This window comes from Cajanus cajan, chromosome 2 (genome assembly GCF_000230855.2).
Source record: "Cajanus cajan strain Asha chromosome 2, NIPB_CcT2T_4, whole genome shotgun sequence".
NCBI classification, from domain to species: Eukaryota; Viridiplantae; Streptophyta; class Magnoliopsida; order Fabales; family Fabaceae; genus Cajanus; species Cajanus cajan.
Genome location: NC_138518.1, coordinates 55258983 through 55331071, shown reverse-complemented (window position 1 = coordinate 55331071; position 72089 = coordinate 55258983). Strand labels below are relative to the sequence as shown.

The 72089-nt window shown below is 34.9% G+C and overlaps 3 protein-coding genes across 3 annotated transcripts; all 3 read right to left on the bottom strand.

Annotated features, from left to right (window-relative positions):
* Window positions 1–39783: 39783 nt before the first annotated feature.
* On the bottom strand, window positions 39784–49982 carry LOC145955056 (uncharacterized). Its single transcript, XM_083069754.1, has 7 exons — window positions 49881–49982; window positions 47909–48010; window positions 47650–47861; window positions 42988–44272; window positions 42511–42885; window positions 40921–41517; window positions 39784–40395 (listed from the first exon to the last, which is right to left on the bottom strand). The coding sequence occupies exons 1-7, from the start codon at window positions 49980–49982 to the stop codon at window positions 39784–39786; spliced, it is 3285 nt and encodes a 1094-aa protein (XP_082925880.1).
* Window positions 49983–51639: 1657 nt separating this feature from the next.
* LOC109790796 (hydroxycinnamoyl-CoA:piscidic acid hydroxycinnamoyltransferase) lies at window positions 51640–59233 on the bottom strand. Its single transcript, XM_020350031.3, has 2 exons — window positions 57709–59233; window positions 51640–51959 (listed from the first exon to the last, which is right to left on the bottom strand). Exon 1 carries the CDS (start codon window positions 59079–59081, stop codon window positions 57720–57722), a length of 1362 nt encoding a protein of 453 aa, XP_020205620.2. The 5' UTR covers window positions 59082–59233; the 3' UTR covers window positions 51640–51959; window positions 57709–57719.
* A 7356-nt stretch (window positions 59234–66589) lies between these two features.
* Window positions 66590–67198, bottom strand: LOC145955055 (uncharacterized). The gene has a single exon (XM_083069753.1). The coding sequence runs from the start codon at window positions 67196–67198 to the stop codon at window positions 66590–66592; it is 609 nt and encodes a 202-aa protein (XP_082925879.1).
* Window positions 67199–72089: the final 4891 nt, after the last annotated feature.

The window sequence follows — 72089 nt, the reverse complement described above, 5'->3', positions numbered from 1 at the left end:
ACATTGAGTAAGTAAAAGTAATTTATTTTTAGTTCAATATTAATTAAATTATAGTCAAACTGATATTAATAAAATAATATTAGTTATTATTATTATTATTATTAATAAATAATATTAAATAAATATAATATAGTTTTATAATACTAAAAAATTAAAAGAAAACATTATTTATAGGGCATTGACATTTAATATATACGCAAAATTTTAAATTAAATATAATATAATTTTTAAGTTTAAATTTTAATAAAATATATCAATGTCTATTAATAATAATAAATTTATATTTAGAATAAAAAGTATCAAATTAATATAATATAAATTAAAAAATATATATTAAATCTTATAAATTAACATAAATGATTAAATAGTATTTATAAGATAAGTATTAAAAATAAATTATTTTAATTTATATAATTTTGTATTAAATATGTATTTTTATTAAAATATTTTTTAAGTTAAATCTTTAAAATTAATTAGAACAATCTAAACCTTTTTTTATTATTAATTTTATGAGTTTTGACTAATTTTAAACTAATTAATTACAAAACAATTATTTAAACTAATTAAAATGATTAAGGACTAATTCTTTAATGAACTTATCTAACTAATAGATTATATCCGATTTTCAAAACTATAGTGATAAGTATATAAGCATGTGTATGTCGCAAAGTAATTGAGTTTCTAGGCTATGTATGGAAAATAATACTAGCTTTCCTCCTAACATAAATTATTCCTCCTAACCTACATTGTGTTAGCTTGCTATCCAACTCAATAACTGAAATTAATTAAAGTGAGTCCAACCAGCTACAATTAATAAATATTTTAGAATAGCATTTAGCTTATTAAAAGTCTAGCTCACTCACAACAAAACAGCTACAACAACTTGATAATTAAATTGATATAGCCTCAGTGAAACGTCAAGTACGTGTATGGTCACCAATGCAGACACATATTCCGTACCACCTTCTGGTATCATCAATTCATATGTTACATCAATATTAATTACATAATACACCAAAATCTGGTTTTTATTAGCAGAAAAATGCATCAATTCTTTACTACAAGATGCTTATAATAGGATTATACGGATAAACATAAATGGTTTACTTTAGTTGATTTTATTAATTTTCTTAAAAAATTATAATGTACTAATTCTATTTTTATTACTTCTCATTAACATTAATATTTTATTTTATTTATTAATATTATAATGACAACACTACAACTTAAGTGTTATGGATATTATCTCAACTTATCATTATATTGATCCTAATTATTCAATAAAATATTGTTCAGTATAGAAGTTTATGTACTAGTATCAATAATAATTAATAATAGTTGAAGAATTTAAGATGTGAGATCATCAAATTCTTAACAAAATAAAAAAAATTAATAATTTACATAAATTATAAAATGTCATATGTAACGTTCTATGTTTTTTAATTAAATTAATAATATATATTTTTTATAAAATTTAAAGGGTTGATGTTAAAGAACATTTCAAGTAAAATAATATTTTATATATTTGTTTTTTATTAAATTATATGAGAATTATATTTTACTACAATGTTTTATTATTATTATTATTATTATTATAAAGTGAGAGAAATGAATAGGCAATTAGGGTTATGGATAAGTAATTGAGGATGAGTAAAATGAAGAATGAGTTAGGTTTAAATAAATAAATTAAAAAAAAACATGTCAATTTCTGTTCACGCCCTCACTTTTCTTTTACGCTTTGAAGAAACAAGAGAATAGGAGATAAGGGAAGGAAGACCCATATTTTTCGCTGTTTGTTGATAGAGGTAAAGGGAATGAGTAATCTCGCTCTAGAACGTGAGATACTTGTTGGGTAGTGAGATTAACCCCAACCTCAATCTTGTTTATTGTATTTGTTGTGTATAAGGAGAATTCCAATTCATATCTATTTATGATTTGTTGTCTCCTATATAATTATTCTATTCTTATATTGTTATTAATTATATATATTTATAAGTTCATGTATTAACATTTATTTGATGTATGTGTGGTATGAAGGGGGTTTTCCCAAATATTTTCCATTTTTAATTAAATTTTAGTCTTTCTTATGATTCTTTTACCCTTATAAATATTGTAATTATGATTATCTATGATTAATTTCGTGTATTGATGTTTGTTGATGTGATTTGAGTTGTTGGTGGGTTCCTATCAGAATCCTAAGGGAATGCATTTGGGTAATTGTATGAGAATATATTATGAGTATGCAATTATGTGAAATTGAGATTGAATTTGTGTGATTGATGGTATGATAGACTAATATTAGGCTTTAATACGTGTTTTTACCAATTGGTTTTGGAGAAGAGAGTCTAGATATGAGTTGTGCCTAATCCTGAAAATTTTGATATGAATATACCTTGATATTTATGTGATTTCTAAGTATGTGATTAAGGAAATTAAATTCCAATTGTTGGGTTAGAAAGTATACTTTTGGGTTAGATACAATAATTACATAAAAATGATAAGAAATGAGTGAATTATGTTAGTCATAAGATGAGTCTCATATTTTGTGGGTGAAATATAACATCTGACACTTATAAGCATTGCGAGAGCCTTTAGATGGCCGAATTAGGTTGTGTTATTCATAAGAGTTGTAGGCCTATGTTAGCTTTCCAATGACAATATAATCACCCAAAAAGGAGGCTAGAACTCAAGTTATAATCAAATTAGTGGCAGAGGTCAAGTTGTCTCGTGTAGGCTAAAATACTACAGATTTATAATTTTTAAAAACCCTAAACTTTTAATGATGATCTCTTAGTGATTATGGCTAAGATTTTCATATATGGTTAGATGGTTTCATAATGATCCTTGTGCTAATTGATGGATATGATTGAGTATGATGAGTGAATGTGAAATTGTGATGTTATGATGAATGAATGTTGCAAATGGAACGATGTCGGAAAATTGTATACATGGTAATAGATATTCATAATATGTATACATGACAAATCGTACGTGTGGCAAATTGTTGGACATATGTATACATTGAATTCATAATACGAAAGATAAATAAATGATTGTGATAGTTGACTGTTATTCTTATGCTATTGTATGATTAATGTATAAAGTGGGTTTGACTATCTATTTTTTTATTCCATGCCATGAGTTAGAGTGAGAAGTTTTTCACTCCCCTTATTTTCATGTCTTATTTGTATGAATGTTGTTACAAGTAATGCTCATCAAGATCTTGATGATGTCAATGACGAGGCATAATCCTTGCTTTGGGAGTGATTTGATAGGACATGTGACATCAAGACTTCGATTAATAATAATATTTTTATCAATTTTTATGATAGGATTCAAGTTTAGTTTTTCTATTTTCGCTTAGTAGGATGTTTGTTTCAAAGTTTGTTATGTGATACTCTTTATCATATGTTAGAGATTTCATTTGAATTATTTATACATGAATTTGGATTAATTTTTATAAATATATGTATTAAGAAATCTTAAATTTATCTATGTATGTAAAATAAAGGGTGTCACATCATATAAAAATATTATATATATATATATATATATATTTTAAATATGCTTGATAATATTTATAGGAGGAAACATCATTCTTAGGTAAACTTAAGGCAGGATACATTTAAGAGAGGCAATAGTTTTCCCCTTAACATTACCCGTATATATTAATTGAAATGTACACATTTTAGGTTTAAATTCAATTTTTATTCTTTTAATTTCGTGAATTGATTTTAGGTTCTTAATATTTTTATTGTAAATTTAGTTTTGTAGTTTTTAAAATTAAGTAATGTTAATTTATTTATAATATTTTATTTAATTAAATAATTTATTTATTATTTTATATAAATAAGGTAATTATATATAATTTTCTTTTATTTTTAATATATAATGAACAGTAATTTTTATTGCACCTAAATTTTTATTTTTTTTATCAATATTTAATTTTATTCTTACTTTTCAATTTTTTATTTTTTTTTAACATTTTACTCTTTTAAAATAAATATATTGTAATTTACTTAGACGGTTTATAATTCATTTTTAATGTTTTACTTTTGTTTTTTTTTTTAAATCTCAATTTTTTAATTGTAATATAATTTATTAATTTTGATATATTACAAGTAGTAATTTTATCTCTAAAAGATAAAACTAGTATATTACAAATAAATTATAATTTTTAATTAAATTATAATTTGTAAAGATATAAAGCAAGAACACTGTCCAGTTAAAAAGTAAATGTGATTTATAAAATAAAATTCTATGATATGAAATTCTTTTATTATATCAAATAATAATTAAACACATTATTTAATTAAATCATGTGCGTAGAAAATAATTTAATTATCTGAATTTAAAAAATTACATTTATTATTTTAATTAATTTAATCAATGTATTATATTATATTTTTTTAACCATTTTTGGTATTAATCTAATTAGAGCAGATGATAAGGACTAAAATAACAGTAATCAAATGTAAACATCTAAAAGTGAAAGAAAGAAAAAATTAAAACAAGGCAGAGAAATATTAGCAGGAACTGAAATTTTCAAAGGTAATATATCATATAAATAAGTTAAAGATTAGATATTACATAAGCTTTTGAAATTTTCCAAAACAACCAAATGACATGAAATACTATAATAAAACCTCCGCCACACAGATATGACAACTCATGTGTTACACTCCTTCCTAATAAGATCCATCAGTTAATACATGACATGACAGCATTACAAAAATTTTAGTAACCAGCAAAGTTATATATATATATATATATATATATATATATATATATATATATATATATATATATATATATATATATATATATCAAGTAAAAGAAAATTTATGACAAAAGATAAGATGGTTAAAATATAAGAAAAATTATATGATACCCACATTGTTTGAGATGGTACTGGTACAGTTGAAATTATAATTTTATTTATATTTTATATTTTTAATAATTTATTTAAATAATATTTATGATATTTTGTTTTTTTAATTTTTAAATTATTTAGTCATTTTATTTTTATTTTATATATTCTAATTTTATTTTTAATAATATTATTATATATTTAAATAGTTTAATTTAATAATTTTTTAAATATATTTTTGTCTTTTTATTTAAAATATTTGAATTTCTATATTTTAATTTAAATTATTTTTTAAGTATATTTTTATCTTTTTGTTTTAAATTTTTGAATTTCTATATTATAATTTTAATAATTTTTTATTTCTATTTATTAATTCTTTTCTTTTTTTAATATTTTATAATATTATTAAAATTTTAAAATTTTAATCTCTATAATTTTATCTTACTTTTTTATTTTATAAATATAATTTAGATTATTTATTTTATAATTAAATTAATTTTTTTAGATCTTTTTATGAGTTTACATAAAAAAATATATTAAAACTCTTTGAAGGTTCCGTAACAAATCCTTTTTAGGATTTTATTTTATATTTATTACTTGGAAAAGAGAATATTATATCATCTCAAATAAAAAATTGTATTGAATTAAGATAACTACTAATTTTTTATTCATTCAGTATTCAAATGTATCGGGGAATTTCTAATAATTTTATAGAATTAAAAATCTAAAATCACAAAATTATATACTAGAAACTAAAATTGTATATTAAATGTTATAAAAGAACTCAAAATTCATTTGACCTTTCTAAAAATGGTGATTAAAAAGTTCAACTTAAAATGTGAGAGATAAAATAAACGATTTGAGGGATTAATTGTTGGAAATTAATATTATAATTTAATATATATATATATATATATATATATTTGTTTAGTTTTTGTTAATCAATTTTATCCACTTTTACATGTGTACATTCCTTAATTGATCAAGTTCTCAATTTTTACTTTTTTAAAAAAAAATTGTTAGTTTTTTTGAACGGCTTAATAATAAAATAAATTTTATTTTGACCAAAGGGTACGTTGTAGCTTTTAAAAAAAAATTTGTTGCACATTATTATGTGTTAGTTTCGGATTGCACGTTACTTACTTTTAGGAACAAGACTTACGGTCCAATTTTTTAATTTTTCGGAACTAAGCACATGTTGTTGCATCTATATATAACTGCATGAGTAAAAGAAAAAGAAATACAACAATTCACTTATAATTGCATATGGTATAACGGGTTAACATATTTTGGAAAAAAAATATTGTAAGATTTAAAATTATAAGTGTAATAAGGGCATTTTCTCTTTAAAGATAACACTCTGTGTGTTTCAACTTAAACTATTCTAATTTTGTTATTTATTATTCTAATTTACTTTTTACTAATTGCTCTATTTTTAATTTTGAAATATTCATTGTGTTGTTGATATTAATATTATTGATAAATATAATTATTTATTTATTTGTGCTCCATTAGTTTTTTAATTTCCAACAATCTTAGCGAGAAAAACTTCTTTTCTTGTTCAATATCAACATGTATGCAATGGATATTTTAAAGTCTTTGAACACTAAGCCAAAAAAATTTATTGGCGAAAATTTTTTATATTAGTAACAATAAATGAAATTTTGGCTTATAGAATTGGATTTATTTTCTATTATTTTAAATGGAAAATCTGAAGAAAGTTCTAATGGTGTTTTGATTAAAGTTAGCTCTTCTGATGTTTCTTCTAATGAAAAAAATATTTTGTGTCATAGTCGTATTTTGAGTGCTCTATATGATAATATTTGTAAAATATTTTGTCATACAAAAATTGCTTTAGAGTTATGAGATGCTCTTGAACTGAAATATGATTTTGCTAAAAAGGGTTTAAGAAGATATTCTTGTGAAAGAATGGTTTATTTTCAAATGGAAGATGAAAAACATTTTTCTGACCAAGTTCATGAATTTGAAAATATTATTTATGACATGAAGATGAAAAAAATTAATTAACTTGATATAATGCTTGATAGTTTTTTAATTTCTAAATTGCCTTCTTCTTGGTCTGAATTTGTAAGATGCCTTAAACATAAACTTGATTAGTTTACTTTATCTTGTTAGAAAAGAATGTCACAATCCAAGAGGGGGGGGTGAATTGGATTCTATGACCCTTTTAAAAATTATCAGAGTTTTTAGGATCTTTATTTCACTTTAAACTTTTCTAAGACTGAATTTTCAAATGAAGCACTTCTAAAGACTTGTTGTGAAAATATGGATGCAATGTACTCTCTTGATTACAAAATTATGAGGTTCAAATATAATGTTCTAATCTTAGATTTAAACCAACAATATTCACATACACTTGTTAATCAAGTTTTATCTTCTTTAATGTTCAATCAAACAATTACTCAAAGTAAAAGATAAGGTAGAAGAAGATTGCACAAGTCTTTTATACTGGTTCAGCCACTCCACATGTGACCTACATCCAGTCCTTAATCACCACCTGATTAAGATTTGTTCCACTATCTTTAAGCAAGAAGGTTTACAAGCACACACACATGCATATACTTCAGCACTAAAGATAACCACTTTCTTGACCCCAAGAAAGCACCCCTTGTAGAACCCACTACAAGAAACCTTACCACTTGAGAAACCCTTCTCAAGATTTTTACAAAGATTCACAAAGAATAAAGGAACGAATTCACCTGGAATTCTTGAAGCAAAATCTTAATCTTCCCCTTTCAAGATATGATGATGATGATCTTCTAACAAAGCTTTTCAAAAACGTTTTCACTCTTGGGTTTCACAAAGAAAACTCTCCAAGATGTCACAGAGACTCCACAAAACGTTTTTCACAGATTGATTATCAGTTCTATGTCTTAAGTTTCAAAAAGTTCAAACTTATTTATAAAAGTCTCAAACCCAGATAATCGATTATTTTAAAGAATAATCGATTATTTTTTTCTTCGGGTTTTCTGGAAACCAACCAAGAACAATTTAATCGATTATTTTGCTGGATAATCGATTATTCCAGAGAGTTGTTCCTGGGATAATCGATTATTTTGGCAAATAATCGATTATTGCAGCAAGGCATCCCATTTTTCCTGTTGCTGGAATAATCGATTATATTTAACGATAATCGATTATTTTGAGTTAGTTTTCAAAACTTCGTTTTGAGTCTCAAAATAACTTTTCCAACTTTTTCAATCATCATCATATACTCTCTACTTAGCTCAGATATAGATTTTCTCATGCACACAACATACTTAAGCACACACAATATAACAATCTATTCAAAAACAATTTATAACCTCTAAACTCTATTACATAGCATTATTACATGACATTTTCTTAATTCTTCTTTGACTTTGTTTTTGTGCTCCAAGTTGTTGTTGTACACTTGTGTTGTGATCATCAAAACTTCTTTAGGCTTCAAGCTCTCCTAAGCTCAACAATCTCCCCATTTTTGATGATGACAACCCATGTCACACATTGTATCAATCCAAGTTATTGTGCTCCAACATCTCCAACCATTGTGCCTTGAATTTTTTCATATAAAACCTGCACAATACACACACACAAGCACAATACCTGCAAAAACAACAACATACAACCTTTTCTCCCCCTTTGGCATTATCAAAAACAAAGTAAGCCAAGTTTTACAATTATAAGCCATGTACAAAGTATATCCAGCAATAACCAAGTAAAACAAACTTTGGTTTAGCAATTCAAACCACAATCTAAATTTGAATAATTTGTGCACCAATTCAGAACAAGTCAAGCCAAGAAACACATTACAAACAGAGCATTTCAATCAGCAAAATCAAAACCAAAATATCAGCACAATAAACTTTAAATTCATCAGAATTTAAATTGTTCAACAACAAAAAATATTAAAATTGTTCAGAAATTAAAAACCTTACAGCCAAATTGAAATTAATTGTTCCAAACCAGAATTTAAAATCCTAATTAAAAACTAATCAAAACAGAGATCAATCTTCATCCTCCGGTATCCCAAGTTGAGTCTTGATCAGCCTCACTTCATGATCCAGATCATCAAATCTGTCAAGAATACCAGAAAACAAAGATTCATGTTTCCTTGACATTTCCATTACAACATCAATCTTGTTGATCATCAATTGCTCAAAAGGTGAAAACGGTTTCAGCTCCGCTTCAGGCTCCCTTCCAGGCTCAGCTTCCACCTGTGGTGGCTGATCCTCATCATGGGACGGAACACCATCTTCATCTGTTGCCGACTCCGAGGTAGGGGGTACATCACCTTTAAACACCCACTTGTCTTCCTGTTTGAGCATCCCCATGTGATGCAAAGAAGACTTCTCAATCTTGTTCGAAGCATGCAACACAATTTTTCTTTCTCCTTCTAAATCTACTCCAACATTTTCAAAAATTTTGGATAGCAAAAGAGCATATGGAATCGGACCATCTTCCTTCCGCCTAGCTTTCCACATACAATCATTTACGACCGATACCCAATCAATCTTGATTTTCTTCTTGATAACATGCATCAACAGAATGTCATCCCTTGACATTTGAGCATGATTGTGCAACCTAGGTTTCAACATCCAAGCAATTATAAAAGAAATTAAACGGGAATTCTTTTTCATACCTCCCGCCAAGAATTTCTTGTAGTTGGTGTTCACAGGATTCCTTTGACAGTCCCGCAAGGTAGTCAACTCTTCAAAATCTCCAAAGTTGAAGGGTTGGGGTTTCTCCCGTCCAGTGCCGCTCAGACCCGCAGCAGCCTTCAATGTTGGCCCATCCAACTTGATCAGCTTTCCTTTCACCACCGATTGCATAACCCCTTCATTGGTTGTGGCAAAGTAGAGAAATAACCTGATTAACTCAGGATAATAGGGACCTTCCATTTCCAAAAATGCCTTCAGCTCTTGGTGCTCTAGAAGGGTTGGAAAACTAAAGCCCTCGTTTTTGAACCAATCAAGCTTTAGAGTCTTCGGAGGAATGATTCTCCGCCCAGCATACCATTCAAAGTAGTATTCTTGCGCTTGCTCATCAGCAAACCACTTTGAAATCAGTTGCCCAGAGGGTAGAGGACGCTTGCTCCCCCTCACTTCAAGCTTCTTAGGCCTTTTAGATGAAGAAGCCATGGATAGGTCTTGAAGAAGATGAAGAAAATGAGAGATTTGAGAGGGTTAGGGTTTGTGGGTTTGAGAGAAAATGAGAGAATAAAAGAGAATTAGAGAAGAGAAGTTGTGTGAAATGACTTGTGCCCTAGCACTTCCTGGGTATAAGGGTAATGGGTGGTTTTAAAAGTTGGCGCGTAGATAACTGTTTCAGGAAATTTTAAAAAACCGCCCAAATAATCGATTATTTATGCAAATAATCGATTATTTGCATCAGAAAAATCCCTTAAAAACGCAATCTGATATGGATAATCGATTATTTTAAGGATAATCGATTATTACAGAGGGTAACTTCTCCTTACACAGCCCAGATAATCGATTATTTATAGAATAATCGATTATTCCAGTGGCCTTTCAGATTCCACTACTTAGATAATTGATTATTTCCCAAGATTATCGATTATTACGGTGACTCTTGAGTTCCTTCTTACCAGATAATCGATTATTGCCCAAATAATCGATTATTTCAGAGACTCTTGAAATTCTTCATGTTCTAGATAATCGATTATTACCCAAATAATCGATTATTTTTCTGGGTTTACTTAAGATAATCGATTATATTTTAAGATAATTGATTATTCCAGAGAAGTTTTGCTTCTCAGAAATTTTAACTTCACAAATTTCATCACGTCTTATTTGTCACTTTAAATACTCTCTTCCAAACATCTCTAAATTTTCACTCTCAAAGTACAATCAGTTCAAGCATGATCCATTGATTATTCCCAATTCAATTCTCAAATTGTTGAATCTTTCCCTTGGTAGAGGTTTTGTAAAAATATCAGCTAATTGCTTGCTAGTTTCTACAAACTCTACAACACAATCATTCCTTTGCACATGATCTCTCAAAAAGTGGTGTCTTATCTCAATATGTTTTGTCCTTGAGTGCAAAATTGGATTCTTGGTTAAATTTATTGCACTAGTATTATCACACCTCAAAGGAATTTTGTTCAATTCAACTCCGTAATCTCTTAATTGTTGTTTCATCCAAAGAATTTGGGCACAATAGCTTCCAGCAGCTATGTATTCAGCCTCAGTTGTACTTAAAGCAACACAAGCTTACTTTTTGCTATGCCATGAAACAAGTGCACTACCTAGCAAGTGACAAGTTCCACTTGTGCTCTTTTTATCTAGTCTACACCCAGCATAGTCTGAATCTGAGTAGCCTATCAAACTTAGTGAGACTCCCTTTGGATACCACAACCCCACATTAGTTGTACCTTTCAAATACTTAAGAATTCTCTTCACACTCTTCATATGAGATTCTTTAGGATTAGCCTGAAATCTTGCACATAGGCACACAACAAACATTATATCAGGCCTACTTGCTGTCAAGTACAAGAGTGATCCAATTATACCTCTATACTTAGAATTATCAACAGTTATTCCTTTCTCATCTAAGTCAAGATTGCAATTGTTTGATATAGGTGTGGCAGCCTCCTTGCACCCTTCCATACCAAACTTTTTCAAAAGTTCATTGCAATACTTACTTTGACTTATGAATATTCCATTATGCATTTGCTTGATTTGCAACCCCAAAAAGAATGTAAGCTCTCCCATCATTGACATTTCAAATTCTCCTTGCATAGTTTTAGCAAATTCTTTACATAGAGAGGTATTAGTAGATCCAAACACAATATCATCCACATATATTTGTACATATATTGTATCATTTTTAAACTTCTTGACAAACAATGTATTATCTACCTTTCCTCTTTCATAGTCATTCTTAATCAAAAATTTGCTCAACCTGTCATACCAAGATCTAGGAGCTTGCTTCAAGCCATAGAGTGCCTTTTTGAGCTTGTACACATGATTAGGATTCTTAAAGTCCACAAAGCCAGGTGGCTGTTCCACATACACTTCCTCTTGTATTAACCCATTGAGGAAAGCACTTTTCACATCCATTTGATAAAGCTTGAAATTCTTTATAGAGGAATAAGAAAGAAGTAATCTAATGGCTTCTATCCTTGCTACAGGGGCAAAAGTCTCATCATAGTCAATTCCCTCTTCTTGGTTATACCCCTTAACCACCAGTCTTGCCTTGTTTCTTAGATTTACACCAGATTCATCAAGCTTATTTCTGAAAACCCACTTGGTTCCAATAATTGGATAATCTTTTGGTAATGGCACTAAATCCCACACTTCATTTCTTTCAAACTGATTTAGTTCCTCTTGCATGGCCATTAACCAATGCTCATCTTTAAGTGCTTCATCAATGTTCTTAGGTTCAACTTGTGACACAAATGCCATAGTGTTGCAAATATTTTTAATAGCACTCCTAGTTGAAACTCCCTTACCAATATTTCCAATTATGTTATCCATTGATAGGTCTCTAGAAGTCTTCCATTCCTTAGGCAGTTGTTCACATGTTTCCTTTGCTTTTTCATGTGACTCACTCTCCTTAGGCTTTTCATTTGGTTCATTCTCCAATAAGGATTGATCAAGCAATTCAGTTAAATCTTCAATTTCAGTTTGCCTAGTTTCTTGCTTATTTGACTCATCAAATACCACATGGACAGATTCTTATACAATTAGAGTTCTCTTATTATAAATTCTATAAGCCTTACTATTTGTAGAGTATCCTAGAAAAATTGCCTCATCAGCCTTTGCATCAAACTTTTCAAGTTGTTCTTTCCCATTGTTCAGCACATAGCACTTACACCCAAACACTCTAAAATATGAAATGTTAGGCTTCTTTCCTTTGTAAATTTCATAAGGTGTTTTCTTTAATATAGGTCGGATCAGAACTTTGTTTAACACATGACAAGCTGTGTTAATAGCATCAGCCCAAAAATATTTTGGCAAGTTTGTTTCATTCAGCATTGTTCTAGCAAGTTCTTCTAAGGACCTATTCTTTCTTTCAACAACCCCATTTTGTTGAGGTGTCCTAGGTGCTGAGAAATTATGGTTTATACCATGTTCCTCACAAAATTTTTGAAACATCATGTTTTGAAACTCACCTCCATGATCACTTCTTATAGAGGTGATGTTTGAGCATTTCTTATTTTTGAACAAGCTTGGCAAATTTTCTAAAAGCATTAAAAGCATCATTTTTGTTTGCAAGAAACATAACCCAAGTGTATCTTGAGTAGTCATCAACAATCACTAAACCATAGTAGTTTCCGCCTAAGCTCATGGTTCTTGAAGGACCAAACAAATCCATGTGAATTAATTGCAAAGGTCTAGTTGTGGAAATCTGATTTTTGCTTTTAAAGCTAGCCTTCACTTGCTTGCCCTTTTGACAAGCATCACATAGTTTGTCCTTTCCAAAATTGAGTTTAGGTAGACCAACCACTAATTCTTTCCTACTCAATTTATTTAAATGATCCATATGTATATGTGCAGCTCTCCTATGCCAAAGCCATATATTTTCTTCTTAAGTTATTAGGCACTTAGTGTTTGAAATTGCTATAGAGTGTTCTAAGTCAAGCATGTATATATTGTCAATTCTTTTTCCTATGAATCTGATTTCTTTACTCTTTTTATCACATATCAAGCAACATGTGTTATCAAATTCAATTTTAAAACCTTTATCACTTAGTTGACTTATACTCAGCAAATTATGTTTCAAACCATCAACAAGCAATACATTCTCAATCAATGTTCGAGAGGAGGAATTACCAACATTGCCATGGCCAAGAATTTTCCCTTTGTTGTTGTCACTATAGGTAACATACCCTTCATTCTTCAATTTCAGACTTGAGAATTTTGAAGGATCCCCAGTCATATGCCTTGAGCAACCACTATCAAGATACCAAAGTAGATTTTTGGCCCTCAAGCATTCCTACAACAAAAATTCAACGGAAAAATTTAGGTACCCATGTGAACGGTCCTTGTTGGTTAGTTCTCAGCCTTTGACTCTTCTCAACCCAAACCATCTCTCTATTTGGAACTCCATATTTTCTAGAATAACAGTTCCTAATTGTATGGCCTTTTTTACAGCAATAAAAGCAGGTTGTTTGTCTAGAAAAGTTGCTTTTGAATTTTCTAAAATTTTGATTTTTCACAAAAGCTTCCTTCTTTGACTTAAATGGCATGCTCATGTTTGGATTAAAACCAAGTCCACTCCTATCAAAAGTGTTTCTTTGTTTTCCAAAAAGAATGTTTAGATTGGCATTTCCATTTGTGGATTTTGCAAGTGTGGATTTTAAATCAGCATTTTCCTTTTCAAAAATTTTGCAATGTTCACAAATAGTTTTTAAGGAAGTGGAGTTTTCACAATGAGCTTCACTAAAGTTAAACATGGTTTGAAGATTTTCATGCTCATGCTTCAAATCTTCAAGCTCTTGTTCAGCTTTAATTAAAGCATTTTCATACCATTTTAGCTTGCTTTTCAGCTTTGAATTTGAGGCTCCTAATTTGACAGCTTCTTCATGAATTTGTATAAAAGCTTCTTGGAGTTGATCATAATCCGGATTGGATTCAAGGTCAGAATCACTTATAATTGTGTCTTGTTCAGTTCCAGCCATCAAACACAGGTTGTTCTCCTCACATTTGGATTCTTCACTTGTTGTGCTTGAGTCATTATCTTCCCAAGCAATGTAGGCTCTCTTTCCTTTTCCATTTTTCTTAAATTTCTTCTCCTCTTGTTGCTTCTTCAAGAGAGTTGGATACTCAGCTTTCATGTGTCCCGGTTTTCCACATTCAAAGCAATTGAAGGAGGATGTGCTTGCTTCCTCTTTCTTGTTTGTCTTTTTATTGAATTTGTAGGGGGAATTCTTCTTTCTTCTCATGAACTTTCTGAACTTCTTCACCAGCAAATTAAAGTTCTCAGTTTCGGAATCATCGGAGCTTGTTTCTTCACACACCTCTTTTCCTTTGGCAGATTTCAGGGCTTTCAATGACACTCCTTTGCCTTTCTTATCTTGTTGTTCATGTTCATCAAATATGTGCAGCTTTTGCTCATGCTCCCTAAACTTTCCAAAGAGAGTAGCTAATGTCAAGGAGGTCAAATCCTTTGATTCTTCAATGGCTGTCACCTTTGCTTGCCATGATCTGTCCAAGCATTGCAGCACTTTTAAATTCAGCTCTTTTTTCTCAAATTTACTGCCAAGGTCAACAAGGTGATTTATCAAGTGTGTAAATCTCTTTTGAAAATCAGAAATAGATTCACCATTTTGCATTCTAAACAGCTCATATTCTCTTATGAGAGTATGCTTTCTTGATCTCTTTACATCACTTGTTCCTTCATGAGTGACTTGCAAAGTATCCCACATTTCTTTAGCAGATATGCATTGTGAAATTCTAAAAAATTTATCAATAGACAATGCAAATGTTATAATGATTTTGGCTCTCTTATCATGTTGGGCTCTTTTCTTTTCCTCATCACTCCACTCACTCCAATGTTTTTCCTTAAGCTCACCATCATCATCCTTTTTCATAGGGATATAGGGTCCATTTTCTATAACATCCCATACAGCAATATCAATAGCTTCAATGAAAATCCTCATCCTTATTTTCCAATAGACATAGTTTTCACCATTGAAAATAGGAGGTCTATGAATAGACACACCCTCACCATAGGGTAGGTTGTTATTGGCCATTTTTGAAATCTTGAATAACTCTCAAGAACCTTGCTCTAGATACCAATTGTTAGAAAAGAATGGCACAATCCAAGAGGGGGGGGTGAATTGGATTCTATGACCCTTTTAAAAATTATCAGAGTTTTTAGGATCTTTATTTCACTTTAAACTTTTCTAAGACTGAATTTTCAAATGAAGCACTTCTAAAGACTTGTTGTGAAAATATGGATGCAATGTGCTCTCTTGATTACAAAATTATGAGGTTCAAATATAATGTTCTAATCACAGATTTAAACCAACAATATTCACATACATTTGTTAATCAAGTTTTATCTTCTTTAATGTTCAATCAAACAATTACTCAAAGTAAAAGATAAGGTAGAAGAAGATTGCACAAGTCTTTTATACTGGTTCAGCCACTCCACATGTGACCTACATCCAGTCCTTAATCACCACCTGATTAAGATTTGTTCCACTATCTTTAAGCAAGAAGGTTTACAAGCACACACACATGCATATACTTCAGCACTAAAGATAACCACTTTCTTGACCCTAAGAAAGCACCCCTTGTAGAACCCACTACAAGAAACCTTACCACTTGAGAAACCCTTCTCAAGATTTTTACAAAGATTCACAAAGAATAAAGGAACGAATTCACCTGGAATTCTTGAAGCAAAATCTTAATCTTCCCCTTTCAAGATATGATGATGATGATCTTCTAACAAAGCTTTTCAAAAACTTTTTCACTCTTGGATTTCACAAAGAAAACTCTCTAAGATGTCACAGAGACTCCACAAAACGTTTTTCATAGATTGATTATCAGTTCTAACTCTATGTCTTAAGTTTCAAAAAGTTCAAACTTATCTATAAAAGTCTCAAACCCAGATAATCGATTATTTTAAAGAATAATCGATTTTTATGTTCTTCGAATTTTCTGGAAACCAACCAAGAACAATTGTGGATAATCGATTATTCCAGAGAGTTGTTCCTGGGATAATCGATTATTTTGGCAAATAATCGATTATTGCAGCAAGGCATCCCATTTTTCCTGTTGCTGGAATAATCGATTATATTTAACGATAATCGATTATTTTGAGTTAGTTTTCAAAACTTCATTTTGAGTCTCAAAATAACTTTTCCAACTTTTTCAATCATCATCATATACTCTCTACTTAGCTCACATATAGATTTGCTCATGCACACAGCATACTTAAGCACACACAATATAACAATCTATTCAAAAACAATTTATAACCTCTAAACTCTATTACATAGCACTATTACATGACATTTTCTTAATTCTTCTTTGACTTTGTTTTTGTGCTCCAAGTTGTTGTTGTACACTTGTGTTGTGATTATCAAAACTTCTTTAAGCTTCAAGCTTTCCTAAGCTCAACATATCTGACTTATTGATTTCTTTGCGAATTGAAGATAAGCATTGTATTTCAATAAAGGATTCACATAAACCTCATTTTCAGGCTAAGACTCATTTAGGGAAAAATTCTAATAAGCCTAAACAAAAGTTTTACAAAAAATCTAGCTTTTTCTAATAATGAGTTTGGTCAAAGCTCCCATTTCTCCAAAAAATAAAAACAAGACTTTTAATAACAATTACAAACCAAAGAGTAAAATTAAAGGAAATGAGTCTTTTTGCTTTATTTGTGGGAGAAACAATCATTTTGTTAAGGATTGTTTTCATCGTCGTCATCAACCAAAAGATACTCTACATCTAATCTAAAATCATCTTCTCAACCTCAAGCTAATTTTATTACTCTTAATGCTAACTCGGATTCCCCATCTAATAGGTATCATGTCACTAGCATATAGTTAAATTTTATTTATATAACTCAAATGATTGATAGATTGACTTTGGAGCCAATGTTCATGTGTGTGCTAATAAAAAATTATTCTTTTCATATCAGGAATGTGGCACACATACTATGAGCATGGGAATGGGAGCCTAACACACGTTATTGGTCTAGGTTGAGTAGAATTAGAATTATCTTTAGAAAATCGTCTTGTCTTAAATGAAGTTTTTCATGTTTCTAAAATTAGGAAATATTTTATTAGTGTTGCTTTGTTAGTTCAACAAGGTTTTCTAGTTATTTTTGAATATAATAGAGTTGTAATTTCTTGACATGATTCTTTTGTTGGGAAATGATATATTTGTGATAGTTTGTTTAAACTTAATCTCATGTTGTCTTTTATTAATAAACATTCTAACATTTCTTCATTAAATTAGTGAGAGAATGTTGGAAATTAATATTATAATTTAATATTTAAATATATTGTTTAGTTTTTTCAGTCAACTTTATCCCTTTTTATGTGTTCACATCTATTAATTGACCAAGTCCTCATTTTTACTTTTTTTTTTTAATTTTGTTAATTTCTTTTTAATGGTTTAATAATAAAATTTTGAATTTTATTTTGACCAAAGCGTATGTTACAACTTTTCGGGAAACTTGTTGCACATTGTTATTTTTTGCTTTTGAATTGCACGTTGCTTACTTTTAGGAACAATACTTGCGGTCCAAGTTTTTTATTTTTTAAAACTAAGCACATGTTGTTGCATATATATATATATATATATATATATAGAGAGAGAGAGAGGTGCGTGACTAAAAGAAAAAATATTATAGTTCACTTATCTCTCTTGCTTAAAAATTATTTCTACTACTAAAATATATTTTTGGAACTGTGACGCCCTCTACCTCGACATAATACACAATAAATATAAACTATAATTTTCTGAGTAAATAAAATATTTCATAGTTGATAACATCTTTCATGAATAAAATAAGTGTCTCAAATATCATAAAATAGAAGATTCACATTCACAACTTATAAACCATAACTCCAATGTAGAAATTACAAAAGAAAAGAAACTAAGGTTTTCAAAATAGTTTAATGGAAATAACATCCTAGGTTAGTCGTAACTATGCCCTGATGTCACATATTCAATCAGAGCACTCCCAACTGAAGCCTAAGTCTCATCACTAACATCCTCATACTGATGATCACCTACAACACAATTTAAATGTAACGACCTGTCGTGGTCCCTACACTTAGTGGAATTGCACTATTAATAGTGAACTAAGATAAATAATAAAATTGGATAACTCATAAATAAAAAAACATGAAAAATATATAAGAATAATTGAGTTTTTAAATATAAGGTATTTATACAATTATCCAAAACTAATATCTCCTAGTGCTGGTCAAGCACGACATGTTGTTACACAAGGTGGTAATTGTGACAATAGGAACCAAAAATTCCACTTTTAGCAACAGACGTAGCCAACAGCTCCAACCTAGCCCTGATCTGCTCCCATACACAGTATGATCATGGAAGTCCATCCACATGGAAACAGAAGGGTAAGCTAGAAGCCCTTACCCCTAGTAATTATATTGAAGCACATAATTGGTTGAAGATCACAGGGCGTTTTGAATAAAAACACTCTGTTTATTTATTTTTCTTCTATTTTTTTTTCTTAAAAAATATATCTATATCTATCTATATATAGATAGATATAGATATATTTAATTTGTTATAATTTATTGTTTGTTGTCCCCATCAATCAAATAAAAAAAGAATTTCTATGGGAACAACCAATCACAAAATTTAATTATATATTATACTATATAAAATTTATAATTTAAAAAATTGTTACATTTCTTTGAGTATTTCGTAGAGATAAAAACAACCATACAAGTATAGGGAAATACTATACTACTCATTCATCCAATCATCATCACAACACAACCACATAGTTCAACATAAAAACTCAACTCATTCATACAACTTAGAAGCAACTTTAATACAACAACAACAACAAAAATATACAACTTAAAATTTAATGTGTCGTCACGCATATACAACTAGGAGATCTCTAACAACTGAGGTTGAGCAGTTTAGGTGGCATAAACCCTACCGAATCCAACATTTGACCTATCTTAACCAGGTCAGGTATAGGACATCGTTAAGAACTCTGAAGAGAACCAGGTATAGACAACAATAGGTGATTTCTCAGGTGTGCCACTTAGACTCGGAGGTCCAGTACTACTGTCAGGGCAGAAGGGTTGGGTATGAACCTACCACGGCCTTGGTCTGCATAACCAATCCAAATATGGGATTAGTCCACCCACTACTCTCCAAGTACCACACACTCTCCTACTTAGTCAAAGACTACGTCTCTAACTAGATACCTTACTCAATTTGGTCATTCAACCATGACATGGATCGACTACTTCCACATCGTCCACACAGTACTAAGGGATTCAACTTTAAAATAACTTTTAACTTATCACCTTAGTACTATGTATCTCAACATAGGACATATATCTTCACCATATGTACCTAACTTTACAACAATAAGCAGCTTTATAATAATACAACAATAGGCATCTTACAATAATAAGAAACTTTACAACAATACAACAATAGACATCTTACAACAATAGGCATCTTACAACAATAAACAACTTTACAATAATACAACAATAGGCATCTTACAACAATAGGCATCTTACAACAATAAACAACTTTACAACAATATAACAATACGCATCTTACAACAATAGGCAACTTTACAACAATACAACAATAGGCATCTTACAACAATAAGCAACTTTACAACAATAAGCAATAGGTAGCTTTAAGGCAACTTACAACTTAAAAGCAACTTTCAACAATAGACATTACATACCAACTTGACAACTTTCTATTCAACTATACAACTATACAACTTTAATAACTTTAATAGCATGTAAACAACTTAATTCCATCAATTATGCAACATATAAGCGTCATACAACTCAAAAATGAGCTTAGATTCAACAAGCAACGAATCAACACATCAAAATCATCAAAAAACCCATTTTTCCCCAAAACCCCAAAAATGAGGAATTTCTTTAATTCAACAACTTCTAAAAAATCATACATCAATGGAGTTCCTAAACTCCCCTAAAATTAAACAACCTACATTCTAGCTTCCCTCACATGAAGATTGGCTCTAAAAATGAGGAGAAGAAGAAAAAGAAGAAGAAGAAGAAGAAGGAGAAGAAGAAGAAATATCCTCCAAAGCTTGACTCTTGAACTTCAATCCTCCAAAAACAAGCTTTCTAGTCTGAAATTCAAGAAAAGGCAAAAGACATTAGTGATCTAAAGGAGAAGAAGAATTAATCATACAAAGAAATTTGATAGAAAAGGAGCTCACAGACCTAGAGTCCTTCTCTCTACAACTTCTTTCTAAAACCTCTCTTTCTCCTCAACTGCACATAAGTCCTATTTATAGAAGTTTAGGAGTGGCCAGAATAGCCTGTTTCGGATCCAGAACGACCCGTTCTACACTTACTCATCATGTGTAAAACTTCAAATCCAGAACGGCCCGTTCTGGAGTTGAGTTTTACTCACAACGACCACTTTTGGAACGACCCATTCTAGATTGGGAACACCCCGTTCCAGTTTGGAAACGCCCCGTTCTCAACTAGGATTTATAGGCCTATTTAGTAGTTTGGAACGGGCCGTTCCAGTTGGGAACAACCCGTTTCAGTCTACTAATTACGTCACATTAAACACATACAAGAACAACAAGGAAGTGAGAAACATCTCACTCAGGTTCAAGTATAGAAATAAGGTTAGATAACACACACACAAAAATCATAAGTCACAAACACAAATCACATGTAAACAATACACATATATAATCAGTATCACATGCATACTCATTTATCATGCAATGATGTCATAGACTTGACTCATAAATGCATGCATGTGGCGCCCACGAAAGTTTCACGTTTCTCATCACTGGTATGCTGCTACAGCAGCATACCTAGGGGCACGTTCATTCATCATTTCATCACTGGTGTCCCAAGGTACACCTAGAATAGTTTGTTATATCACTGGTATGCGGCCTAAGCGGCACACTTGGAATAAATCATTTTATCACTATCGCAACCCAAAAATTTTCGATCTCGTGACTAATGTTTTAGACGTCCTTTTAAAATTCTCATCAATTAAGGAATGCCCGGACACCAGACTAATCCTTAATTAATGGTTTTGAAAAATGGTTCATGGAGTCGCCACCAATGTTTTACTCAAAACATTAGAAAAAGAAAAGATTTTTAAAGATCCAATAATGGCCTTGATAACCAGAATTGGGTTCGGGGGTCGGTTACGTGTAAGGAAGATATTAAGCACCCCTACAACGCCCTTAATTGGTACCCTATGATGAAGTTAAAATTATAAATAATAATAATATAAATATTAAATCCCCTTTTATTAGTAATTATTTACATGCTTAAAAATTAAATTATACAAATAATCCTAAAATAACTACATGATTATTTTTATTATAACAATATTTATTATGGAGAAGAAATAAATAAAAAAGGAGAAAGAGATTAACTGAAATACCTCTTGAATGAGCTCTATTGAATCTTCAAAGATGAGGATTTGGGTGCTTTTTGGCAACCCTTCACACTACAATGCCTCACAAAAATCTCAAGAAATACAAAGAGAGGGGTAGAGAGAAAAAGAGAGAAATTTCGTGCTCTAAGGAGTCTGGACAAAATTTTGGAGTCCGGAGAAATGAGCCCTAGCTGTCTATTTATAGAATTCGGAAAAGGGATCCAAAACGGCCCGTTCCAAAATCGGAATGGTCGTTCTGGATATGGCCGTTGTGCGTTATTTTCGTACCCCAGAGCGGCCCGTTCTGAAATTAGAACGGCCCGTTCTGGAATGAGAACGACCCGTTCTGGGTACAAATTTTGGCCCCCTTTCAATATACCAGAATGGCCCGTTCCAATAAAGAGATTTTAGGCTTTTTTATAACTTGGAACGGCCCGTTCTAGTTTCGGAACGGCCCGTTCTAGTTAAGGTTAAAAGCCTTTTTTAGGAGATTGGAACGGTCCATTCCAGTTGGAATGGCCCGTTCCAGCCAACAAATTATAGGCTTTTTAGGAGCCTTGGAACAGCCCATTCCAATTCGAGAACGACCCGTTCTGGACTTGGGAACGACCCGTTCCGTTTTTGGAACGGCCCGTTCTGGGCCTCTAAAAATAATTAATTTGGGCCTTTGGGCCTTCTGATGTCCTATCTTGATGTTTGCATGTTTCGGGAGCTCTTCCCCTTCGTAATAGAGGTCCATTCTCTTGTTTGTATGCTCCCGGACAAAATTGGGTGTCTACAGTTGCCCCTCTTTACTTGTCCTTTGGAATAGCTATGTGTTGCTTTTTCAAAGGCAAGTAAAGACGTAGACATTTCGTCCAGGTCTTCTCTTTGTCTCTTTGTGTGATGCTCCTACGTTGTTTCCCTTGTGATAATGTGTAGCTTCTTCCACTCTGAGGTTAGGTAACCCTCTTCGATCTTGTACTAGTTTTGGGGATCTAACAACCCTTTCACTAAGGTCAGGTAACCCACTTTGTACTAGTTTTGGGGATCTAGTAACCCTTTCACTAAGGTCAGGTAACCCACTTTGTACTAGTTTTGGGGATCTAGTAACCCCTTCACTAAGGTCAGGTAACCCACTTTGTACTAGTTTTGGGGATCTAGCAACCCTTTTGCTAAGGTCAGGTAACCCACTTTGTACTAATTTTGGAGATCTAGCAACCCTTTCACTAAGGTCAGGTAACCCACTTTGTACTAGTTTTGGGGATCTAGCAACCCTTTTGCTAAGGTCAGGTAACCCACTTTCGTACTAGTTTTGGGGATCTAGCAACCCTTTTGCTAAGGTCAGGTAACCCACTTTGTACTAGTTTTGGGGATCTAGCAACCATTTTGCTAAGGTCAGGTAACCCACTTTTGTACTAGTTTTGGGGATCTAGCAACCCTTACCGATCTTGTACTAGTTTTAGGGATCTAGCAACCCTTACTGATCTTGTACTAGTTTTGGGGATCTAGCAACCCTTACTGATCTTGTACTTGATGTCTTCTTGTTGGTGTTGTGAGATGAAAGACTGCCCCCAGGTGGATGGGCAGGAAATGTTTGATGTGCCCATATGTTGGTGGGCAAAGAAGTGGATGGCTGGTAGGGATTCCAGTGTTGCCCCTACCCAGTGAGTATTGTGATGCCTCTCCAGGCGCCTTCATTATAGGATGGTTGGTAAGAGTGTGTTCTTGTCAAGGTGATTATTGTGATGCCTCTCTAGGCGCTTGCTTGTGGTAGATTTTTGAATTTCATTTTTTGTTTAGCTTCGACTCTTTCATGTTTGAAGCTTGCCTTTTTTGCTATTTTTGTAAATGCTTCAGATTTTTCAACATTTACAGAGCTTGCCTTTTTTGCTATTTTTGTAAATGCTTCGGCTTTTTCAACATTTACGAAGCTTGCCTTTTTCTCATGTTGTTTCTGCTTTTTTTTTATTGTCATCATTGGTATAGGGATCTATTCTCATGATGATGTTATTTGCTGAATCTTTATTGACGAGAATTGTTTTGGAAGCCACTCCTGGCTTTGGTAGGAAAACATTCCTGGTGTTGGCATTTTCATGAATCTTCTATCATTCGGTTGGAGGAGTATAACTCGGTCGAAGACAAGATAAAGCTTGGCGGTTTCTTCATGCTTGTGAACTTGATTATTCTTCCTCTCCTAGTTATATCCCGTCTTGTTGTTGACGTGTCTTTCTTTTCTTGGTGGCTATATGAAACCACTCGTATGGAATGCCCTTGTTAGGACTAGGCTTTTTGACATGATCTTGGCTCTTAAGACATTGTCCAGCTGTTGATCTTTTTACGAGTGCTTTGGCCTCTTGATTCCTCCGGCAAGTGATGGATAGACACACACAAAGAATGCAAGAATGCAAAGGAAAATGCAAAGCAGGAATGGATTGGATTTTTTTTTTTTTGAACTTATACCCTTTTACGCACACTCGTGCCGTATGCATGTTATTCAATGATGCTTCTATGCTAATGCTTATTTATGCAAGATTTATTTATTTATTTATTTTTTTAATAATTCCCATTGGATAAAGGAAGTTTTCTAAGTGTGTGAAATGCTTGTTGGATGCATGTAATGCATCTTTCGATTTTAGTTTTTTTTTTATTTTTTTTTTAATTTTATATATAGAAGGTGGCTTTCCTTTTCTCCTTCTCACGAATAAACTGCTCTGATTGATGCATAACTTTAGTTGTATTGGCCATCGATATCAAATTGCCTTGGGGTTTTCTTTGCTTTCTTTTGTTATTGTTGTTTTTTTTGTTCAAAAACCCTAACTTTTGCCTAGGATGTATCCTAGCGGGTATTTTTGCTCTTTTCATTTGCCCTAATTTTTGCCTAGGATGCCCTTTACGGGTTTTCATCCCAGCGGGTCATTTTCATTTTTTTGTACTTGTTTAAATTTTGACAACCATCAACAATATACGTCATTAAGATTGGACAAGACAGAAAGGAAAAACAAAAATGATTTAGAATGAATGGTTAATGAAGGTAGGATGATATAGAATGAATGGGTAGTGGAGGTAGGTGAGTGTTTAAGTTTTTTTTTTTTTTTAAACAAACATTTCCTTGGATAATTATTATAATCATTCTCCTAATTATCTTGAACTATATATCTGAGTCTCAGGCAGAGTCTTCGCAGAATTTGGCCCCTTGTAGAAGTGTTCAAGCCGCCTTTTAGCTTTCAACTATGAGAATCATCACTTGCTATTTTTATCCTTTTTAGATCCCTAATTTTTGCCTAGGAAGTGTCCTAGCAGGAACTTTCGATTTTTTTTTTTTGCCTAAGATGCCCTTTACAGATTTTCATCCTAACAGTATTTTGCAAGTGATATTATTTTTGGCATAACACTTTGCTTTGACAAAATCTCCTGCCATCCGCATTTGGGAGGACCAGCATCTTTGATGCTTAACACTGCCCCTCATTCTCGTACACCAAGGATAAAGATGTTGCCCCAACCTACGGGTGTTGAGAGAGAGTTCTTTCATGAGCTGAGATTTGTGCTTTCTTTGTCGGCCAAATTGAGCAAAAGTTGTTTTTTGCAAGACTCTTCATATGCAATGAGGATCTTGTGTAAGACTCTTCTGATCACTTTATTAATTTTATATGTTTCGAGGAGGTGATCTCCTTATCTACCTTAGACTCAGATAATGCGTCCTAGATGTTCGGAGCTTTGATTAATTTAATCATCTTCGGTCATTGTTTTTTTTTTTCATGGTGATTGATTTTTTGAATTTAAGGTGTGACATAAGAGAGAAAAGAATAGAGACAAGGTTTTTTATGGAAATGACGTATGTTATTGATGAATGTAAAAATAAAACAAGCCCTTATTTTGAACTCATGATTGTGGGCGAAGGTCATGAGTTAAGCATGAACTTAAAGTAATTTTAAAAAAAAATTATTATTATTATTTTTTCAAAAAAAGGAGAACTCCCTAACAGCTTTCTTATAGACCATCCCAAGATCGCAACTTATCTTGGTCATTTAGCGATATTAGATACCCTGGCCTCAAACTTGAGCCATCCGGCGTCTATAAGCCTTCGCTCGCGAAGCTTCAAGGCTCTACAATCTTCGATGGAGTGCCCTGCTACTCCCGAATGATAGTCGCAAGTTTCTTCAGGCTTATACCATGATGGGTATGGTGGTTCTTGCTTTCTTGATGGTGGGATTCTCACCAACATTGAGGCCCTTAATAGTTGAGGAAGTAAGTTTGCATAGCTCATAGGAATTTCGTCGGAAGTCTTTTTTTCTTTTGAGATTGTTTTAAGCTTCCGAGGGAAGACGGGGAGAGTGGTAGCACTAAGTTTCTCCTCTCTTTTTCTCCCATAGACCCCTTTTGATTGACTATCCTCTGACCATGGGGATATTGTGATTTCAACAGCTTCTTTACCGTCAAAATTGTGTGTTTTGACAGCTCTCAATCTTTCTTCTAGAGCGTTCAGACGTCCCCTAGTATGGTCGATGTCGTGTTGCATTCTAGTCATGGCATCGATCATCTTAGTCATCTGTTGTTTGAGTTGTATGAACTCCATAAAGAGTACACGACTTCTTTCTTGTAGAGCTTCCATGACTCTTTCCCTTTGAGCTTCGTGATGATGGAGTGTTTAGGAGACACCTTCGAGTGACAAGGAATAGTTTTCTATTAAATTATTTGGATGTAAATGCATGAGAGGGAATTCCTAACAAAGATTCGATGGCTCATCCTTGCCACGAGGTGAGTTATCGGTGTTCCTTTTCATAATGTTTTATGATGTCACAGAGGTCACACTGATTTCTTGTCTTTGATACAAATCCCCTTGTGATCCTAAATATATGATATGTATTTTCCTTTTTTTTTTGCCTACTCTTTATCATGTTTTTATCGTCTAAAGGAGAATGATGCATGGTAAAGATGAGATTTTTTATTGAATTTTTTACAAAAGGAAACTACCTATATGATGTTAATGAAATGCTGACCTACGAATGTACAAAAGGGGTATAAAAAATTTTATTATTATTATCTTTTTTATTTTTTGTTATCTATTTGCTTATTTTAAAATTTCAATCCACTTTTATTAGAGGAAATAATACAAACAAATGCACTCACATGCTCAATCAACATACACCCACGAACGATCGTATTCATATCATTGGTCTGTGGTCCCTGTTAAGAAAAGTGCATTGTATAGGATAGTTCCAATCTCACCGGTCTTAAGGCCCCCAAGGTGCCCCCATTATAGGGACCCAGTATCTCTGTCGCCGTCACCTGGCAAACTCTAAGGTCTATCGCAGTATTTCAGGCTAGAGTAACCAGTTATCACCTTGAGTGTGATTTCCAACAAGGCTCGCAGGCTCCAAGGCCAAACTTGGGCCGGTCGTACGTCAACCACTCCCTATGTGTAATACCCTCATGCCCCCGGGTGTAGGGGGAACTGTTGTGTGCAAAGGTTTGTGTACAATTTTTATTCCAAACAAGTGCTGAATTTAAACAGGCAAACAAATATGAAAGCCAAACAAATAAAACAAGCAAAGGAAAGGGGAAAATATTTAAATTATTATTTCTATTTTATTAACTTCATCAATTAAATGGGCTTGACCCTCTTTAAACGTCCCCAGTGGAGTCGCCATCTGTCGCAACCCGAAAATTTCCGATCTCGCGACTAATGGTTTAGACGTCCTTTTAAAAGTCTCATCAATTAAGGAATGCCCGGACACCAGACTAATCCTTAATTAATGGTTTTGAAAAATGGTTCATGGAGTCGCCACCAATGTTTTACTCAAAACATTAGAAAAAGAAAAGGTTTTTAAAGATCCAATAATGGCCTTGATAACCAGAATTGGGTTCGGGGGTCGGTTACGTGTAAGGAAGGTATTAAGCACCCCTACAACGCCCTTAATTGGTACCCTATGATGAAGTTAAAATTATAAATAATAATAATATAAATATTAAATCCCCTTTTATTAGTAATTATTTACATGCTTAAAAATTAAATTATACAAATAATCCTAAAATAACTACATGATTATTTTTATTATAACAATATTTATTATGGAGAAGAAATAAATAAAAAAGGAGAAAGAGATTAACTGAAATACCTCTTGAATGAGCTCTATTGAATCTTCAAAGATGGGGATTTGGGTGCTTTTTGGCAACCCTTCACACTACAATGCCTCACAAAAATCTCAAGAAATACAAAGAGAGGGGTAGAGAGAAAAAGAGAGAAATTTCGTGCTTTAAGGAGTCTGGACAAAATTTTGGAGTCCGGAGAAATGAGCCCTAGCTGTCTATTTATAGACTTCGGAAAGGGGATCTAGAACGGCCCGTTCTGAAATCAGAACGGCCCGTTCTGGGGAACCAGAACGGCCCGTTCTGGAATGAGAACGGCCCGTTCTGGGTACAAATTTTGGCCCCCTTTCAATATACCAGAACGACCCATTCCAATAAAGAGATTTTAGGCTTTTTTATAACTTGGAACGGCCCGTTCCAGTTTCGGAAAGGCCGTTCCAGTTAAGGTTAAAATCCTTTTTTAGGAGATTGGAACGGTTCATTCCAGTTGGAACGGCCCGTTCCAGCCAACAAATTATAGGCCTTTTAGGAGCCTTGGAACGGCCCGTTCCAATTTGAGAACGACCCGTTCTGGACTTGGGAACGGCCCGTTCTGTTTTTGAAACGGCCCGTTTTAGGCCTCTAAAAATAATTAATTTGGGCCTTTGGGCCTTCTGATGTCCTATCTTGATGTTTGCATGTTTCGGAAGCTCTTCCCCTTCGTAACAGAGGTTCATTCTCTTGTTTGTATGCTCCCGGACGAAATTGGGTGTCTACAGCGACTGGTGACCCAAGGTACACCTGGAATAACTTGTTACATCACTGGTATGCGGCCTAAGCGGCACATCTAGAATAGATCATTTCATCACTGGTGACCTAAGGTACAACTGGAATAGCTTGTTACATAACTGGTATGCGGCCTAAGCGGCACACCTAGAATAGATCATTTCATCACTAGTGACCCAAGGTACACCTAGAATAACTTGTTACATCACTGGTATGCGGCGTAAGTGGCACACCTGGAATAGATCATTTCATCACTAGTGACCCAAGGTACACCTGAAATAACTTGTTACATCACTAGTATGCGGCCTAAGTGGCACACCTAGAGTCATATATGCACATGATGCATGTCACACATTCACTTATCATGTCTCATCATATCTCATGTCACATTATTTCATAATATCATATCACAGATCATATGTTCACTTTTCATATTTGCACGTCATATTTACATAGTCTCATACAAGGAACATCTCATAGTCATACACAACAAAATAGCACATGACCACACCCAGAAATTATCCAAAACATGAATCCATAATCGATTTTACATATAATGCCTCAAAATTCATCCAAAGATCATATCCCTAATTTTACTTCATAGGGTTTCCCACAAGAACCCTCATAGCACTCTAATTCATATCAAAACTTGTCTATTTTTAAAATTAATCACATGTTCATACATCACATCCAACAAGGAATACAACAGAACAATCAGAAAGCAAAACAAAAAACTTTCATAAAATGCCTGTTCCAATAGGCATACATCAGGCAAGGGATTGGGGACCAATCCTGCTACCCAACAATTATTCTCACACCTCCGAGCGAGGTTGCTCACTCCCCCCTTACCTGGACAAGTAGAAGATGAAGTTAGAGCAAAATTTGGTTGATCTCCTTCTCTTGGTTCTCCTTGGTCTCCAGAGAGTGTGTCCAGGAGCAGTGCCAAAGTCTGCTATTTATAGATGTCAGAAGTGGTCAGAACGGCCCATTTTAGATCCAGAATGGCCCGTTATAGATCCTTTCATCATGTGCTAAATTTGCATCTGGAATGACCCGTTCTAGAATTGAATTTAACTCATAATGGCCATGTTTGGAACAACTCATTCTTAATATAGAACAACCCGTTTCTAACTAGGGTTATAGGCCATTTTGATGGTTTGGAACGCCTTGTTCCAATTTGGGAATGACCCGTTCCCAACTAGGGTTTATAGGCATTTTTAATAGTTTGAACGACCCGTTCTAGGCTACTAAATCATTCTTATTGGGCTTTGGGCCTTCATATAATTTGTGAAAATTTGGGTGTTATATAGGAGTAGTGTTCTTTGGTTCAAGAATTTTTTGTTACATTTGAATAATATAATGAGTTAACGTATTCTGGGAGAGGAATGCATTATAAAATTCAAAATTACTAGTACAATATGGACTTTTTCTCTTTAAAGATAACGTTCTGCATGCCTCTTATTTATTATTCTAATTTATTTTATGTGCTTAATCGATTGTTATTGATTCTCTATTTCTAATTTTGAAGTATTCATTATATTGTATTATTGGTATTGACTTTTTAAATAAATTTAATTTTTATTTATTTGTGTTCCATTAATTTTTTAATTTCCAACATTAATGTTGTGCTTGGTTGCCTGGATATAAATAAATAGAAGGGTTGAGTGCAAATGAGAAGGTAAAAACAAGATTGAATGGTTATAAGAGTAAAAATAAATAAATATGTGGCTCCCACTATCGTTTATGTTTCCATGTTGAAATTTTTCTTTTTGCCCTATATTATGTGGCTGTTTTTATTTAACAGCCAAAAAAGTTCATATTTATTATTATTTTTAATTGTTTGTGAAATTGAATTTCTATATATAATACTTTTTTATTTAAATTCAAAGTAAATATAAACTTATATTTAATAACTTTTATCAAACTTCTCAAATTAATAATATTCTATAATTAATATATATATATATATATATATATATATATTAAAAATATATAATTTTACTAAATAAGGTACATAATATATTACTTAATTATTTAAATGTATTACTCGACATTTATTAATATGCAAAAAAAACAATTATTGAACTTTTGCTAGACAACAATATAAAGACTTCAATTTGCTGTGATTTAACTGACAAGAGGAGACATAAAATCAGAGAAGTACTAGAACCTTCAGAACAGAGCAACTTGTTAATTTTTCTTCTTTATATTTTAAAAGACTCAACAACACATATCAATGTAGGGACAATTCATCATATAATATGGAAGATATTTTTTAAAAAATGATGTGAAATAGACATTATCTTAATTTTAATATTAGACGGCATATGATTGAGTGGCTCACTTTTTTACACGTATAGAGTCTCTATGAATTGATATAACATTTTAGTAAATAAAATTCAAAGAGGAAACAAAGAATGTTGCTCTCATGGATGTGGATTTATTGTAATTGTTTTGAGTTTCAATTGCATAAAATATGTATCCTTGAATTTATATATGATATGACAACGATTCTAGCTAGGCTCCAATTTGTGCTGCAATGAAAATAGTAGAGAAAATGAAAGTAGAACAAAATTTTTGAAACCACATATTGAGGATTCTCGAGATTTATTATTATTATTATTATTAATAAAAAAATTATAAACACTATAAAATAAATGATTTTATATGAATCAAAATACCCTTCTGATCGAACTCACTGCAATTTTACAATATTTCACTTCACCAAAATCATTAGCAAGTATATATCATTACATTTACACTATAAATCAGTATTAATAGGGTTAGATTGCTTATCAATTAAGACACTATCCATTAATTGATATTAAGCATCATGACATTGACATATACGTACTATATGTCAATATTATCATAACACGCTTACTCATCAATTCAGTTAAGATATTAAGTTAATAAATTAATTATTAGTTAAATTAATACATAATTAAGTAAATCATATGAACAGATTTATATAATATTAGTAGGATGAAAGATATTTTGTGTCTTCTAGGGAATAACAGTTTTCTTTTAATAGTTAATTATTGAATAATTCTTTTGAGTTATATATATATATATATATATATATATATATATATATATTTTAAGATAATTAATTGAAAGATAAAATTGAGAAATTTTTGGATACTAAAAATTATATCCATTTTATTATTATTATACATAATATTTAGAATTATATATGCATAGTTCACGCTGCATAACATATGCAAGATTGTGATTACTGTAAGGTCAACTAGGCAGCAGACTCCTTTCAAATTTTTAACTTTCACACTTACAAATACACACATTTATAAAAGATAATTTTGATTATTCATTGATAATTTTTATATAATTTATATTTAATTTATTAGTAATTAAGTATATATAGTTTAAAAATGTGTACAGATATGAACAAATATTATATAGATTATGTGAGAAATTTTATTGCTCATTTAAAATAATATAAGCAAAATTATTTTATATTTGTTTTAAATTCAAACAAAAAGTACATTAAATTGGATATTAAGATTAAATTTTATAAATAGAGCTTGATTCATAAAATAAATATTTTGATGAAAATAATAATATGTACGAGAGAGTTAAAAATTAATTATTTTAATTTCGATTATTTTTTATACATATGAAAGGAAATTGTTTTCCTTTATTCAAAGTTTATTTGAAAATATATATATATATATATATATATATATATATATATATGTAAATAATTACTTTAAACTTCTTTTTTAATGTGAATCCCAATATTTGAGAGTTTTAAAGGTAGATGAATTATTAAAAATATATATAAATCTTTAAAAAATAGTGAGCATTTTGATATTAGTTTTTCTTTTCTTTTCAATTTTAAGTACTAAAATATTATAAAAAAATTGATAATATTTGTCATTTTTATTCTCAATTTTTCTTTTAAAATTATTTTTTAGATTTAAATTAACATTAACTATATTATAAGTAGCGATTAAATAACTGACTATAGACTGATTATTAAATTTCAATTAACAATATTATTGTAATGATTTAATGGTATGTTGTGTTGTGTGCCCTCAATGCTGAGTAAAAGGTCTTGGTCCCACTCCGTTAAATTAAAGTGCATATATTTTACATTTTAAACTTAAATTATTAAGTATTAAAAAACCAGCACCCGTACACAGGTTATAAATTAATTATCAGCGGAAATTCGGATAAATATTTTATATCACATCTCCTTAATTAGAGCATAACCCAACAAATATAAAAAATAATAATAATAAAAAAGAAAATAAGTCTAAACTGTCTCTTGCACAACATCTCATCACATACATGTATGTATTTCACTTGTAGTTGACACATGAATGCAGGGATATCATGTATTTATCTTTAATATTCTTATCATTTTATATTTGAATTACTTTTACTAATTGATAAAATTTATTTATTTTTCTTATTGTCAATATTTATACTTTAAATAATGTGAAATTGACATGTTCCTAAATATTTAAATTTAACGTTCGATGTATGATTGAGTGGCTCACTTTGCCACACGTTTAGAGTCTCTTTGAATTGATAAGTAAATGCAAAATAAAAAGGAGACAAATATATATATATATATATATATATATATATATATATATATGTTTTTTCAGTAAAAAAAATATAAGTGGGTAGTTATTATTTTTAAAGAAAGTAGTTATTTATTTTTACATGTAAAATTTTCCTATTTTATTTTTAATTAATTATTTTGTGAAACATAGGAGTATAATTGTCTTTGAAAATGGATACTAAAATGGGATATTCCTTTTATATATTACTAGCAGGAAAAAGACATTTCGTGACTGTATTGTGTGAGACCCCATCTTTTCCTTTTCCTCTTTTACCCTTACCCACTCTTATTCTCCCACACACTCCAACTCACCTTTACCCTGTACGCACTCCTTCTCCCAAAACTCTCACTCACTCTCTTTTCTCACTCGCGGATTTCTTCTTTGGTGAGCTAGGTGCTGATCAAGCCTAGATTGGATTAGCTGAGCATCTCGGAGCTTCTTCTCCGTTGGGTTTGCTCCCTTCCTGGAAGCTCAGATTCTTCACCGAGGTAAGGGAAGCTAGTCCTTTGATTTGTTTGGCTGAAAACGAGTTCTAAGAACTCTTTGGTGGTATAATGTTTGCTAAATTTGAGCTGAAAACTACTGAAATTGATTAATTGGGGTTCTTCGGGTTTTCGAGGTCCTTGCGGAAATTTTGAGTAATTCTTGCTTTGTGTTTGCATGTTGAAGATGAAGTGTTCTTATTGATATTTGATGAAAATGGGAACTTTTGGCTGGATTGCATGTTGGTTTCCTGTTAAGTTTTGTAGGTTTTAGGCAAATTTCAAACTTGGGAGAGCTGCTGCTAAGCTTCGCGCTGGGTGCTGTTCTTCGTGCCGGGCGCATTACCTCTAGAGGCTCCATTTAGGCAAGCTCGTCGGGCACAAAGGTGTGTGCGCCGGGCGAGTTTGAGGATGAGAGCCTCTAGTTGGCCCCCGCCGGGCGTGACTTGAGTTGTGCCGGGCGCGATACCAGTTGTGGCATGTTTTGGAACATATGGTGCCTCATTAGGCGCGCGTTGGGACTCGATGGGCGCGGAGGCTACTTGGGAGTCTCTGCCATGGAGGCGCTAGGCGCAATGCAAATTGCGCCGGGCGCGAGACCTTGGTAGGTCTCTGCCTTCCCCACGCTGGGAGCGGGTTAGGCCACGCTGGGCGTGCGAGACTCCTTGGAGTCTCTGCCTGGCAGGCGTTGGGCGCAATTGGAATTACGCCAGGTGCGAGAGAGCCTTGGACTCTCGGGTTGGGTCACGCTGGGCGCGAGTACTCTTGCGCTGGGCGTGTTGGCCCCTGGTGCTCTCAGGTTGAGCCGCGCTGGGCGCGACCACGAGTGCGCCGGGCGCGTATGAAGATATTAACATATATGCTTTTAGCTGTTAAATTTTGTTGAGATTGTTAATTGATGTTGTTATATGCTAAACTAAGTTGTACTTGATGAATATGCAGTGCTGACTAGCTAATAGTGCTGAGAAATGATGATTAGCTGCATTATATATATATTGTTGTGCTGTATGATGAATTGTTGTGTCGTGCTGTAAGTTGATTAGTTGTACTGTGTTGTGCTGAGCTGTATGATGTCCTAGCCGCTATGTCGGTGCTGTCCTAAACCACTAATGTGGTGCTGTTATAGCCGCTAAGGCGGTACTGTTAATGCCGCTATGCAGTGCTGTTATAGCCATATGAGTGGTGCTGTTATTGCTGCTACGCAGTGCTGATAATGCCGCTTCGCGGTGCTGATGTTGTTAAATGCTGTGATATTGTATAAGCTGTAGTTGTTTATTTTTATATTGTTATATGTATGTTGATTTCTTTTCACTAGCTTACCCTTTTGTTGTCTCCATAATGTTTGGACTGCGATGATCATACTATGTATGGGAATAGAGCAGGGATAGGTTGGTGACTAGTGGTGAGTCTTCAGCAGACAGGCGGAGCTGATCTCTTTTTGATTGTTTTGTTGTTGAGCTACTTGGGATAGTAGCATTTGATTGTATTTTGTACACTTTAACCCTATTCAGATTTTGATCATGTATATGTATATATTCTATACCCTATATGTATACACTTGTTCCTTTCTGCGTGGTGTTTCTAGTGTGTTGTGCCGTGTGTAGTGACCAGCCGGGTCGTTACATATTGTTTTAAAAGAAAAAAATAAATAAAAAAGAAAAAGAATGAGAAGTTACTTATAATAAAAATAGTTATTACAAAGGATAAAATGGTCTATGTAAAAATAAAAATCAAAAATAGTTATTGAAAGTGATATCTCCTTTATATATTAGTATATATTATAAATCATCATCATCATTATACTAATATATAAAGGGGATATCACTTTCAATAACTATTTTTTTATTTCATTTTTACATGGACCATTTTATCCTTTTTTTTATTTTCCATAATTCTCTAAGATTACAGTTTTCTTAGTAGCTTCCCATTTTTTTTTCTATTTTATTCTAAAACTATTATAATTATTTATAAAAATAATTGTTTTTTTTTGTTAATATAATACAGGCACAAAGTGCCTTTTTCCTACTAATTATATACAAAGGAGATATGAAGTTGAACATTTTGTGTCCATTTGTTTTTAGACCATTATACTCTTATAATTACTTTAAACTATATTAAATCTTTAATCACAAATCACCTACTATCATTTAACTTCTATTATTTTTTATAGACATTTTTTTAATCTATTATTTTTCTTATTTTTAAATATAGATGTTTATTTTCTAAATAAATATATAGGAGCATCAAGTGTCTCTTTCTCACTAATATATGATACTTACAACTTAAATGTCTTTATTTATATAAAAGAAACTATATTATAATATAACTCAACATTATGTTAATTTTTTTAAAATGAAAATGTAAAAAATTACAACATAATTTTTATATAGTAAAATAAAATACATTTATTATGTTATTTTGAATTATATATGAAATATTGATATTTGTAACGACCCGGCTGGTCACTACACACTACACCGTACACCTGAAACTGGACAGAAAAGAACAAGTGTATACATATAGTGTCTAGAATATACATATATACATGTCCAAGTCTGACTAGATTCAAAATGTACAAGAATACATCCAAAGCTACTACACCAAGTAGCTGAAATAACAAAGCATCAACAAGGATCAGCTCCGCCTGCCAGCTGCAGACTCACCACTAGCCACCAACCTATCCCTGCTCTACTCCCATACATATTATGATCATCGCAGTCCAAACCACATGGAAACAACAAGGGTAAGCTAGTGAAAAGAAACAACATACATATATAAATATGTGAATAGAAAATAACTACAATTATCAGCACATCAGCCAGCTTAACAATATTCACTTAAAGTACCACAACATTTGGCAATAACAGCACACACCTCACATCATCAACATACAACTCATCAGCCATACAGCATAATCAGCAATAAGCACACAATGCGTCGTCACGCATATCACCTCGGAGATCTCCTACCACACCTCAGCCTTTTGGCCTACACACCTCAACCTTTCGGCCTACACACCTCAGCCTTTCGGCCTACACACCTCAGCCTTTCGGCCTACCACACCTCAGCCTTTCGGCCTACAACATCCAATATCAACACACAATAGTATACAACTGATACAGCTCAACATAATCAACTTATGACAGCATACAACTGATACAACACAACATAGCAACTTACAACAATATACAACTGATACAACACAACATATCAACTTACAATAATTTTCAACTGATACAACTCAACATAGCAACTTACAATAATTTACAACTGGTACAACTCAACATCAACAAGCAGCGTTATCCACAAGTCATCAAATTATAATCAACAGCTTCTACTTGAACTCAACATAAACAACCTCTAACATCCATTAGTGAAGTCACATCTCTGCACCCGGCGCACTCATGGTTGTGCCCAGCGCAGTGCAACCAGAAAACACCAGGGGCCAGCGCGCCCAGCGCAAGCATGCCCGCGCCCGGCGGGACCCAGCCAGAGAGCCCAAGGATCACTCGTGTGACACCCTTCTACCCCATAAGAAATAAGTAACAATAATAAGAATAATTCAATAAATATAACATCAAGAAGGGTCCACATATTTTAATAAAAACTCATAGGTTCACAAGTCTTGAAATAAATAGAAATAATAATAATAATAATAATAAAGTTTTACTCTTAAAAGAAAATTATCAAGGTCTCTAAAGAAAAATGAAAGGAATCCATAATTTACAAATATAAGGTGAATATAAAACTCTTAAAAATAAGTCTCCTCAAACGACAAATAACAATTCATAACTAAAGCATCCTAAATTCATGCCCCACTGTCACATCCTATCAGAGCAGAACCCTTTCCTTTTAGAACTCAACACTATGAGTGCCTTCATCTTCACCTAAAAGAAAACCACATAAAAACAGGACGGTGAGAGATAGATAACATCATATATGAACATAGAGCTACCCAATTCCCACTCCACACCGTGCACCAAAATATCATCATTAAATATAAACAACAAATACCTCTCATATAAATACCAAACATCATTTTTTTTTAATCATACAAGCTTTCATACACATGCTCACTATATGCTCATACACATCTCCTCTCCTAAGAGTCTCAACTTGGCACTCCGCATAATGGGCGTACCTCGTCAATTCCCTTAGTTGTTGCCAATGCGGGCATACCGTTCTCACACCCTCCCAGGGCCGGTATGTTGCACGGTTAAACACCCAGCGGCCCGTGCAAAGGCAATCCACCCACCGTTAAACCCTCTGTGGCCAGTGAGCTGCGCAGTTAAACACCCAACGGCCCACGCATGGAATGCCTCCCGTCATGGTCCCCCCTGTCTCAACCCCTCTCTGGGCCCAGGGTCCAATGCAATATAGCCATGTCTGGCTTCTCAAGCACCACATGCAACTCATAAGTCTCATGCAACTCATGCGTCCCACGTAACTCATAATTAATGCATCTCCATTATATAACATCATCACATGTCAATAACAATCCATGCAATATCATCCTCACATGCTAGGTACCTATCATTAAGTTATCAACATCATAGATCACAAATTTCACATAATTCTTCACACACATCACAATATCTATGATATTCAGTTAATAATTTAACCATAACTCGAGATATACATATCCTTTCTAAGTGATCCCAACTCCATTAGAATCCTAACATCAATATCTACAACTTTCATGAAGAACACAAATCCTAATAAAGTCGTTTAGGTTACCATTCAGGGCTCACAAAAATTGATGTTGTGGTTCGCACACAGATTGGAAGGCTCAAATTGCAACTCACATAACTTGATCAAATATTAATATTTTTACACGATTCGTGTGTCTAAATGGTAGCCCCAGATGTCTAGTTTCTAACAAAACAAACGGCACTCGATTTGGATAACTACACAGAACGATGTCGCAAAATTATAAACGTATGTCGGGGTCCCGACGCCCGACGCCCGACGCCCAAAACTGGCGCTGAACGCCCAAATCTCTGCCCAGACTCCCCTCTGTAAAATTAAACCTGCGTTTTACGAGTTCCAACAAGGTTTTTACCAATTTTCACTACTTCTACACCCCGTTGGTTCAGTTTAACTCCATTTATATTCTTCATACGTTCCAAATCAATCCATACACATCTCAAGCCTCAAAAATTGGTTTCCATTGGTTTTACAAAAAATAATCTAAACTCTTCTTAACACATAAAATTCAAGTCATCAAATTTAAGGATAAAGAATTAACAAGAAAGCCCCAATGGAATTCAAAGACAATTCAAGAAATAAGTTCTTCCAAATGAATTAAGAATTTAGAACATCGATTGCACAGATAATCGTTCAGAATTTTAAATAGAGTTCCTAGAGGGACTTAGGGATTGCCCTCATACCCGAACACCCCTATACTCACATATGAAGAAACCCATCTCCCCGTACCTTAAGGATGATGAACGAAGGCCAACAGAAGAACGACGGAGCAATCTGAATACTTTACGCCTTCCTTCAAGAATTTTCTCCTCTCCCCTCTTCCTTCAAGCGTCTGACGTTAAAATGAATATTAGGTAACTGACTACCCCCAAAACCCCTCTAATAATTCCGACTGGGCCAGGCCCATACTCACCCACCCATCCCCCTCTATTTAATTAAAATGGTACATAAATAATTAAAAAAAAATAAAACAGTTTCAACTTCTATAATTATTTAAAATACTAATTTATTTTCTGCTCTCTAGAATATAAATATAAATAACTACTAGACTCAAGTTTCTCTCGTAAATATAGTTATTATTATTTAGAATCTACTGCAATTTTATAAAATTACAAAATAAAATGATATAAATTATTTTCATAAAAATAGTAATTAATTAAAATTTAATTAATTTAAAATTTAGGATGTTACAACTCTCCCCTCCTAAAAGAAAATTCGTCCTCGAATTTACCTGAAGCAAACAATTCCGGGTAAGAATCCTTCATCTTCTCCTCAAGTTCCCAAGTAGCATTTTCCGGCGTTGCTCCACCCCAGATCACCTTAACCAAAGGAATTTCCTTACCTCGAAGTTGTTTCACCATTCGATCCTCAACTCTCACCGGTATGGTTTCTACTGTCAAGTTTTCCTTAACTTCAAGATGATCCGACTCAATCACATGCGAAGGATCATGGATGTATTTTCGAAGTTGAGAAACATGGAATACATTATGAAGATTTGACAAATGTGGAGGTAAAGCGATTTGATAAGCCACTGTACCGACTCTCTTAAGAATTTGATACGGACCGATGAAACGAGGTGTAAGCTTTTTAGACTTCAATGCTCTACCAACCCCAGTCCACGGAGTGACTTTCAGGAATACATGATCTCCTTCTTTGAATTCTAAGTCCTTCCTCCTCTTATCAGCATAACTCTTTTGTCTACCTTGGGCTGTTCTCATTCTATCTTGAATTAACTTAACCTTCTCTGTGGTTTGTTGTACTACCTCCGGTCCTAAAACAAGATTATCTCCCGGCTCACACTAACACAAAGGTGTTCTACACCTCCTACCATATAGTTCTTCATAAGGTGCCATGCCTATGCTAGAATGAAAACTATTATTATATGTAAACTCTATCAAAGGTAAGAAGCTATCCCAACTACCCCTTGATCTAACACGCAGGCTCTAAGTAAATCCTCTAATGACTGTATAGTTCTCTCAGTCTGACCGTCGGTTTGTGGGTGATAAGGTCCCCAATGCTTGTTGCAAACTCTCCCAAAATCTAGAAGTAAACCTAGGGTCTCTATCTGAAACTATGCTAGATGGTACACCATGCAATCTCACAATTTCACTAATGTAAAGCTTAGCAAGTTTCTCTAGGGAATACTTAATATTAATAGGTAAGAAATGTGCACACTTGGTCAATCTATCTACAATCACCCAAATAGAATCATGCCCTCCAACAGTCCTAGGCAAAGCAACTACAAAGTCCATGGAAATGCTATCCCACTTCCACTCTGGTATACTCAAGGGTTGAAGTAATCCTGAAGGTTTTTGGTGTTCTACCTTAGCCTTCTGGCATACTAGGCAAGCACTCGCAAACTCCTCTATGTCTCTCTTCATTCTAGGCCACCAAAACATCTTCTTCAAGTCTTGATACATTTTGGTTGAACCTGGATGGAAACTAAGTTTGCTTTTATGCCCCTCTTCAAGTATCAAACGCCTAAGGGTAGCCTCACTAGGTACACACACACGGTCACCAAATCTTACTACTCCATCGCTACCCAATACAAACTCTCCACCACTACCTCCTTCTATCGCCTCTCGCCTAGCCACTAAGAATGAATCCTCTAACTGAGCATCTCTAATCTCCTTCAACAAGTCATTACTTACACGAATCATGCCTAATCTTATGCTACTAGAGGTAGTCTCACAAGCTAAACTTAGATCCCTAAACTGAGCTAGAAGGTCCATCTCTCTAATCATCAAGGAAGATATGTGAAGTGATTTTCTGCTTAAAGCGTCCGCTACGACATTTGCCTTACCTGGGTGATAACTAAACTCAAAATCATAGTCCTTCAAGAACTCAAGCCATCTCCTTTGTCTCATATTTAACTCTTTCTGATCGAACAGATACTTAAGGCTCTTATGGTCGCTAAAAACCTTGAATTTAGAACCATACAAATAGTGTCTCCAAATCTTTAAAACAAATACTACAGTTGCCAATTCAAGATCATGGGTAGGGTAATTTCTCTCATGGATTTTCAACTGCCTAGAAGCATAAGCTACTACCTTTCCCTCTTGCATCAACACTCCACCTAGTCCCATCTTAGAAGCATCACAATATACTACAAAAGGTTTATTAAGGTCAGGCAAAACTAGAACTGGTGCACTAGTCAATTTTTCCTTAAGGGTTTGGAAACTAGTCTCACACCTACTATTCCATACAAAGGGAACTCCCTTTCTAGTCAATTCAGTCAAAGGCAATGCTATCTTAGAAAACCCCTCTATAAACCTCCTATAATACCCAGCTAGTCCAAGGAAACTTCTAATCTCGCTCACAGATTTAGGGGATTCCCACTTAAGCACAGCTTCTACCTTAGAAGGATCTACATCGATCCCCCCCTTTGAAATCACATGACCTAAGAAACTCACCTTTTCTAACCAGAAATCACACTTAGACAATTTAGCATACAACTGTTTCTCTCTTAAAATCTCAAGTACTACCTTTAAGTGCTCTTCATGCTCCTCTTTAGTTTTGGAATAAATGAGTATGTCATCTATAAAGACAACTACAAATTTATCCAAGTACGGATGAAAAATTCTGTTCATATAATCCATAAAAATTGCAGGAGCATTAGTCACACCAAAAGGCATTACAAGGTATTCATAATGTCCATATCTAGTCCTAAATGCAGTTTTGGGTATGTCCTCCTCTTTCACTCTAATCTGATGGTAACCTGACCTAAGATCAATCTTACTAAACACACATGCCCCCACCAGTTGGTCCATAAGGTCATCAATCCTAGGCAATGGATATTTATTTTTAATCGTTACCTTATTGAGTTGGCGGTAATCTATACACAACCTCATGCTACCATCCTTCTTCTTCACTAATAGGACAGGTGCTCCCCAAGGTGATACACTAGGTCTCACAAACTTCTTCTCTAACAGCTCCTCTAGTTGTTTCTTAAGCTCGGCTAACTCCAAGGGCGACATCCTATAAGGTGCAGCTGAAATGGGTCCCGTCCCCGGTATTAAGTCTATGGAAAACTCTGTCTCCCTCTCGGGTGGTAGATTAGACATATCCTCAGAGAACACATCAGGGTAATTGCATACTATAGGTAATCTATTCAAGACAGCGCTACTCTCAGAACTCAAAGAAGCTAGTAACATGTATACCTGGGCATCTTCTCTCAGAGACACCTCAACCTGGTTGGCAGTCAAAAAGTCTTTGCTCTTTCTCTCAAGGGGTTGACCAAAAACAACAGTTTTATCAGCACAGTTCAAAAGAACATGGTTGGAAGATAACTAGTTCATACCAAGAATGATGTCTAGCTGACTCAGAGGCAAACAAATTAAGTCAACTAAGAAGTCTCTACCATTAATATGAACAGAACAATTCAAGCATACGCCGGACGTAGAAACTGACCCACTAGTTGGCGTCTCCACACTCAATACAAAAGGTAAGGAAGAAACAGGCAATCTCAATTTGGAAACACAAGCATGTGATATGAACGAATGAGTCGCACCCGAATCAAACAATACAACTAAAGGAATTCCAGCAATAAAACCCATACCTTGGATCAAGTCGTCGGATTGAGCGGCTTCAGTACCACTCAAGGCAAATACTCTCCCTGTAGCTTTCGGCTTACTGGCACTGCCGCTAGCACTAGCACTCCTGCTGATACCGGTACCCCGACTAGCACTAGCACTCCCCCCAGCCTCTCCACTAGCCGTCACTGGTCCTTGCTGTGCACGAGGACAATCTCGAGAAATGTGCCCCCGCTCATTACATCTGAAACAGGTGACCTCCCTATCCCCACATTGATTAGCTCGGTGCCCTGGCCTCCCACACTTGAAGCAAGTGAAGGAAGGAGTAGAACCAGTACTCCCAGCTCTAGATGTTTGGCTCGTGGATGGAGCTTGACTCCTCCTATGCACTGAACCCTCACTACCCCCGTTACTGTTTGAATTTCCAGCAGGACGAAAGTAAGGCTTACTCCTGCTAGAAGACCCATGCCTGCTCTGATTCCTTACAGGCCCTCCACTTTTGTAGTGAGCAACTCTAGCCCGATTATCTTCATCATAAACTCTGCACTTGTTCACCAGCTCGTGGAATCTAGCAATGCCCTGGTAGTTGAAAGCTTGCTTGATTTCCGGTCGAAGACCACTAATAAATTTCACACATTTCGCTTCCTCATTTGCAACACCCTCATAAGCGGGACAGAATCGTACCAGTGCCTCAAACTTGGCCACATAATCTGCCACAATATCATCCCCTTGCTTCAGCTCAAGGAACTCCACCTGCTTTTTGTTGCAAATATCTTGTGGGAAATGCTTCTCCAAAAACAACCTCTTAAAATTATCCCACGTCATCGGAGTACCCTCAGCAATCATCCTCTGGTAGGTACTCTGCCACCAGATTCCAGCATCTCCAGACAACATGAAGGCAGCCAAAGATACCCTCTGTACCTGTGGACATTCAATAGCTTGGAATATCTTCTCCACCTCAAACATCCAGTCAGCAGCACCATCCGGGTCATAGCCACCACGGAAGGTAGGTGGATGGTTCCTCTGGAACCGAGCAAGCCAGTCCACTTCTTGATGTTGGTTCAGGTTGCCTACAGCCTGAGCCATAGCCATCAAGGCCTCAGCGATAGCACGATCATTCCTACCTCCCCCAGACATCACTTTTCTGATTCACAGAAAAGTAGAGAGTCAAAACAAAACAAACCAATTAAAACAATCATCTCAGTTAAACAACATCACAGCACAACCCACAGAAACATAGCAAGCTCATAACTCAAGACCGAATGAATCGACCTGCTCTGATACCACTAAATGTGACACCCTTCTACCCCATAATAAATAAGTAACAACAATAAGAATAATTCAATAAATATAACATCAAGAAGGGTCCACATATTTTAATAAAAACTCATAGGTTCACAAGTCTTGAAATAAATAGAAATAATAATAATAATAATAATAAAGTTTTACTCTTAAAAGAAAATTATCAAGGTCTCTAAAGAAAAATGAAAGGAATCCAGAATTTACAAATATAAGGTGAATATAAAACTCTTAAAAATAAGTCTCCTCAAACGACAAATAACAATTCATAACTAAAGCATCCTAAATTCATGCCCCACTGTCACATCCTATCAGAGCAGAACCCTTTCCTTTTAGAACTCAACACTATGAGTGCCTTCATCTTCACCTAAAAGAAAACCACATAAAAACAGGACGGTGAGAGATAGATAACATCATATATGAACATAGAGCTACCCAATTCCCACTCCACACCGTGCACCAAAATATCATCATTAAATATAAACAACAAATACATCTCATATAAATACCAAACATCATTTTTTTTTAATCATACAAGCTTTCATACACATGCTCACTATATGCTCATACACATCTCCTCTCCTAAGAGTCTCAACTTGGCACTCCGCATAATGGGCGTACCTCGTCAATTCCCTTAGTTGTTGCCAATGCGGGCATACCGTTCTCACACCCTCCCAGGGCCGGTATGTTGCACGATTAAACACCCAGCGGCCCGTGCAAAGGCAATCCACCCACCGTTAAACCCTCTGTGGCCAGTGAGCTGCGCAGTTAAACACCCAACGGCCCACGCATGGAATGCCTCCCGTCGTGGTCCCCCCTGTCTCAACCCCTCTCTGGGCCCAGGGTCCAATGCAATATAGCCACGTCTGGCTTCTCAAGCACCACATGCAACTCATAAGTCTCATGCAACTCATGCATCCCACGTAACTCATAATTAATGCATCTCCATTATATAACATCATCACATGTCAATAACAATCCATGCAATATCATCCTCACATGCTAGGTACCTATCATTAAGTTATCAACATCATAGATCACAAATTTCACATAATTCTTCACACACATCACAATATCTATGATATTCAGTTAATAATTTAACCATAACTCGAGATATACATATCCTTTCTAAGTGATCCCAACTCCATTAGAATCCTAACATCAATATCTACAACTTTCATGAAGAACACAAATCCTAATAAAGTCGTTTAGGTTACCATTCAGGGCTCACAAAAATTGATGTTGTGGTTCGCACACAGATTGGAAGGCTCAAATTGCAACTCACATAACTTGATCAAATATTAATGTTTTTACACGATTCTTGTGTCTAAATGGTAGCCCCAGATGTCTAGTTTCTAACAAAACAAAAGGCACTCGATTTGGATAACTACACAGAAAGATATTGCAAAATTACAAACGTATATCGGGGTCCCGACGCCCGACGCCCAAAACTGGCGCTGAACGCCCAAATCTCTGCCTAGACTCCCCTCTGTGAAATTAAACCTGCGTTTTACGAGTTCCAACAAGGTTTTTACCAATTTTCACTACTTCTACACCCCGTTGGTTCAGTTTAACTCCATTTATATTCTTCACACGTTCAAAATCAATCCATACACATCTCAAGCCTAAAAAATTGGTTTCCATTAGTTTTACAAAAAATAATCTAAACTCTTCTTAACACATAAAATTCAAGTCATCAAATTTAAGGATAAAGAATTAACAAGAAAGCCCCAATGGAATTCAAAGACAATTCAAGAAATAAGTTCTTCCAAATGAATTAAGAATTTAGAACATCGATTGCACAGATAATCGTTCAGAATTTTAAATAGAGTTCCTAGAGGGACTTAGGGATTGCCCTCATACCCGAACACCCCTATACTCACATATGAAGAAACCCATCTCCCCGTACCTTAAGGATGATGAACGAAGGCCAACAGAAGAACGACGGAGCAATCTGAATACTTTACGCCTTCCTTCAAGAATTTTCTCCTCTCCCCTCTTCCTTCAAGCGTCTGACGTTAAAATGAATATTAGGTAACTGACTACCCCCAAAACCCCTCTAATAATTCCGACTGGGCCAGGCCCATACTCACCCGCCCATCCCCCTCTATTTAATTAAAATGGTACGTAAATAATTAAAAAAAAAATAAAACAGTTTCAACTTCTATAATTATTTAAAATACTAATTTATTTTCTGCTCTCTAGAATATAAATATAAATAACTACTAGACTCAAGTTTCTCTCGTAAATATAATTATTATTATTTAGAATCTACTGCAATTTTATAAAATTACAAAATAAAATGATATAAATTATTTTCATAAAAATAGTAATTAATTAAAATTTAATTAATTTAAAATTTAGGATGTTACAACTCGCGCCTGGCGCAATACCAATTGTGCTCGGCACCCACAAGGCAGAGACTCCCAAGGAGTCTCATGCCCAGCGCGACAAGGGCCGCGCTCAGCGCAGCACATCAAAATCATCACTCATCATTAACAGCTTTAATCAGCATAAACAACATTATCAACAGCATGATCAACAATTTTTTTTTAAAATATACTACATACAGCATATTCAACATACAGCATATTCTACACATTATACGGCTCATCCACCTTGTTTACAACTCATCTATCTTGTCAAATTACCCACCCAAACAACACCAATCAACCCAAGCACCTAAAACAACTTCAACTTAACCAAACCACTAAATGTGAAATGGCAACCTTCACAGAAAACAGCACATCAGGAGTTATACTACTCCTACCATGCTCATCCTTATCTCATATGTAAGATAAGAAGATTTCCTACAACTCTCATGAAGACACCAGGTCCTAATTCCTTCATCTACCTTGTTAAAAATGATAAAAACTGCAACAGCTATAAACAAAGCTAGCAGCTCGACCCCTCTTCACTAAAACAACCATATCGAGAGTTCTAAAACTCCTTTTTGAGTGATTCTAGCGCCATTGAAAAGCTAACATCCAAGGCTACAACTTTCATGAAAACTATAAAGTCAAATTCTGAAAGTCAACCTCACGCCCGGCGAATTAATAGCGCGCCCGGCCCATTACTCAACCAGAGACCTATAGAGGTCTATTGCACCCCGCGTGGTTCTCCCCGAGCCCGGCGCGATTCATCCAGGGATTTTCCATATTAATGAACGCCCGGCGCGAATAACTGCACCCGGCGCAAATTCAAACTGGAACCCTTACCTACTTCGAAAATTTCATCAAAACCTGCGAAAAATCATATCCCAAACACATGTAAACCCAACAAAGTGTCCCATTTTCAACCAGCAGCTCAAAAATCATGCCTTTTCGTACATGCAACAACAAAACAAGGATTTCCCCAAAATTTCTCAAAGAACCCTGAAAACCCCATACTCCAATCTCAGCAAAATCACCAAACATCAAACAATCAAGAAGTTCCTAGAACACGTTTTCAGCCAAAACGCAGCAAAACTAACTTCCCTTACCTCGGTGAGACGATTCCGAGCTCCGAGAAGAGAAAGGAGAAGAAGAAGCTTGAAGAGGAGCTCCGCACGGCTCACTAGCAATCCAACACCACTACTCAGCTCCTAAGGTCACCACTGCCACCCAAGATCAGAGAAAAAGGAAACAGGGAAAAGAGAGAGAGTAAAGGAGAATTGAGAGAAAGTGAGTTGAAAGAGAGAAAATGAGAAGAGTGAAGTGAGTAGGGAGAAAGAAAAAAATGAACAGGGGTCTCACAATATTATATATTAAAAAGTGTTAAAGTTTTTGTGATAATTAATTTTTCAATCACAAAGTATTATATTTTTATTTTCATTTCATTTACCAATCGATTTATTCAGTTGCTAAATAATATTTTAGCGATTGATATGTTAGATTATAAAATGTTTCACAATGATTTATATATAAAATAATGATTGTTACTGATTTAATGACTAGTCAATTTTAAATTTATTGGTGACTAATATGTCGGTTGTTAAATTCGCACTTTAACTTTTTTAATTTTATATAAAATAATTAATTACTAATTCTAACCATAACATTTGGTTGCTAAATTCGATCCATAATGCATTTTTTTTAGTGTTATTGTGAGTTAATATTAATAGTAAAATATATATTAATTAATATATAATTTTGTTATTATAAAAAATATTTAATCAATTATTACTTCTTACTTTAAATATGAATAATATATTATATTATTGCTGTAAACTTGTGTAAATTATAAATTTAATATTAATAATTTAATTTCATTAAGTAAGAAATTACAAAAATAAGAATAAATCTAAATGAGTAATTACTAAAAGTACTTAATTGAAGTGATTTAACGTTATAGTACTCACCTTTATTTAGTTCTTGTTTCGTAAAACAAATAGAAAAGAAGAGAAATGAAAAGAGAGAGATAAGTGGTAAGAAGTTAAAAATAGACTTTTTTTAATATATCAAATTTTTATTTATTTATTTAAATAACTTGAGCTCAAGATTATTTACGCAAATAACCCGTTTTTGAGGTCCAGGTGAGAAATCGGTTACTGGGTAACTAATTTTTCAAAGGAATTTTTAATTTTTTTTTCAAAATCTTTTTGAGAAATCGGTTACCGAGTAACCGATTTATCACTTGGACTTTTTTTTTTTCATTTTTTTTGGCCTTTTTTGTTCAAATTGTGTAAAAAAAAATATTTTTTGATTTTCAGATTTTTAAAAAAAGTATAATTAATTTTTAAAAACATATTTAATATTTAAATTAAATAATTTATAAAGAATAATACTTAATAATAAAATTAATATTATATTTATTTATAAATTATAATATTTCTGTTTTTAAATTTTTTTAAAATAAATATGGTTGACTATAATTTTTAGAATTATATATAAAATTAAAAAATTGTGTATAATATAAATTTATGTTAAAAAAATGTTAAAACTTATTTATTATACTAAATTGTAGAATTATAAAACTAATTTTATTATTTAATTTAAATTTATTAAATATAGAAAATTTAAAACTGTAATTTATTAATGACATTATATATTAAGCACACTAATTATAACAGTTACATCATTAAAATGAAAATAACTTTAAAAAAAATACAATTTAAATAAACTTCAAACATAATAGATAAATAACATAAAACCTAAATCATATAACATTAGTTGTCTAACTTCATTGCTTGGTCAAGGTATCTTTCAATCGCTTCCATCCCATGCAATAATCCAATATACATCGTGGTAGCATACAATTCAAGACTTGTTAGGTCGTGCAATATGTGAACAATGAAAACATACACTACACATCTTCATATCATCCCTAAGACGACACACTGTATATTTATATACACCACCCATACATGAATTTGGGTAGCGGTAGTGGATATCTATGACAACTTTGTAATGAGGAAGATTAAGGTTATTATTAATAACCTACTTAAATTGCTGATAAGTCATCATGTTGCTTACCAGTATGGTTTTAGTCTCGTTGCTAACAAATGTATCTCCATGCTCAATGGAGACAATTTGTCCATCATAGTAAATAGTGGCTGGAACAGTTAACGACTGCATTGATTGGATGCACTACAAGAAAAATGCTGATTTCCGACGGAAATTTCCGACAAAAATAGGTAAATTTCCGATGGATTTTTCTTTTTTTGACGGATATCCGACGGATTTCAATCCACCGAAAAAAGTGGCGTCGGAAAAAAAAATTTGTCAGAAATAATTTTTCTGACGAAAATTTCTGACGGAAAATTCTATCAGAAAACTTCGTCAGAAATTTTTGACGGAAATATCTGTTAGAAATATCTGTCAGAAATTTCTGACAGAAAAATCTGTCAGAAATTATAATTTTTTTTAATTTTAATAAATTTATTAATGTAACAACCCTCATATTTGGCCTCTCAATGGTTCTATTTCATAATATTTCACTGTTTAGCGTGTTTTATCCTTACTTATGCAATTTCTATGAAACTTCTCAGAAGGTCACCCATCTCAGTACTACTCCAGGTCAAGCACGCTTAACTGTGAAGTTCTGATGAGTAAGCTACCGAAATGTATATGTATGTTGTCAGTATAACTTGTACAAATTAATTCATTTAAGTCATCTTCAAATATACAATCTCATATTTGTACTATAATAATAATATATAATAATTTTATATTACGAATAATAATAATAATAATAATAATATATTTAATTATTCCTTCAAAAAAATAATATATTTAATTATTCTTTATTTATATGTACTTACTTTTATAATTAACATCTACTTATTTCTATTTAAAATTATAATTTAAATTATTTAATTTTATAATTTATAAAATTATAAATATTTATTTATTACATACTTATAAATTAAATTTTAATATTTTAAATAAATTATTAATTAATTTAATATATTTATTTACCTTAAATCAAACATATAAAATTCAAAAAATATATTTATCCTTATTTTTTTTTCTAATTATCAACTATTAATAAATACTAACTTAAAAAATCTTATCTAATTATATATAATATTTTCATATCAAATTTAAAACCAGATATTAGTTATACAAAAATATTAAGACCATATAGTAAATTGTCAATAAGATTTTAGTTAAATAATTTAAAATAATTAATGTTTCAATTATATTGTTAATTAGCAAATAATTTATTCCAAAACTAATTAATTTTTTTATATTAATTATTCATAAAATTTAATAACTTTTAATTTAACAATTAATTCGATCGATGAAATTCAACACACACCATGAGTTATTGATCGGAATATCTTTACCAAGAGTTATTTTTAAATTATCTTAAATCAAACATATAAAATTCAAAAAATGTATTTATCCATGTTTTATTTTTTAATTATCAACCATTAATAAAATACCAACTTAAAATCTTATCTAATTATATGATAATATTTTCATATCAAATTTAAAACCAGTTCTTACATTTTCGACAAATATAAATTTGTCTGAAATATTCTATCAATAATATAGTTTTTCCTACAAAAATTTTCTCATCGAAAATATAAATTTTTCGACAGATTTAATTTTGTTTTATAAGAAATCATCTTCGATTAATATAACATTTTGTATATATGATTTAAGAGTAAAAGATTTTCAATTTAACGGTTGAATTTACAAAATTCACATTTAACACTAGTGAAAAAAAAAGGCTTTTAAAATCGGTTATTTTTCACTTTTAAAATCGATTCTGTAACCGATTTTAAAAGTGCCGATTTTGAAAGTTAGACTTTTAAAATCGGTTAAATAACTGATTTTAAAAGATAACTTTTAAGATCGATTATTTTATAACCGATCTTAAAAATCTGTGTTGCAAAAAAAAAAATAAACTGGAACGGGCTGTTCCAGGTTTCCGAAAACGAGTACAGGCCGTTTGGCAGGAGAACGGCCCGTGCTCCTTGCAGTACGGGTCGTTCTGCTTGGAGAACGGCCTGTTCTCCTTGCAGCACGGGTCATTTTCCTTGCAGAACGGCCCGTTCCAGCTACGTAATTTGCTTCCAAATCCGTAATTTGCCCAAAATGAACCTACAGCAAAAATAGAGACAAAAGAAAAGCATTAGAAAACGAAAAGAGACACAAAATAGAGCATGAGAAGACGAAAATAACAACGAAATTTATTAGAAATTGAGAGCACAAGAGAGTAAAAAAATGAATGAAGAAAAAGATTAAAGAGAATGAGAATGGAGGGAAATATAAAAGGTTGCTGACGATACTTTTAAAATCGGTTATTTATGAACCGATTTTGTATACTGCATACAAAATCGGTTCTGAAATAATCGATTTTAAAAGTAGCACTTTTAAAATCGGTTCTTAAATAACCGATTTTAAAAGTAGCACTTTTAAGATCAGTTAAAATTTAACCGATCTTAAAAGTACTTTTAAGATCGGTTATTTAAGAACCGATCTTAAAAGTGTTATTTGATACAACTTTTAAGATCAGTTCTTTTGTAACCGATCTTAAAAGTTGTATCAGACAGCATTTTTAAGATCGATTCTTAAATAACCGATCTTAAAAGTACTTTTAAGATCGGTTAAATTTTAACCGATTTTAAGAGTGTTCATATTATTTACGAAATTACCACCGCGTCACTTTTAAGATCGGTTACCTTATAACCGATCTTAAAACTCCGATTTTAAATCCAATTTTTGCACTAGTGTAATATAAAGTTATTGAGCGGTGTAACACTTAGTAAAATTTATACCATTGTAATTATAACCTCCTCATATATATATATATATATGTATGTGTGTGTGTGTGTGTGTTGTGTGTGTGTATATATATATATATATATATATATATATATATATATATATATATATTAAATGTGACTTTTACAAAGTATTACACTACTCAATAACTTTATATTAAATGTGAATTTGGTAAATCAACTGTTAGATTGAAAGTTCATATCTCTTATAAATTATATATACAAAACATTATATTAATCCAAGATGATTTGATACTTCATTTTTATAAAACAAAATTGATGCAATATATTCATTTCAAAATACACTAAAATATGAGCACTTGGATTATCTTTCAGTTGTTGTTCAATTTTAACAAAATTTGATATACACGTATAAAGTGATATGAACTTTCAATTTAACGGATTTACAAAATTCACATTTAATATAAAGTTATAGAGCGGCATAATACTTAGTAAAAGTTACACCGGTATAATTATAACCCCCTATATTATATATATATATATATATATATATATACAGGGACAGATGCATGTTTGGAATAGTGGGGCACTTGCCCCCACTACTATTTGACATATACATAATCTTTTATCTAAAAAATAATATATTTTAAAAAATAAAAATTATATTCTAATAAAATAAATATATAGATTCAGAAAAAATATTTATTTATTTTATATCTGTCAAATTTTTGAAGGAAATTAATTCTCATGTGATAAAAAAATTTCTTAATAATGAATTAATTTTTTAAAAAGATTAATTATAATATATATGTATATATATATATATATGTCTTAATATTCACATATATAATGAAATATATTAAAATAAATAATTTTTTTATAAAATAAAATTTGTAACATGCATGTTTGTCTTTTGTGTTTTTTATTTATTGTATACGTTGATTGAAAAAATCAAAATAGTAAAATTGTATACATTAATTAAAAAAATCAAAATAAGAAAAATCATAAGATTTATGTTCCATTTAGAATTGTTATTATAAGATATATTTTAAAATAAATTATCATCTAAAAATATATATTAGATATTAAAAATATATTTATATCATAAATAAATTAAAATTTATTTTTATAAAATTTAACATATTTATTTTTATATTTTTAATAGTGTTAAATTATTATAAAATAAGTCTTTATGATTGTAGTTCTACCCAAACATTTAAAAATTGTCTATGATAGATAAATAAGTCATACTTAAAATATATATTTTTAAAGAAAGTTAGGTTCAAACCAACTAAATTATAATAAAATATAGTGTGACCTAATTTATTTTCATCTTTAATACTAATCGTAGATATAAAAAACTTGTAATAAATAATTATAATATATATTTATACCTTTAAAAGATATATAAAATTTTTAATACTCCAAATATATATAAGAAATTAAAAATAAGAAATTAATATAAGAAATTAAAAATAAGAATTAAAAATAATAATTAAAAATAAGAAATTTCTGACGGATTTATAATTCTGTCGGAAATTTCCAACGAAAATATAAATCTGTCAGAAATTTTTGACGGAATATTCTGTCAAAAATTTTTCGTCAGAAATTTCCAACGGATTTAATTTACCATCAGAAGTTTTCGACAGAATTTTCTGTCAGAAAGTTTCCGTCAGAAATTTCTGACAGATTTATATTTCTGTCAGAAATTTTTGATGGAAATATAAATCCGTCAGAAATTTCTAACAGAAATATCTGTCAAAAAATTTCGTCGGAAAGTTCTGACGGATCCATATCTGTCAAAAATTTGAGCGTTAGGAAAGCTCTTGCATTTTTAGCCTGTGTTTAGGGTTTATATAGAACTAAAGCAACCTAACGTGGACAAATGCAAAGTCATTAGATTCCTGACGCTCTGCACAAAGCATTGATTTTTTTGATACTCAAGGACCAAGACAATGACACTCTGCACAAAGTCATTAATTTCTCTGACGCTCTTGGACCAAGGCAATGACATTCTGCATAAAGCATTGATTTTTTTGATGCTCTAGGACAAAGTAATTGATGACACTTTGCACAAAGTATTGATTTTTCTGACGCTCTGAGACAAAGCAATTGATGACACTGCACAAAGCATTGGATTCCTAACGCTCAAGGACCAAGACAATGACACTCTGCACAAAGTTATTAATTTTTCTGACGCTTCTAGGACAAAGCAATTGATGACACTGCACAAAACATTAATTTTTCTAGCGCTCAAGGACCAAGGCAATGACACTCTGTACAAAGTCATTAATTTCTCTAACGCTCTTGGACCAAGGCAATGACACTCTGCATAAAGCATTGATTTTTCTAACGCTCTGGGACAAAGCAATTGATGACACTCTACACAAAGTCATTGGATTCCTTACACAATGAGACAAACTAATTCAATTTTTTTGCACTATATATACACTACATACGATCCAACCCTAAACACACAACAAAAGATCAATTCTCTTCAGCTATTGCATTCTTCAATTTCGTTGCTATTATTTTTCAAGAATTTCTTCTTCATCTTCAACTATGTTGAGAAAACAACATCCCCATAGGTCAAATGAAACTCATCTTATGATAAGTTAATATATATTGCATAATGTTTACAACTAATATTATTCATTAATAACATTCCAATTCTACCATTTTCGCAGACAACAAGTGATCAAGTGATTCAATCTTACTATCATTCCATGCCTACACCTGACTCAAGAATTGAGCATTTGTTGAAGGTTGCTGGCTTTGGCGAGGTTGCAAAAATAAGACATTTTAAATTTTTATTCCAATTTTTATTTGTTTTTCTTTATCAAATAATTTTTATTTTTATTTTATTTCTTATCTATTTTCATACACTTTTTTGCATTTCTCTCTCTCTCTCTTTTTTTTTTTTTTTTTTTTTTTTCTCTTTTTCTCCTTTCACTCATTTCTTCTTTATAAAATACAAGTCAAATACAAGTCTAAGGATATTTGATTTCTATAGATTTGAGCCTTACCTTAGAATTGAGTCACATTTTATAAGTGATGACTTGTTCAAAAGAAGTTATATTTTTTTAAGTAAAAAATAATTTAAACCAATTTTACATTTTCTAAATTTTGATTACATTTTAAAACTGTTAAATTATAGTATTTCATATGTACTAATTAATTTGATTCAAATTATAAATAGATATGTATTTCAGACATTGACGGATTCATATATAATATAGTGGGGGCACTTGCCACCATTATCATTTGATATATACATATTTTTTTAATTAAAAAATAATATATTTTAAAAAATAAAAATTATATTTTAATAAAATAAATAAATATATATATTTAAATTATTGTATGTATAAAATATAAATTTGAAAAAGATGTTTATTTATTTGATATTTATTAAAGTTTTTTTAAAAAGTTTAGTTATAATATATATATATATATATATATATATATATTATAATGCTCATATATATAATGTAATATATTAAAAAAAATATTCTTTGATAAAATAAAATTTTTAACATATATGTTTATCTTTTATATTTTCTATTTATAATATACGTTAATTAAAAAAATTAAAATAAAAAGTATTGAAAGATTTATGTTCTATTTAAATTTTTTAATATAAAATATATTTTAAAATAAATTATCATTTAAAAATTTATATTATACATTAAAAATATGTTTATATCATAAATAAAATAAACTTGATTTTTTTATAAAATTTAATATATTTATTTTTATATTTTTATTAGTGTTAAATTATTATAAAGTAGGTCTTTCAAATTATATTTCTAACTAAATATTTAAAAGATATTTATGACAGATAAATAAGTCGTACATAAAATAAAATTTTTTTGAAAAAAAATTAAGTTCAAATTTATTAAATTATATTATAATCTAATTTAAACTAATTTATTTTTATTTTTAATTATAATTATAAATACAAAAACTTATAAAAAATAATTATAATATATTTATATTTTTAAAAATTATATATAAAATTTTTAATATTATAAATATATAAATAAATTTTATTTTTACTATCTGGATTTCTTACTCAAACATATTAAAGTTAAGATATTTCACATCATTTTAAATCATATTTTCATAAAAGATACCTTTTGTTTTCTTTATTCATTTTCATCGAACAGAACAAAAGTAGTTAATGATTGGACCCATTATAAGTATTGTAATAATTATTGCTTTCAATGTGCCAACTCACAAGGTGTGACGTCCCTATTTGTTTTCTCTTCTTTGTTTTCTATTTACCTAAACATTCTGTAACAGAGGGACTCTGAACGTGTGATAGTGTGAGCCATTCAATTATAAAAAATTAAATTTTATCACATAGTAAAAGTTATTCAAATATACAATGGCAGGTATATATAAAAAGTAAAAATATGATTTATTCCTAATGAATAAAGCTAGACCAGACACAGTTTGATAGGAGTTAAGTGGATGTGAGTCTCTGTTGGAGGATTTTTATGATTTTCTACTTTGATCCTAGTGGTGTTATGGTGGAAAATCTCGTCTAGGATTAAGATAAGAAACTATGCACAACCATAACCAGTGATGAATGCAGGTGTTTTAAACAATGGGAGCAATATTTATATAAATTTATATTTTTGTTTGTTTCTTTTATTACATAAGTTTTTAATTTGCATAATTAAAATTTGAATAATAATTTTCTTAAAATACAGAACTTATACTATTATTAAAATTCATAATAAATAAATAAATTTAATTATTTTAATTAAAACTTGGTTTTATAATGAACAGTTTGAATTGTAACAAAGTTATTATTAACTATTTGTAATTAAAATATTTTTTAAATTTAGTAATAAAAATAAAAGATGGTATATTAAAATAAAATATTAAAAAATTCAAACTCAATTGTAAAGATAAATGCAATGTTGTGCCAAATAAATACTTAAAGAGAGACTTTTTGACCAACTATTATAACATCTCGAACACAACGAGTGAGATCCATAAATTTAGCAATTGAAGATAACTTAATACATGCATGGATTATTAGATATGGCAAGTAGTCATATGTTCATGTAAAATAGTCCTTTCCACACACATACCTTACAAGAGTTTAGAGTTTAGAGTAGTCCTCGTAGAAGAGTTTCTTGAAAAGTTGCATATGTGCTATCTGGAAGTGTATGGACACAATAACAGATCCATCGCCCTCTGGGCTCAGAAGAATCAGTGCCCTATCATGTGAATTCACATACCCTAAACCAAAATATATAGGCTTTCCCCACCCAAAATCTGCTTCATACACCGGCAAGCTCATCCAGCTTGTTATCTGAATATTAGGATTCCCTGGAAAATGAGCAAGGCTACGTTCTCCTTGTCCCATGAAGAATGCCCTTATGCAATCTAAGTGTTCCTGCCCTAATACAGCCTCTGATTGTGACCTTATGTACTCATTTGAAACCATTTCATTTGCTTCTCTTACTTTTTGGGCAGCATAGCTCAATGGTTTCGACATAATTTCTCCAGCGTAACATTTTGGTGTCACTGTTGCCACCAAAGCATTCCCAAAATAGTTCCTAGGAAGAGGAGGAATTAGTCTATTGCGAATATCCACATTGAACCTAAGTAGAGTTGGTTGCTTCTCATCAAGTTCACGAGCCTTTGATGCACATCTCCATATATGAGCAGTGATAGCTTCAAATCTGCTATAATGTCTCGACCCTTCTTTCACGGGTTGCTCATTGGCCTTCTTCTTCAGCTTCTCCACTTGTTTAGCTGTTAGCTTCAATAACACAGCCCTTGTCTTCTTCTTTTTCTCAGCAGCATCATCGGAGGTTCCAAGTTTCAGCGGAAGAGGCTTCAACTCTGGGTGATCAAAGCGTGGTGATGAAGGTGAACGTTGGAATATTAGTGCTGTTCTATCCAAAAAAGATGGCATTTCATGTGGCTCTAGTGTCTCTCCTCGAGTCACCTTTGCCCATGAATTGATGAATCGAATATGAGCAAGCCCATCAGACAAAACATGAGAGTTAGCCGATCCAATGGCAAAGCCTTCACCACCATGGAACCTTGTCAGTTGCACAAACAACAAAGGAAGCTCCTCTATAGGTTGTGTAGTGTAATCAATCTTTGGAACGAGTTCCTTGATGGATTCAGAAGGTGAAAAGTCTCCATAATCACTCATTGATTTTGTGGTTTCAGCTTCAAGAAATGTGACTCCCTTTGCATTGCAATCCAATTCCATTCGACCACTTTCTGTTAAGCTCAATCTGCCAGCTATTGGATAGTAGAACACTAAAATTTTGCTGAGTGACTTTATCATCTTCTCAGTGGTGTTGTGGTTGTGCTTTGCTTTGTAAATATAGATATTGGGTGTGTGACCCAAACGCACCACTTGGTCGTAATCTGATAACCTTAAACGAGTCTCGGGAGTTTCTTCACTTGGAACAACACAATAAGATGCAACAATGTTTAACATTTTTGTCCTTGTAGAGGTTGCGGATATGGAAGAGTTTAGATCTGAGGAGTTTTAAATAAGAAAATTGATTTTTGAGATAGTGAAGGAAAACAGAGGCACGGGTTTATAAGATAGAATGGTAGTATTGCTCTGTTAATCATGATACAATGATGTAGTATGCCTATTTATAGGCCAGCTTTTGAGATAGTGAAGTAAAATTATTTCTAGCTTAGTCTTTTTTTTTTTTTTTTTTTTTTTTTTTATACAGCATTCTCTAGTTTTTTTTATACAGCATTCTCTAGAATTTAACAAGATAATTATGGAATTTGTATCAGCAGCCAATACTCCTCTTTGGAGCGAATTTTGGGAACTCCGAGTATAATCTACAATTATATAAATTGTATTGTTTTTGCGTAGAAACACTCCTCTTGTTACTCCTTCTTTATAATTTTCAGAGTCTTCGGTGCCGATCGAATACTATCTCCAATGGGTGGGGAGGGTACCTGCAAAGGCACTTCGACGATCAAGTAAGTGTTCGGTATAGAGCAATAAAGGTTTTATATTGGATAAAACGTACCTCATTTATTACCCATCACCTGTGTATTTATAATGATGTATTGGGCCTGGTGGACCTTCTGTCTTGGGAGATGATAGACTATGGCCAAGGCCAAGGAATCCAAGAGGTGATATACTAAAAGAACCAAGAGGAATGGGATGATCTTAAAGACCTTTTTCTTATGTTTGTACATATAGTAGCTCTTTTGTATAGGTTATTTTTGCCTTTGTATTTGTGAGGCACTTTACTTACTTTTTCTAGTGTTTGTATATTGATTTTAAGGTAGGCTACTTGGAGAGTTTAACTCCATTTAACCTCCCTAGTTGATACATTCATTTTGTATTTTTTCAGTAGAGAAAAGGGAGTGACATTTAGCAATACTTGAGGGTGTGACTAGTAATTGGGTCAGAACTGGGCCTATGCAAAATTTTGCATATTGGACTCATTTTGCTCCTAATTTTTCATAGATTTGATTTAGCTAGGTCTCATCATCATATGATGAACCTAACTAAACCAAATCAAATATTTTTGAAATAAATCTTGGAGCAATTTGGAGCCAAGGCCGCCTAGCATTCTCTTTTGTTCATGGCCGAAAATTACTAGTTTTCCTTCTAGTTTTTGAAGCTTCTCCTCCAAGTTTCTAAACCATTGTAAGTTAGGCTGACTTTACCATGGTTCTTAAGTGAACCATGGTCAAGGATAGCTTCTCCTACAAGTTTTAGAAACCATATGGATGGTTAGCTACACCTTACCATGGTTCCTAGTGAACCATGGTTAAGGTTAGCTTCTCCTAGAAGCTACCTCCCCTATATATTTGTAAAACCCTCTCTTGTAATCACTTTTGGACATTTATGAGAAAAAGAATTCAGAATTCTCTCTCATTTTTCAAGAGTCAAATTCGTGAGAACCTTCTCCTAGGTTTTCTCTCACGGTTCCTTCTCCTAGAAGCTTGGTTCCTCAAGCTTCTCCACTTCTTCAAGAGGTAACCGAACCTCTCTTAGGTGCTTCCCCACCATTGGAGAATCCTCCAAGGTGATTCCGCCACCTTCAAGGAGTTCAACCTCATGGAGCATTTCGGTCCTTGCATGGAAAGCTTGGAAGAATATCAATCCTCTCCAAGTACTTCCATCAGGAGATGGGTAATGTCTTTGGTTAACCTTAATCTCTCTTAATTAGACGTGATAATCATTGCATAATAGATATCCTAATCTGCCATGTGTTCTCTGTGAGTTGTCCTTCTTTTGGATCTTCGGCAAAGCTTAAGGCCAAAGGGGTATTCGGCCAAGCTTATGGCCGAAGGGGAGTTCGGCTCAGCTTAAGGCTGAAAGGAGGGTTCGGCCAAGCCTAAGGCCGAAAAGGGTATTCGGCCATTCTTGAACCCGAAGAGGTGTTCGGTCATGGTTTGAACCGAGGGGTGATTTGAGCGCCTCCTCTTGATGGTCTTTTGCCCAGTTCTGAAGTCTTCACTTTGTTTTGGGTAAAGTACTCGGTTGTCCCTAAGGCCGAACAGGGTCTCGGCCAAGTCCAAGACTGAACAGGATTTCGTCCAAGTCCAAGGCCGAAGGGGTAATACGTGGAGATTTTGTTGGTTTAGGTGCTTGTCTCGGCCTAGGATTCGGCCGAGAGGGTGTTTACTAGTACACTGCCCCCCAAGCCCAAGGATGAAAGACGAAGGAGTTTGAGAATTTTTAGGGTTTTGGTGTTGAAGGGGGGTGTTCTGGCACGTGCACCTCGGGAGTCGTGCCCTTTCATGTCATGATTGTGACCGTTGCATGCTTTGGCTGCCTTTGGGTTTCGTGCCCTGAGGTTGTGTCCTTTCGTTTCCAAAAGCATTTATGAGGGGCTTTTGGGATGCCGGGGATTTTCCTATATATAGGGTGGTATGGTCACCACCCTTGTCGCGCTTCCTTCATAATATACACTCTGCCCCGACACCCTCATTGCTTGTAAGCCAAGTACTCATTTTCTAAGGTAGGTTCGATTTAGCTTTCAGTCGGGTCACTTGGTTTTAATGGCAACTGAAAGGGTAACCTTGTCATCTGGGTTTTTGTCCGATGCGAGGGTCTCGGCACGTAACGCCAAGGCCGAGGTGTTTGAGGGTTATCCTAGAAGCTTGGGGCTAAGTAGTGGCATCCGGAAGTTCCTCATCCGACTCAGACCTTCCCGATGCTGAGATGAGCCCTCGGGATTATAGGCAAAAATTTCCCCAGTGTGAGATGTCGGGATATGAATGGGTTGATGGTGAAGTTGCGGCGTACTTCTCGCGTTTTTATGAGAGGTGTACATGTAATTAATCTCCTCTTTTTGATTTCTTCTTTTTGAAAATTGTAATAGAGTAAGTTAGGAAAGATAAAGAATAAAAGTTTTTCAAATTTGATAAATGTTGGTTGATCTATAAGGGGTATTTTCATGGGTTTACCTGGTTCAAGTCTACCGGTCTGTTAGGATGCCTCAGCTGTATACATCACTGCACTTCCACTTGACACCTATCGTTAATTGTGGAACGGCTCCTTAGTGTGTTTACATTGGCCCGGTGGGAAGATTCGGATCCCTACCCGTTTATGTTGCGTTGGTGCCGATCCGAAGGCCCTGGGGGAGCCGACCTGGTGTTTCTTACGAAACAGGAAGGTCAGGGGGATTTCTTTTACATGTACGAGTGTTTCTTTCGAGAGCTCGGCATGTCCCTCCCTTTGGATGATTTCCAAATGGGAGTACTTCGTGTGTTGAACGTTGTGCCGACCCAATTGCATCCGAATGGGTGGGCTTATATGCAAGCGTTTCGAGTCCTTTGTAAATACCACTATATAGAGCCTAGTGTCGGTTTATTTTTACATTTTTTCTGTACTCGTCCCTCCAATAAATCAGTTAAGTGGCTATCCTTGATTAGGCATGCCGATCGGCCGCTTCTGAGGCCTTTTACTTCATCTTTTAAAGGGTTTAAATCAGGGTTTGTGAAAGTAATCATAGACCCCGTTGCCGGCCAGAGTTGTTTCTACGATGCTGAGCAGAAGCCCCTTTTCCCCTTTTATTGGACTCAGCAGCCTCAAAAATACGATGATTTTCCGGTGGAGATGATGATCGAGGCCGAGGTTTCGGCCTTAAATTACTTGAAAGAATTACCTCGGGGGATCCCTGCTCGGTTTCTGGTGCTTTTGCCCAAATCACCTCGGCCTCGCTTTGAATTAGAGGGTATGTATTTGTTTTCCCTATCGGTCGTTCTTGTTAAGTTGATGTGTGACTGTTTGATTTTTGCAGGCTGGATGGCGCAATACGGTCTCGGATTATCCTACCGTCAAGCGATGAGGAATTGAGCCCCGGCAGGGACCTCGGCTTACGACCACCGCAACGTGGCTATTGATCAGGTTTCAGGAATCGCCGCTGCCCCTCAGCCTACTCCCCGAGACGTAGTGTTTTATGACCCCAATCCAAAAAAGAAAAGGGACAAGGGTAAAAGGAAGGCCGATGCGACTGGAGGGGAGACAAATCGGCCTAAGCATCGTCGAGCCAAGGGGCTTTCAACGGACTTGGCCATCCCTTCAGCCATCTTTGCCAAAGATTTCTTATCCGAAGAGGTTCAGCCAGCCCGGATGATGTCTTCGGACTTGCTCTCGGAGTAGGGTCACTGGATGCTTGACTTTGCCGCTCCTTCGGCTCAATGGGCCATGGCTTGCGAATTGTAGATCCGGGCCACGGCGATACTCCGGAAGTTAGCCTTGGAGCCGATGGCCGACATTTATAACCTCCAGAGGAATTTGGAGGAAACGAAGACATTCTTCCAACAATCGGTTGAGGCCCATGAAGCCACCTCCAACGAGAAGCTAGCATTGGAGGCCGAGGTGGCTCGATTAAAAGAGTCCTTAGGTGAGATGGGGGGCTGGGCGATTGCGGCGGAGGACGCCGAATGGATGAGGGTCCGAGAGGTGCAAGAGATCACGGCTCGGGAACAACAGGCCAAGGCCGATGCCGAGGCTGCCATGGCTGCATTCCGGACCAATTGTGAGAATAAAATAATCAATGAGCATGAGGCCGAATTTTGGCATGCGGTTCGACAAGCCACCCACTTCGGCACCTTTCCTCCCAACTTCTCCTTCGAACTGAGCAAGGATTTTTTCCGTGGAGTGTTCTTGGATTTTGCCGATGCCGACGACGATGTTAAGCCGGATGAAGTGGCTCCCCCTCGTTCAGCCGCCCCTGAGGATCCCAGGGCTACTATGAACGATGATGAGGAGACCGAGCAGACCACCCATGCCGATTGATGGGCTTTGGCTTTTTGTTTTTTGCTTGTACATCTGTTTTGATGAAGATGTATAGATATAGGGTGCTTTTTGTTACCTTTACTTTTGATTCTTTTGGGCCATCCGAGCCATATCATGATTGTACCTTTCGGCCAATAACGCCGCTTCGACCATATAGCCTTTTAATGAATTGTTTTGCTTTTGCTCATTTGGATTCTACCTTGTTTCTTGACTCATTTAAATCAACTAAGTAATCAAGGTGTCCCGGATCCATGTTGGTTAACAGAGAAAGGTAACTAGGATAAATTTTGTTCATTATTGGCCGAAAGGGGGGAGAATACCTGGTTATTCTCGAGCGAGCCATGGGCGCTCAGAAGGTTATTGAGCATTCAACCTTGGGTTAACGTAGGCGCTCGGGTAGGGGTAATGTTCGGCCTTGAACTGAATTGTTCATCTCTGGCCGAGTATAAGCATTAGGGTGGACTTGGATTGTTCATCCTTGACTGAGAGGGTGGTCGGGAGAGGTTGAGTTATTTACCTTGAGCGAGTGGTAGGTACTCGAAAGGGATTAAGTTATTCTTCCTTGGCCAAGTAGTAGGTACTCGGGAGGGATAATCCAACCTTGGCCGAGTTAGGGTACTCGGGAGGGATTGAGTTATTCCTCCTTGGCCGAGTAGTAGATACTCGGGAGGGATTATTATTCAACCTTGGCCGAGTCAGGGTGCTCGGGAGGGATTAAGTTTTTCACCATGACCGAGTAGCAGGTACTCGAGAGGGATTAAGTTATTCCTCCTTGGCCGAGTAGTAGGTGCTCGGGAGGGATTATTATTCAACCTTGACCGAGAGGGTCTCTTGGGAGGATTAAGTTTTTCACCTTAACCGAGTAGTAGGTACTCGGGAGGGATTAAGTTTTTCACCTTGACCGAGTAGTAGGTACTCGGGAGGGATTAAGTTATTCCTCCTTGGCCGAGTAGTAGGTGCTCAGGAGGGATTATTATTCAACCTTGACCGAGAGGGTCTCTCGGGAGGATTAAGTTTTTCACCTTGACTGAGTAGTAGGTACTCGGGAGGGATTAAGTTTTTCACCTTGACCGAGTAGTAGGTAATCAGGAGGGATTAAGTTATTCCTCCTTAGCCGAGTAGTAAGTACTCAGGAGGGATTTTGTGGTTCAACCTTGGCCGAGTAGTAGGTACTCGGGAGGGATTTTTGTTCAACCTTGGCCAAGTAGTAGGTACTCGGGAGGGATTTTGTGGTTCAACCTTGGTCGAGTAGTAGGTACTCGGGAGGGATTTTTGTTCAACCTTGGCCGAGTAGTAAGTACTCGGGAGGGATTCTTGTTAGTCTCTAAGATTAGCTTGCGAGCAATTGTAAAAGTTTTGCAAAAAAAGGGGGTTTGTTTCATTGATGGTGTGCCTCGTTAAAAACCTTTCCTCAGTAAAACCTCTTAACATTTTTATATGAGGAAAAAACCTGGGAAAGGAAAAGAGTGTACCGAAATAATCACATAGCGATTGCTAACTAAAGTAGTGCTTCAAATGCGTGACATTCCAAGTCCGTGGGATGATCTTCCCATTGAGCTCTTCAAGCTTGTAAGCTCCGTTGTGAGATTGTGCCTTATTCAGAAAGGGCCATCCCAATTGGGGGCCAGCTTTTCTTGAGCTTTTTCTCTTCTTACTTCTCCCACTACTCTCTAGACAAGGTCGCCTGGGTGGAATTCTCGTGGCTTGATTTTAGTCCTGTGCTTTCGGGAAACTCGTGCTCTACAGACTTCCATGTTGATGAATGCCCGACCACGTGCTTCCTCAATCAAGTCGAGTTCTATGTTGAGTGCTTCAGTGTTGGCTTCTTCAGTGAATTATTTTCGTTTGAGAGAGGGTTCCCCTATCTCCAGCAGGATCATGGCATCGGTTCCGTATGCTAACCGAAAGGGTGTTTCCTTGGTCGAGCTCTGTGGAGTGCATCTATAGGCTCACAAAATTTCATGCAAGTGGTCAGGCCATTGTCCCTTAGCTTGTCCGAGACGTCTTTTTAACTCTTTGAGAATAACTTTGTTAGCTGCCTCTGCCTGCCCGTCCGATTGGGGATGCTCCACCGATGTCACCCGGTGTTTGATCTGAAGTCCTTTGAGGAATTCGTTGAAACGACGATCCTTGAATTGTAGGTCGTTGTCTGTAATGAGGGCGTATACCTCGAACCGGGTAATAACGTTCTTCCAAAAGAATTTTTGCATTGTTTGCTGAAATAGTGGCAACTGCTTCTGCCTCGATCCACTTGGTGAAATGGTCGACTGCCACTATGAGGAACTTGACTTGGCCCTTTGCTGGTGGGAATGGCCCTAGGATATCCATACCCCATACGGAGAAGGGTCAGGGGGTCATGATGAATTGTAGGCATTCGGCTGGCAAGTTTGTTAACGGGTCGTGTTGCTGGCATGGTTGGCATTGTTGCACGAACTTGGTACAATCAACCGTTAGAGTTGGCCAATAATACCCAATTCGGATAACCTTTGCTGCAAGAGTTCGTCCCCCCTAGTGAGTTCCGCATATGACTTCGTGGATTTCTTAGAGGACATAATGCGCTTGTTCGAGTGTTAAGCATTTGAGAAGGGGTGACGAGATGCCCCGTTTATATAGCTCTCCAGCTATTAAGGTGTATCGCGCGGCCATGGTTCTCATTTTCTTGACTTCAAGGGGGTCTTCGGGTAGCTCTCCAGTCAAAAGGTGGTTAACTATACCATTCATCCAGCATGGGTTTCCTTGCTGAACCTGCAAGCATTCGGCTTCCACAATGCTTGGGTTTTGCAGTTCTTACTCATGCTACACAAATGGCTAGTCTTTTTGCTGCTCGCTAGCTTGGCCAGCTGGTTGGCTCTCGCGTTAAGTTCCCGGGGTGTGTGCTCAACGTGAACGTCGTTGAACTTGTTCTTCAGCTTCTGAAAGGCATGAAAGTACAAGAGTAGTGTTGGCTCTTTGATTTGGAAGGTGCCGTTGACCTGTCTTGTTACCACTTGCGAGTCACTCCAACACTTGACTCTCTTGATGCCTAGGTCATCTGCCAATCGTAGACCAGCGAGAAGGGCCTCGTACTCAGCTTGGTTGTTGGAAGTCTTAAAGTCGAATCGTAGTGACTGCTTGACCACCACTTTACCCGGACCTTCGAGTATAATGTCGACTCCACTACCTTGTTGATTTGATGACCCGTCTACGTGCAGGGTCCATACGTGCGGCTCGGGGAGTACCTCCGAGGTGAATTCGTTTATGAAGTCGGCCATGCTCTGTGCCTTGATGGGTCCCCTTGGTTCAAAGCGGATATCGAATTGCGATAGCTCTATGGACCAAGCAACCATTCGACCGACCAGTTCAAGCTTCTGCAAGACCTTAACAATCGGGCTATCCGTTTTGACGAGGACTCTGTGGCTCTAGAAATAGCGCCGGAGGCGTCTGGCTATGTGTACGAGAGCTAAAACTGTCTTCTCGAGATGCTGATATCTCGTTTCGGCTTCCTACAAGACTCAGCTGACGAAGTATACTGGCATTTGCTCCGTTTTCTCTTGCACCAACGTTGTGTTGATGGCTTTGTCCGATACCAAGATATATATGATCATATCTAGCTCGGAGTCTGGCTTGGCCAGCAAAGGCGGAGCCGTGAGCATCGTTTTGAAGTCTTGAAATGCTGATTCACACTCTTCGGTCCACTGGAATTTGGTTGCCTTCTTCAACAAAGACATCATGGGTCTTGATTTTTCCACCATGCAGGGCAGGAAACGAGCCAGGGAAGTGATGCGCCCGGCCAGTCGTTGTACTTCTTTCACACTATGGGGGCTCCTCATGTTGATAATGGCCTGGCATTTGTCAGGGTTGGCTTCTATACCTCTTCTTGACAACATGAAGCCCAAGAATTTTCCACTGGCAACCCCGAAAGTGCATTTTGTCAGGTTCAACCGCATGTGATGTCGTCTTACTTCGTCAAAAATTGTACGAAGGTCTTTCAGGTGGTCGTCGGCCGAAGTAGACTTGATCACCATATCATCCACATATACTTCCAAGCATGTTCCTATCTACCGACGAAAAATCTTATCCATGAGTCGCTGGTAGGTCGCCTTGGCGTTCCTTAAATCGAATGGCATTACTTTGTAACAAAAGTTAGCCGAATCAGTGATGAACGCCGTTTTTCCCTTGTTAGGCGGGTACATGGGTATTTAATTATACCCTGAGTATGCGTAAAGAAAACTCAATCTTTGGTGGCCAGCCGCTCTGTCAACTAGAGCATCAATGTGGGTTAGGGGGTAAGCATCTTTCGGACATGCCTTATTTAGATTGGTATAGTCGGTGCACATCCGCCATTTGTCGTTTGCCTTCTTGACCATAACCACGTTGGCCAACCAAGTGGAGTACTTGACTTCCCTGATAAATCCCGCTTGAAGTAGCTTGGTAGTCTCTTCTCTTACTTCCTGAGCCCTGTCTCCTCTCATCTTTCTTTTCTTCTGTGTGATGGGTTTGGCGTCTCGCACACTAAGAGCGGTGGCAGTCGAAGCTTGGGTTGAGGCCCGACATATCAGCCGCTGTCCAAGCGAATAAGTCCGAGTACTTCAGTAGGACTTGCTTGATGTCTCTTGCCTCGGCTTCCGTCAATTGGGAACTCAAATAAGTGACTTGTTCTTCATTCCTTCCGAGTTGAAACGGGATCGTTATTTCTATTGGTTCGACCCTATGCTCAACTTCCATTCTTGGGTCAAGTTCCAGGTCTTCAATCGGCTTTTGCTGGCCGACATCGCCGATGACATTGACATCTCGGCTTGGCTTTGGAGTTGGTTGTACTTTTAGGCTGGCGAAGTAACATTCGCGGGCCATCTTTTGATCGGCGTGCAAAGTGATGATCGTTCTTTCTTTCGAGGGGAACTTCATAGCTAAGTGGGAGTGGAAACGATGGCTCGGAGCTTGTTCAGGGAGGGCCAGCCCAATAGGATGTTGTACGAGGTGTTAGCATGCACTACCACGTATCGTACTTTAATCCTTCGTCTTTGGTGGTCGTCCCCGAAGTAGGTATATAGGTCTATTGTTCCCCGAGTGTCCACTCTTTTGCCAGAAAATCCCACCAAGGGCTCGTCATAAGGTGTCAACTCTTGTTCAGGAATGTCGAGCTGCTCGAATATCTTCCAGTATAAGATATCAGCTGAGCTTCCTTGATCAACAAGCGTCTTTTTCACAATACAGTTGTTGATCTCCACACTAATAACCATGGGGTCATCTTGCACTGGGTCGACACCTTGAAAGTCTCGATCAGTAAATGTAATAAAGGGCATGTGGATCGAAGCTGCTCGCCCTACAGCGTTTACCGACTTGATTGCCCGCAAGTGTCTCTTACGGGCTGAGGACGTGCTTCCCCTCCTGCGAATCCTCCAGCAATTGTGTTAATTACTCTTCTGGGTTGATTCCGGTCTTGTTGCTGTTCGTTTCTCTTCGGAGACCTACTTCGTTCCCGGGATCTATGTCTCAGAGGTGCCCTTTCACGGTTCCTCTTCCAGACTCCCTCTTATCCTGGTAGTTTTCGTATCTCTTTCTTCCTGAGGGTTGGGTGAAGTTTTGAAGGTGGCCTGACTTAACAAAATCTTTGATGCGATCTCGGAGGGCTGTGCATTCTTTCGTGGTGTGCCCTCGGTTCTTGTGAAACTAGCATGTCTTGGTCTTGTCCGCGTGGGGTGGAGTCATAGCACGTCGGGGTATCGCAAGGATTTCTATGGCCAATGCTTGCTCCAACACCTTGGTCCTGCTGGCGTTGAGCGGCGTGTACTGTGCGTATCAGGGCACCCTGTTGGTTCTTTCTCGATCAGGCACATCGCGAGGACGAGACCTCGGAGGGTGCTCATTTTTAGCTTCTTTCTTTCCGAGGAAAAGGTCAGATCTATTTTGATTTCTGTATTCGGCCAGCTCTTCCATCTGCATGTACTTAGTGGCTCTTTGTCTGAGGTCATCTAGATCTCGGGGCGACTTTTTGCATAGGCTATTTACAAAAGGGCCTGGCCTCAATGCCGTGATAAGGTGGTGTAACGACCCGGCTGGCCACTACACTTCCAACCACCGCACACCGGAAACACTAGACAGAATAGAACGAGTATATAATTATAGGGTCTAGAATATAAATATATACAGAGTTCCAATCCAACTAGAGTTAGAGCGTACAAAAGAAATTATAATCAAATGCTACTATCCCAAGTAGCTACACCTCAAAAAAATCATAAAAGCGATCAGCTCTACTGGTCCGCCGAAGACTCATCATCAGACGCCCACCTATCCCTGCTCTGCTCCCATACATAGTATGATCATTGTAGTCCAACATCATGGAGACAACAGAAGGGTAAGCTAGTGCAATTAAAATTCAACATACAAATGTATATATTTATCAATATAAATAAACAACAGATACAGTTATCAGCACATTTGTACAGCTTATACCACTCAACAATATCAGCACCACAATGCGGCAATATCAGCACTGCTTAGCAGCAACAACAACACCACTCGAGTGGCTATAACGGCACCGCAAAGCGGCAACAACAGCACCGCCTTAGCGGTTAGAATCAGCACAACATGTGTGGCTAACATCAGCACCACATGTGTGGCTAACATCAGCACCGACTTAGCGGCCATAATATCACCCAACTCAGCATAGCTCAACACAACACAACACAGCACAGCACAACACAACACAACACAGCATAACACAGCACAGCAATTCAACAAAATTATTATTTTCTACAATTCAGCCCAACAGTCTATAATTCCGCTATACTATAAAATTTCTCTTATTAATCCATTGATTCCAGCTCAACAATACACCTCTAATACAACTAACATATTTATCTCAGCTTTATCCCCTAGTCATCACAGCATATTCATCAAATTTAACTTGGTTCAGCATATAACATCATTGATTAACAATTTTGGCACAACTCAACAGCCAACATCATATAGATCATCATCTCCTTGCGCGCCCGGCGCACTAGAGGTCGCGCCCAGCGCGGCTTAACCCGAGAGCACCAGGACCAGCGCGCCCAGCGCAGGAGTACTCGCGCCCAGCGAGACTCAACCCGAGAGCACCAAGACCCTCCCGCGCCTGGCGCAATTCCAAATTGCGCCCAGCGCCTGCCTGGCAGAGACTCAAGGAGTCCCGTGCGCTCAGCGGGGCCTAACCCGCGCCCAGCATGGGGAAGGCAGAGACCTACCAAGGTCTCGCGCCCAGCGCAATTCGCAATTGTGCCCGGCGTGCTCTTGGCAGAGACTCCCAAGGAGCCTCCGCGCCCAGCGAGTCCAAATGTGCGCCTAGCGCAGCCCAAGTATCCCAAAAACATGTTACTCTTGATATCGCACCCAACGCAGCTCGAGTCACGCCCGACGCGGGCCAACCAGAGACTCCCATTTGCAAGCTCGCCCAGCGCACACAGCCTTGCGCCCGACGGGCTTGCCTAAACAGAGTCTCCTGGTGGTCGCGCGCACGGCACGAAGAACAGCGCCCAGCGCGAACTCATCAATAACTCTCCCAAGTTCGAAAAATTTCCAAAACCTGCAAAATTTCCACAGAAAACTCACATGCAAACGGTTCAAAGTGCCACATTTTCATCAAGGAGCTCGAAAGTACCAGCTTTATGCGCATGCAACAACAGATCAAAGAAAAATCCCAAATTTTGACTCAAAGCCATAAAACCCCAAAACCCCAATTTTTCCAGCAACTCAGCCAAACACAATCAATCACCAGCAGCCAAATGAGTTCCTAAACCCATTTTCCAGCCAAAATACTAACTTCCCTTACCTCGGTATGAAGAAATCCAAGCGCCAGGGAGAACCCAAAGAGAAAACGAAGGAAGCTTTGAACACGGGAAAGGAGAATAGAGAACTTCAACACCAGCTAGCAACCCACTTCACTCAGTTCCACCACCTAGTAGCAGGAAAAAGGAAGGTCTAAGTGAAAAGGGGGAGGATTGAGAGTGAGATAAGAGAATGAGGGAGTGAGAGTTTAGAGAGGAAGAGGGTTGAGAAAAGAAAGAATCCGTACGGGTCTTACAGTGCATTGCCACTGCCGGGTCTAGATCTCGGATTGATAGGGTCATCCTCCCGAACCGCTCCATGAAGGCCCTCAGAGGTTCCTTCTTTTCCTGGAAGATATTGACTAATGCAATCGAAGTGAGCTGATGAGGTCGGCTTGTGGCGAACTGTATTACAAATCGAGAGGATAGGGTTGTG

Bases quoted from the DNA above. Each gene is read 5' to 3' on its own strand.
- LOC109790796 (XM_020350031.3), bottom strand. From the start codon at position 59,081: ATGTTAAACATTGTTGCATCTTATTGTGTTGTTCCAAGTGAAGAAACT.
- LOC145955056 (XM_083069754.1), bottom strand. From the start codon at position 49,982: ATGCAGTCGTTAACTGTTCCAGCCACTATTTACTATGATGGACAAATT. The intron at 47,862-47,908 runs GTAAGGGAAGTT...AACGTGTTCTAG, and splicing joins CTCGGAATCGTCTCACCGAG to GAACTTCTTGATTGTTTGAT. The intron at 44,273-47,649 runs GTAGGTAAGGGT...TCTGTGAATCAG, and splicing joins GTTTTGATGAAATTTTCGAA to AAAAGTGATGTCTGGGGGAG.
- LOC145955055 (XM_083069753.1), bottom strand. From the start codon at position 67,198: ATGGTTGCTTGGTCCATAGAGCTATCGCAATTCGATATCCGCTTTGAA.